A 53,752-nucleotide genomic window follows, 5' to 3' on the forward strand; every position below is an offset into this window, starting at 1 on the left:
CGCGAGCACTCGCCGGGGCCGGAGCCGCAGTGCGCTCGGCACGCTAGAGTGCAGTCATGTGACCGGCCCGAGTCTCTGGTATCTCCTCCGGCTCCTCGGCGCCGAGTACGCCAACGAGCGACCAGAGACTACATATCCCAGAATGCCACTGGACCCGGGTTAGAAGGCGAGGAATACAAATCCCAGCATGCCGTGCGCTTTCCGGCGCAGCTCGCGGAACATGGGACTCGAGGCCAGTGCGGAAGTGGGTGGCCCACCCTCGGCAGCTGGAGAAGGAGCGGAGGCGCCTTGGTGGTTTTCCGTGGGGGTGTCAGCTCCGGACCTCGCCGGATGGAGGAGGAAAGCCCAAGCCCGGGATCGCTCTTGTAGCCCCTGTCCACCCTCATCCGGGTCACGAAGGGACGGAACAGAAGGGCCTCGACAGTCCAGTCCTCGGTTTACGCGGGAGGAGACGAGCCCCCGGGAGTTCACCGGTGAAAGCCATGTAGTTAGTGGGGGAACCGTAAATATTAATCATGAATGCCACCTTGGATGAATGTCTTCTACTTTTTTTTTTTTTAGAAGAACCAGATGATTTACATCTGAACTTAATATTGAGAAATTTTCTCTAATAAAACGACACTCTGAATTCTCTTAATTTTCACTTCTCTCAGCAGCAACTTTGTTAAAGGTTAGTCAAGTTCTCTCGTAAAAACAAACCAAAAAATGCGACGGAGGGACAGTCAAGGCTTTCGGTGTGCCTACCTGAAAAGCCAAAACCGGTCCGTTTTCCTTGAGTGCAAGGGCCTCTGGCTTTCGGCGGTTTGCGTCGTGGGGTGTTTGTTTCAGTAGAATAGGGAGGAATGGGGGCGCCCGGGCTCCGCCAGCAGCGCGTTCTCGGCGGGAGCTGCTCGCGAGCCGGTCCCCCGGGCGCGCGGCCGCCGCCGCTGCCCCGCGGGCTCCGGGCTCGGCGCCGTGGGCTCGGACGCGTTTTTGTCATACATATTTTAGTACCCTCTGAGTGTCTCACGTTGCTAGTCACTTAGGTAACAAAAGCATCGGCCTTGAAGGGCTCCTGTTTTAGCGCATGATGGGGAAACAGCTGGGTGGTAAGTGAAGTCTGTTTCTCAAGAGAGCGAAGCGCGCAGAGCATGTAGGGACCGGCCGGTGCCTGGGTCGCGGGCCAGACCCGAGGGCCTGGGACTCCGCAGCCGGGATCGTGGGTAAGTTACCGACCCGGCCCGAGCCTCAGTTGCTCCGTCTAGAAAATGGGGGGGGGGGGGCGGGTAATAATAATGCCTGCCTTGGAGGGCTTTTTTTTTTAACCCTCACCCAAGGATACTCTTTTCATTGATTTTTAGCGAGGGAGGGAGGGAGACAGACAGACTGACAGATACCCACGTGAGAGACATTGGTTGGTTGCCTCCTGCACACACACCCTGCCTGGGCAGGGGGATGGAACCTGTAACCCAGGGACGTGCCCTCGCCGGGGAATTGAATCCAAGACCCTGTGGTGCTCAGACCGAGCGCAGGGACCCAGGGCTGGAGGGTTTTTTTGTCTGTTTGTTGTTGAGTAGTGTTTATTTTGTACAGGGCACAGAATTAAGCGTCTCCTCTGTTGTGATTTTCTCAATTCTAGCAACTATCCTGAAGGGATGGATTCTGCATTCGTTTCATTTTACAAATGAGAGGTTAAATAAATCACCAAAGCCCTTGATTCCAAGGGGCAGAACCCAGGTTTAAACTGAGGTCTCCTGACTCACTTGAGGGATTTTTGGATTAAAGAAGAAAATGCATGGGGAAAAATCCTAGCATATGAGATTTCAAAATATTACTATCATGATTATCACCATTACCATTTTGTTTTGCAAGAAACAAATTTTTCCTCCTACCTTCTGAGGTCTTCTGACTGCAGCAATACATTAACATGAGACAAATTAACAGGAAGAAATGTTCAAAATTAATTACAGATACACATGCAGGGGGTGCCATAAGAGCATGAGATCTAAGGAGGCATTGGACCATTGAAACTTATGCCATTCTGGATAAAGGAGAGGGAGGCAGGGGTCTGGGATTTCAAAGGGAAAGCTGGCAATTTAGAGGTAGGTAGAGCAAACATGGGATAAACAAATGCATGCTGGGCCTCAGAAACAATGGTACACAGAAGGAAGTTCAACAAACAGGCTTTGCTAGATTTCTGGGTCTGGCACATTCAGATTATATTATGTTTTAAGCAGGTTTTTCTACCTGAATTCCTTTAGGCAGGTAAGGGGGAGGGTCAAAATTTCTGAGTCTTGTTTTCTTAACCAGCCTAAAATCAAAATCCTAACAGGCATATTTTGGGGTGGCAAAACTTCAATCCCCCTCATACATATACACACACATACATACATATATATATACACACACACACACACACACAATTATTTTTAAGTATGTAGAAGCTAATGTCATTAACAATTCAGGTTGATTCAAAAGCATTACTGAGCCCAGCTGGGCGTGGCTCAGCGGTTGAGCATCGACCTAGGATCCAGGCGATCGGGGTTCAATTCCCGGTCAGGGCACATGCCCGGGTTGCGGGCTGCAGCCGATCAGTGACTCTCTCATCATTGATGTTTCTCTCTCTCCTCCTCTCTCTGAAATCAATAAAGATATATTTAAAAAAAAAAAAAAGCATTACTGAAATCAATATAGTCATTGTTTTTTTTTAAATTTATGGACCCTGAAAAATGTAAATACTTTTTGTCTGATGAGAGAGGAGTCTGAGAAATTTTTACATTAAAATGGGGTCCTCAAACTCAAATATGGGCATTACAGATCTTAGGGGACAAAGGAAAGAAAACCCCCTAAAACTACAAAATTATCCCAGACTTCCAAAAACTTACCTACCTTAGAAAACAAACCTTATGTAAATGAATCAGTTTAGTACCAGAATATGAAAATGGTAAATAAATGATACAAACAGTAAATGCTTTAGGAATTCAGAGAAAGTATTCATATATTGCCTCAAAGATAATAATAGTTCCAGTATTTCTGTATAGGGTGAAATTTGGTGCAGTGGAAATGTAGGTGGAGAACATGAGTGGCTTCTGGTATAATGAAGTAGTTATTTTAAGGCTGGTGGCGATGTTTAGAACAAACTAGGGAGAACAGAAGAGAGAGGGAGACAAGGAGAGCGACTGGTAACTGGTATGAAGTAACTAAGGCCTGGCCTAAGATAGTGGCAGGAAGACCCAAGTCAAGGAGTTGGGCTCCGATGGTAAACTAGATCAGTTTCTATTGTTTAATATTGAGTATGAAACTGACAAGGAGGTCCTTACAATATAACATTTTATGCTATATTATTTATCTCCTTAGTATGTTCTGTGTGTTCTTTATCTACAAATGGATTTTAAGTATTATTGGAGAGGAAGCCCAGCCTTTTGTACTTGTTTATATCCCAAATGCTTGGCAGAGTTCATTTATTTTGATGTTCATTTGTTTTTTGAAGACAGTTCTATGCAGTATCTAGTATTCACCTGAAGGTGGTGATAGAACTTAAGAGAACAATCTTCAGTGGCCACCATACTGCTATAAGAAATGAATTTTACGATTGTTTTTATTATGTGATGTTTGATACACCCAAGGGAATATATGACATTTATGTAAATTATAAAGTACAATAAAGATCCCACTACCTACCCTAAAAGTTATAATCTATATTTAAGGGCTTCCTGTGCTTTTCTCCAAATCTATTTTCCTTCTTTGCAGACGTAAGTGATATCCTGAATGAGTGTTATCATTCCTTAATTTTCCTCATATAACTCTATATATCCCTAAGTAACATACTGTTTAGTTTTGCTTGTTTTCAGACTTTATATACTGCTATCATACTATGTTCTTGCTTGACTTGCTTTGACATTCAACATTAAGTTCCTGAGATTCATCCATGTTGATGGGTGGAAGCACAAAGTTTATTAAGAGCAGAATGTACAATTTTGGACTATTTCTACAAATGACTATGATTTTACCTACTCTTCATATTAGCTTTGTGGGTACCTTGATTGATCATGTCAAACAAGGGACTAGAGGCCTCTGACCTAGTTCTTAGACCTTTTACATGATTTTAAGCACTTTTCCTCTCTGCCTTAAGCTAGCCCAGAATTTCTCCATCTTGGCACAATTGACATTTGGGGCTGGCTGGCTCTTTGTTGTGGGAGCTGCCCGGTGCAATGCAGGATGTTTAGCAGCATCCCTGGCCTCTTCCTGCTAGATGCGTGTGGCACCCACCTCCCCAGCTGTGACAACCAGGAACGTCTACTGACATCGTCAGAGTCGGGTAGCGTGAGGGGGTGAGGGCAAAACCACTCCCGATTAAGAAACACTGATCAAGTCTTTGTATTGAAAAAACATATTAATTATGATTTTTCTTATGTATCTCTTTTGCTCAAAAACCTGAACTTATAAATAATCAAGTGAATTAATTACTATATATAATTATATCAACAAATTATATCAAATCCACATGCATAAGTAATGTTCCACAGTGCTGCTTACTTCCCTGTGTTTTCCTCACATCCAGTTACCAGGACATCTCTCATTACTACCTACTTCTCTTTTTATTACTAGATTCCAAAATGCCCAGTCGCTTCTCTCAACAGACAGTATTAGTGCTCACACCGTCTCACAGCCTGTCCTTCGTGCCCGATTTGCCCTTCTCTTTAAAAACTGGCTCATTTTCTTCCATATTTGCATTTCACCCACGTGACGTGGTTTTGCTTCTTTAGAGTTGTCATTACTACATACTTTCTCCTGCGCTTTCTGTTGTATATATTCTTGGGGTCTAGATGCTCTCACCCCGGCATCTCTGCTCATTGTAAACCCTCTCAGAGCTGTAACCATGTCGTCCTGTATGGAATGCTCGCTTCCCAGGACATACCAAGTTGGCAGTTTAAACGGAGGGATGTGGGTAACAATACAAAATACAAAGAAAATAATCTATCTTTTCCCAAGCCTCCCACCTCCCCTGCAGCATAAAAGTATTAAGTATAATTATATGTAGCTTGTTAATTAAGTAGAAAAAGCAGGTAGTTAGGTAAGAAGGCTCTAAAAATATGGAAGTAGGGTCTGATAGAGATTTTGTTTCCTCATTCTTATGAAAAATATTAGAAAGTTACGAAAATTAATCCTCAGCTTTTATTTTAAAAACCCTATTATTGAAAATAAAATTTTATGAAATACAGACTCAATGATTTCCACAGTTATAAGAGAATAACCTGGAGTGACTATCAAAGATGAACTCTTGCAAAGTGTCTTTTCTCACATCAACGAGGAGGTGACGCCGAGGTTTGGCATATGCGTGCAAATAAGCGTGGGAGAGTGAAGGGGTGTCCACACGATTGGGGTCACATTGCTCCATATCAAACCCACTGCATCATGTAGGGAAGCCTCAGCCCTATATGCTCTACTTCTTGCTCTTTTACCATAAAAAGGCTTCCCGCACTGCAATTCTCCTAAGATTCTAAGGTCGGGAGAACTGGAAAAACCATGTAAACTCAGACTAACCAGGAAAGAGAGGTTAGAATGCACTTTCTTTACCAGGACACTACTAAGTAATTTTCAAGGTTAAACACTGGGGGATATTGGATGGCAGGATGGACAGCCCAATCTAGACATGGAAAAAAGTAAAGCCCTGACAATAGGTGCGACAGAATTGTGTGAGGCAGGGGCCAGCCAACTTTTCCTGTAAAATGTCAGTTATTAAGTATTTTCGGTATTGTGTACAAGCCATACAGTCCCTGTCCCAACTGCTCAACTGTGGTTGTAGAATGAAAGCATACAGGCCCGAAGTAATGGCTGTGTTTCAAGGAAGTGTTATTTTTGGACACATTTAAATTTTATATCGTTTTTACATGTCACAAAATAGTAATCATCTCCAACCATTGAAAAATGTTAGAATAGGCAGCAGGCTCAGTTTAACCCATCGGCCATCGTTTGCTGACCCCTGATGTAAAGTACTGACCATTTTAAGTTCTTAGATAATGATAACAAAGGAGAAATTAGCAGTGGAAGAAAATGCAACATCACTGCTTTATAGGGTGGTTATTTTACAAGGAATATTTTGAACTAATAAGAAAGGAAGGATATAAAGCAAACATAACTGAACACTACTTGCAGGTATTAGTTTGTACCATTTTCTTACACATTTTATTTTCCATTCAGATTAATTGTAGACATGCATTGCCTGAAGGATTGTCACAGCCAGTAATAAGAGAAACAAAAAATTTAAAAAATTAAGACATCAGAGAATAAAATTAGAGCAGGTCCCACCCCTCACAGTTTGCCTGTATGGAAAGAGGGATAAGGGATTGGAAACCAACAGAACTTGATACTCTTCCCTGCATCTTTGAAAAGGAGGAAGGTGTCATCTGTGTGGCTGATGACTGAGGGGCACTTGGAGAGCTCAGAGGGCAGCAGGAATAGATGGGTGCAGAGGCACTACGTAAACCCCGCCCCCCACAAACCCCAGGGGTCTAAAGCATCCCAGGACGGAGAGAGACCAAATTGATGTGATACTCAATCCAGTGAGATTAGGTTTCTCCAAGCCCACAGAATATAGTCTTGAAACACAATTAGAAAACAGTTATATTCCCTTTCAAGTGTAAATTTGTGGCATAAAAAACACGCCCACTTGACTCACAGAGTTCAGATGTCAGCTACCTAAATGTTCCCAAGCCCTTGAAGCTGCTGGGTAACCAGCTCTCCATCCCACACAGAGCAGGAGACCTCATCTCACTTGCTGGCATCTTCTAGGACCCTCGGAGCTAATGTCTTCCTATTATTTTCTGCTTCTGCTGAATTCTTGATTTCTCTCTATCCCACGTCATTCCCAAGACAGAACACTGCCCCTTTCCCTTTATTTTGTCAAAATACCACAGACCCAAGGCACCTCCCTGCAGTAGCTTTGATGTTAACAGTGGAAGACAGGAGAAATTACACTGCAACAACCATCTCAAAGCTGAGTCCTGGCCACCACTGTTTCTTAAAGACGTTTGGCCGTAGCCTGGAACTTCTCACTGGCTGCCCCCTGTCCACTCCCTGGCATCCTGATGGATTCTTTCTCCAGGCCCTACCTCCTCACTCCTAGTGCATTCGCTCCTACCTTTTCACCCTCCTCTTCTTAGGTTACTCACGGGAACTCCTAATTCTTCATTAATTCATTAACAGAAAGATTTTGTTCCCTTGGTCCCCCTTCTAGCCTATCCCAGCTAGACTCACTATTTAAACAATATTCTCTCTCTGCTCCACTAATTGGCGTGACGCATTTCCTTAGCATGGAGATCTAGGAAAGCTATATCTTCTTTGAGTGCTAAAATTAATTGCATAAGACTGTTTACTGTCTTGATTAGCAGATATTACCAAAAACATTTCCATTTCCTTGGCGTCTCTTCCCTTGTTAATTAACAATGGAGTAGGGGTTGGCTAATTCAGTTCTTAGGGGCCAGTCTCTAGTCCAGACTCATCCTGCAGAGAGGAATGGAGACTGTCTAATTTTCTAGATGGGTCCTGTTTATTTTCCTTTGTTACACTTCCCCGTCTCATCATTTTTGAAAACATTTTCACATGATCTGGGGCCACCCTTATCCTCTACAGATGATTTCACTTCTTCTGGTCTCTCAGAAGCTTCTCATGAAGTGTGTGTGTGTGTGTTGGGTGGGGGAGTTGTAGGCACTGGGAAGATGTGAAGACAAGATTCTCCTTATGATGTTATGCTCCGGGTTCAGGTTGCCCTCGGCCACCACTGCCTCTGATAAGCACCCATCCCTGAACAGGCCGTAATCGTGTTTTAAGGCTGGGTCAACTCCTCCTGCCCCCGCCTCCATGTGCAGCTAGTGAGGTGCTACAGCAAGCGGGTGAGTGTCCTAGAGCCGGACTGTTTCGAGTCCCATCCTGGCATACGTGGCCTTGAGCAAGTTGCTTGCCCTCTTTAAGTCTCAGCTACCTCATTGGCAAAATAGGGATAAAAATAATATCTCAAAGGGCTGCTAAGAGGATTAAATGAATTAAAACAGGGAAACTGTTCTGCTAGGGCCTGGCATGCAGTACATGATACATAAATTGTACACTTATTAAGCTAATGAACAAGGCTCTGTGGTAATACTGACTTGGGCCTCCAAGTTTTCAGCATCCATTCCCAGACTCGCATTTTAGCATCGATTTCCAAGCATTCGCACCATGCCAGGATGGCTCATTCATGATGGCTTTAACTGTAGGGACTACATGACTACCTCTGGACACTTAGGCTAGATTAGCACATGAAAGAAACTGGATTTTATCTTGTCGGGTTATGGAGGGTCACCAAGCCTTAAGCAGAGGAGTGATGTGGTCACATTTGTTTTTATGAAGATAACTTTTTTTTCTATTGACTAGGAGATGGTTTGCATGGGTAAGAAACTGGAAGTAGATTGATCCTCTAGGAGGTACCAATACATGATGCTAAGGTGGTGAGGACATAAATTAAGGCAGTGGCACTGAGGTGGTAACAACAGGGCTGATGAAGGGAGTTTGGCATCAGGAGGTAGAATCAACAGGACTTACTCACTACGGAAATGAAGGGTGAGGGTGAGAAATGATATGTGATAAGGCCAAGATTTTGAACTGGATAAATAAATAAGTGGTCTTACTTACTTATATGTTCTATCTTTTGTCAGATAGCTAACAACTCTGGGGATTCATTCTATTTTTAGATGTGGTCATAAAAGTATGACTCATCCTATGTTTCCCAATTAGTTGGATAATGTTCTAAGATGAGATAATATTTGAAGAATGTAAAAACTGGAGAAAAAGTACACATAGAGATTGCATTTGGGTACCTGAACAAAAAAGATTTATAACAAATTTATTAAAGAAAGCAGAGAAGTCATACTGAGGACTACAATGAAAGCAAACATCTTGAGTTACCGCCCCTCTTCCTTATGTCCAAAGGCATATTTTAAAATGTGGTTTTATTTAACATGTGCTCTTGTTTTCTTTTTCCTGCACATATTTTTACACAATAAAGCTGAACTTTTTCATGTGTTAAGTGTAAACAGTCTGTTTTCTATTAGAATTTAACATTTGTTTGGTTTCAATTGTTTTGCTTTTAATGGTGTGATCTTATGGAGAGATTCTTTTTTTCAAATAAGAAAGATGTTATTATTTAGAAGCATAAAATATATGTAATTCTGAAGTCCTTGCATACATAGAAAGAAAAACAAACATTCCTTGGCCAGAGCTCTTTTTTATTCTTTGCAGGGGGAAAAAATTTGAATAAGAAAACATCATTTCCACTTTGTTCTGTTAGGAAACCAATTTAGACTTAGTTAGATTCCAGAAGAAAAAAAAAAAATTCAGATAGGTGTGTTGATTGAGCACACAAAAAGTGAGAAGGTTTTATCTAGACACAAATGACAAAGACTTATTCATGCGTCTCAGGATTTGCAAACCAGGTAACGCCCAGAGTGTTCTGATGAAAAGAGAAGAACTGAGAGTTCTGACAGTAAGAAGCACATTCTGGAGAAGAATAGGTCCTGCATTCTTAGCCCCTGGATTGGTCTGAGGCCGTAATCTACAGACGGCCAGGGTGTGGATAAAGGGTGTCCGGCGGCTGGATACACGCATGGACATTCCTCCCTAGGTTCTTCAGAAGGCTATCTGTCGGCTTTATGTTATACAGCTGAAAAGGTCAACACTTTAAGTTCTCAGGCTCGTTCAAGTAAAATGAAATTCACTCACCATGCTTCGGCCCGTTTGCTCTGAACCGGTTCAGTCGGCTTGACTGTACAGACTCCATTTAACAGCAGCTTTGGTGTGCTGACTTGATCTTGTCTGCACGTGTTCCTCAGGTGAGAAATCTCTAAACAGAGGAGGAGGGACTCGGTATTTTATTTTACCTTAACTGGCATGCAAGGGAGAATACAGGCTTTGTGGGCCCTGGAGCCATGCGTTTGGGGGGATCTGTCAAATGTCCGTCAGGATTGCGTTTTACATACGTCGTGCGGCATAAGTTGGGGAGTGGTCCGGATTGGAGCAAAAGAACAGAAGACTCTGGCAGGGAGGCCTCCGGGAAACAACAGTGCGTTTGGAAAATTCCTTCTCGGGCTTCCGGCTTTCCTTTTGGGGATCCTGTTTGTAAAAGAGTTCAGTCAGAGAAGCAGAGCCTCTGGGACATGTGAGGGATGCCCTCCTGGGAATGTAGGAGCTGCTTAAACAGTCTCTGAAAGGCTCTTTTCTTCACATGTGATGCTGGACCTCCAAGCATGCGGGCAGGTAAGCGAGAAGGGTGGGTGGCTGTAAGGGAAGCAGGAGCTGGAGACCATGAGGACGCACTGAAACCTGTGGCAGTTCTTGTTGCCACTGACCTTGGTGACGTGGGTGTCCTGTAGGAGCTGAACGCTTTGTCTCGTGCTGAAGGGAGATCCAGGGGACGGCTGGGCGGTTGCAGGCCCGGTCACCATCTTGGGCCGATGAGATGAGCCAACAGCGTGTGAGAGCTACAAAGGCTGCCTCTGGGTGAGCTATCAGGTGACGGGCAGGTGTTCAGTCTAGCAGACACAAGAGAGTCCAAAGGGTTTCAATGACAATTGTGTTATAACTGATATATTAATTGAGAGGGTCCTATGACTAAGGACTTCCAAAAGAAGAAAAGAACTTGTCAGTGCTCATCCAGCCCTGTCTAGGAGCCAGTGTGACCTGATCTTGGTGCAACTGAACCTGTTGTCCAATGGAAATATTCTCAGGCCAGAGAAAAGTATATTTAATTACTTTACTTTGAAAAACAAAAGCCTCTGAGACTATCCAATGTCCTTTATTCATATTCTTTGTTCCCCAAAACTCCTGTCACTTGATTTGCTCTCCAGGGTGATTTTGCCCACCATGAGGATGTCTTCTGGCAAGTGACCAAATGGGTTATCTTACCAAGCAATTCTCTTGTTCTAAATTAATGTGTTAGCTCTTCTGTTTTATATATCCCCTATGAGAAACTATGAAATATTAATTCTTCAGAAACTAATAATCACTCTTAGGGTAAGTCCATAAAATCTAACTTCTAGATAAGCTAATGTAAGTAAGATGTAAGCCTTAACAAGCTCCCTGTCCTGTTCAGTGAAGGCCCTAAGGGTAAAGGGGGCCAAATATATGGTGATGGAAGATGATTTGACTTTGAGTGGGGACACACAGTGCAATATACAGATCATGTATCATAGAAATGTACACTTGAAACCTACATAACCCTATTGAACCAATGTCACCCCAATAAATTTAATTAAAATAAAAGAAACTGTGCTTAAAGTGCGGATCCCAACCTTTATATTTCTGGTCCATCTTCTCAAACCCCTAAATCCAACCTGTTCCTCTTATATCATCCTGCTTTCAAACTTCTTTCAGCCAGTGATGTCAGGTCTCATTCTCATCTCATAGCTTTGGTACAGTCACCACAAGGTCGCAAATCTGACCTTTCCTGACCACAGTCTTCCACCATGTTCTGACACAGCAGCCATGGCTAGAGGAAGAGTATTCTTCCCAGTGAGCTCATTCCTCCACAGAATATTGACCTTTATTCTGCCCTTCAAAAAGTTTTTTCCAGGTTTCTCCTGAGGCAATGATCTTGGCCAAGTCCTTGATCAACAGAATTGTCTGTTTTGAAGAGTGAGGAGCACAGAATCTGAGCCAGACTGCCTTGAATCCTGGCCACCTCTTGCTAGCAGAGTGACCTTGGGCAAGTTCCTTAAATTTCTGTGTCTCAGTTCCCTCATGTGTGAAATGAAGGTATTAGCAATGCACGCTTATAGGACTGTTGTGGCTGAATTATTTAATAAATTTACCATGTCTGGCGCGTACTTAACGTGCCACATGTTAGTCACTGCTGTTGTTATTGTCCCTCCTCTGAGGAAGTGCGCACAGCACTTATTAAATTCTTAGATGGGGAGAAGACAAAAGGGGTACAAGGGGGAAAATATAGGTTTGTATTTCAAAATATTTTATTTTCACAGGGGTAATCATCAAATCAGCCAAACCCATGCTCTTGAGATTTAATGTCAGCATCTTGAATTTACTACGATTATGAATGTATAATATCCACTTCTGTGTGTGTAAGCCACTTCAACCTAATGGACTGTTTTTCTTTCCAGTAAATCATCAGGATTACCTTTTCCTTAATAAACTTCACATTTCCTGAGTGAATGACAGGAAAATGTTTAATGGGAAGGCCAAGCACCGGCAATGCCTGAGTCCAGAACAGAAAGAAAACCTAACTTCAGTATTTTACTGGAATCTGAGTTAAGAAATAGGGGTCACAGAACTAACAGCAAACAACGGCTGAGTAACATCAGAATGAAAAGAGAAATGATGAACCTGGATTTGCAGCCTGACCTATTACGAAATGTGACTAATGGAGCTACAAGTCACTCATTAAAAAATCCTCTAGAGTTTAAAACAAAAGGAACAATTTGTTCAGAGGATAATCGATGCTTACAGGTAAATGTCACAATTTTGCATCTCGGAATCCTTTTGCTTTTCTTAAAGATCTAATAAATTGACCCTTTCATGTTGGCAATTATTTAACTTGCCCTATTTTTATTTTATTTTTAAATTAAATTATTTCCATCACCATTTATTCCCTCCATCACCTCTTCCACTTCCCCCTCCTCTACCCCCGAAATCACCACACTGTTTTCCATGTCCATGAGTTCTCTCTTTTTACTTTTTTGCTCAATCCCTCCACTGCCCCTGGCCCGCTGTCTGCCTGCTCTCTATCTACGAGTTAGCTTCTCTTTATATTGTAGTTAAAATGACATTTTAATTCATATCTTTATAGGTAAAATTTTAGTAGTAGTAGTAGTACTATAAAGCAAAGCTTCAACTGAACTTTGGTTTTATTTAAGTTTTAAGAATTACTGAAGTTAATCGAAGTACGAAATTCTCTGAATGAGCACAGTAATGAGAAGCTAAAAATCAGGGATGTATTTTTGTAAGGACATTGGATCATTCATAAAATTTCATACAAATAGGAGAAAAAATATCTCAGAGTATTGGGATTTGTCCTTGGATCTCCTCTTTTAGTTCTTCTTCCAGTTAAACCGATTTCCTCACATATTTGTTTCTGGATTAAAGCCAGAATCAACATTGTCCCTATTTCTAATCAAATAGTGGAGGAACAATGACAAGTTCTGAGTGGACCCTGGCGGGCCGAGCGGCGGGACCTAGCCTGAGCTGAGTGTGACTCGTCTCTGACTTCAGGCAAGGTATTTAACATCTCTCCACTTTTGGCATAATTGTAATAATGCTCATTTATTTCACAGGAGTGATATTCAGCAGAGCTCAATAGACAATCGTCAGCTATTGAGAGAGGTCCGGTTGATGAGAGAAACGGCTGCTTCTGCAGCTTGGAAAAGAGATTTTGAATTCTATCTCCTTTCCATTCTATCTCCTTTACATTTTGAATGAATTGGATGGGAATTTGACGTAAATAATAAGATATGAAGTTTCATTATAGAGAGTGGGGGGAAAAAAGACCATAATAATATGGCCTTTTTCCACTTCAGAAGTAAAAAGTTCAGAAATATTTCTTTATTTCCATTTTTGGGCATCAAATTCATTTAGCTTTATAAGCTTTCACTGAGTATAAATTCTTGAGATAAATAACAAAGATACTATTATTTTTCTGTTTAAAAAAAAGGGAAAAGTTTGGATGAAAATAGGATATAAGCAACCTCTAAGTCCAGGACCGTGAGTAAATTTTTAACTGTCTTACATTAAGGGTGCAGTCCATTTGTGAATGCCAACTTACTAAACACACTTTCTTCAGTGACTTTTTATTTCTTTTCTATTTCTTTTATCTTGTATTCTTCCATAATAGCTCTTGTAAACCATACCATTTTTGAAATTTTACATGCTGCTAATGTACTTTTGTAAATGTGTTTGTAAAAGTTACATATCAGCTATAGAACTTCTAAGTTCCAAACTTGATATTTCTGCTTTTAAATTTAATCCACTATAATCAACCAACTTAAAACATTTTAGTGGGGAAGAAATTGGACTTTATAGACTTAGAATAACTTATATCAAACAACACAGTACATCAAGGGATAGCCAGTTGAAAACTATTTTACAATAATTAAAAGTTTTGAGATAGCCCAAAGCAAAAACATTGCAAAAGAAATAGAACTAGTTGCATAGCAAAGAACTAAATAACCTGATATAATTTTACCATAAGCCAGGTTTGCAGAATAATAATGGTTTGCTCTGATGAATGATGGAGACCAGGCTTTCAAAGCAAGTTTCTTAATGCCTAAACATTTCTTCAATATTGTAGAAGATGGTTAGAATTAGAAATGAGTGCACTGCAGAATTTTAGAGGACTTAAGATATCCTCAGGAATTACTCTAAAAATGAACAAATTAACATAATGACTATTAAAATATATGTGACATTTTGAAATGACTCATTGTTTCAGGATCTGAAGATTAGAGGCTGACTCCTTTCTCTGGGAAAAATCAGATTTGATTAACTTAATGGCAATGAGATAGGAATTTCAGGACACCAAGATACAGAGATCTGCCAAAGCATTTCTTTGGCCCTTTATTTTATAGAAAATCTAAGGTGTAGCAATATGTACACAATGTTATATACTTTCCCAGTATCTCCCAGGACACTTTCAACATGTACTGTCGCTTAAGCAAGAGCCAGACTCAGACATATAGGAACATAATATTTTTAGAGATGTAATTTCTCTTCTATAGACTTCCTGAGGATTGATTTACGGCCGAACTATGAGACTCCACATGTTGACTATGTGTTAGCAATTTTTTAACATATTTTAATTGATGTATATTAATATATTAACACGATGGCAGCATTCATATTGAAACAGGCTGTTGCTAAATTGTTTTCTCTCATTCATAAGCTACAAATATTTTATTTTTAACTTATGCCTTTTGGCAAAAAGGCTACGATGATTTCAAGTGTGTTCTTTCCATCTAATCAATATGTGTTCATTTGAATCATATAAAATTGCCAATTTCATGGGTCAAAATGTTCAAACATATGTTAATGTAAGAAACATTCAAACCTGTAAAGAATTTTTGTGAGCTTATTTGAGCCAAATTGTCAATACATGCTTGGAAGCAGAATCTCAACGGGTTGAGATAATGCTTTGGAGAATGGCAGTTTTGCCCTTTGTTTTATATATTACAATCAGAAGAGGAGACGTGAGTGGGTTACATGAAATCCATTGGTGATAGAGTAGGGAGGTGGGAGAAAACAAAGGGGGTGGGGACCTCTGGGATTGGATAAAAAGTAAAATGATGGACAGATACTTCTTTTACTTAGGTGGGTGCAGGATAGTTAACAGTCAATAATTAACTCAATAACAATGAGGGGATTTGACATTCCAACAATGTTATTATAGATGCAAAAAGACAATAGACAGGCTCAGTTAGGTAAAGATTGACCTTTGTCAGGGAAGATACCGGCCTCGGACATGACTACCCACCATAAACTGCTTTTTGGTTAAAAAGTTTTAATTTTTAAAAAAAGTTTTCATTTCATACCATCCTTTGTGGGTACTTTAGGCCTCTGAGTTTGCAGGGCTGCCACGCAGGCCTTCCCTGAGCTAGTCAGGTTAGCATGTGGCCCCTTTTCGTTCACACAGATGTCATTTCTTATAGTTTGATCTAATATATTAAGAAAGGAGCAACTAGGCACCAAGGAAAGAAGCTCAGGATACATAAGGGGGCCTCGGAGTAGGGTTTGGTGAGAAAGAAAAAATAAATCCATGTGTTCAATCCAACTAAAAGTCCCTAGCTCCTCCTTAACGCTTACTTTCAAAAATGTACTTAGCCCACCGTTTTCCCCTTGACCAAAACAAGCATAGAGGAGGAAGCAGGCCACAAACACAGACCTTGGTTCCATGACAAGGAAGTCACATTTTCCCGTCTGAGAAAGATTTTCCCTCCTGGGGATTACTTTCTGCAGAAGCAACAACTTAATTATTATCAGAGTCACCACAGTAAGTCGGATGCTGGGGATACAACAATTAGCAAGGTGTGGCTTTGCCCTCAAGTCTCACTCTGAGCGAAAAGCATGGAGAAAGGGAGGCAGGTTTTCCCTCAAAACGTCGCCTTGCCGAGGCAGCTATGTCTCCTTCTCGGGTGGGTCTAGCACAGTGCTGAGCGCCAGCGACGATCAGTCCCCGCTGGCTGACGCTCCCGGTCCCTGGGGCTGCGCGGCTTCCGGGCGGCTGTCTCCCCTGCCCAGAGAGCCTAACGCTCCTTTGCAGACCGTGCGACTCAAGAACAAATAAGTCACAGCCGTGTTCAGGGGCAAGGGTGATGTTCAGCGGAGAAGGCCAAGCAGAAGGGCCCCCATACCTCTCTGCAGCCCGTTTCCCGCTAGGCAGCAGGGACATACAGGGTGGGGCAGAAGGAGGTTTACAGTTGTTCACATGGAAGTAATACAATGATTAATAAATTATAATACAAGAATAAATGTGTTTGGTGTACTCACAACTATAAACCTCCTTTGGCCCACCCTGCATGTATACAGAGAGTAAGGCCAGGTGGACTACAGGCTGGGGGCATGAGCCTTCAAAGCAAAAAGCTCAATTGCTTGGCTTTCCGTACACCTGCTGTGTGAGCTTAGGGAAGTGACTTAACCTCTCTGATCTGTAATTCATTTGTTTGATGAGAATAACAGTACTTGCCTTATATAGTTATTTGAAGATAATATGTAAGATGTTTATAAAATGCATAGCATGGTTCTATGTACATAGTTATGAAAATGTCAGCCAGAAGTAATAATGTGTGAAGTAAAACTATACAGTTATATCTAGCAGATTCTTTATTAGTCTCTGTAATTCACAAACTCGACATATCCTAAAAATTCATATTATTTTTTACAGTGCTTCCCAAGATGGCCTGCACACTGTCTGTGGCCAAGTGTGAGCACAGCCTCTCCAGTTTTGGAGCTGTTTTTGCTGGCCCCAGGAGGGCTAAGAACTACCTGCTTTATTAACATAGATAAACATTTTTGTCCATTAAGTCTTTAAGTGATTGCTTCCCAGTCTTTGCTGAACATGCAGTCAGAGGAAAGTCTGAAAAACTCCCAGGCCTGACTGCCACCTTTAGACACTTGATTCAATCCCTGGGCATGGGGAGTTTTTAAAAGCTCCCGAGAGACCCTCATGGACAGCAAAGTTTAGGAACCATTTCTATAATTACATAAAATTGAGAAAGGGATACATTGGAAGGACCTTGTGGTCATGGGTTTTATAAGAATGAAAATAGGCTAACAAATAATTCACTTGATTCCAGTGTGTGTGTTTTTTCTTTCTTTCTTTCTCCCTCTCTTTCTCCCTCTCTTTCTTTCTTTCTTTCTTCTTTCTTTCTTTCTTTCTTTCTTTCTTTCTTTCTTTCTTTCTTTCTTCTTTTTTTTTTTTTTTTTTTTTAGCAGAAACCATATGTTTAAAATTTGTTTGAAAATTTTGCAGATATTTCTGTCCTTCTAGGCTCCTTAGCTTCTAGAATTTATACAAACGCACCACTGGCAGGACACAAGTCATTTTGAGGGTAAGCAAAATTTTTCATCAGGACTAATGACTTCCAGATTGATTAAAAAAAAAAATCTTGAGAAATGGTAAAGTGAATTTTCCTCCACATCTTTAAATAGAGCTTAAAGTTTTTATATTATATTGGTAGCTTGCCTAAACATTAAGACATTAAGACAAACAATGCATATGACCTTCTAGTTGTTCTTTTTTTTCTTCTTTTAAAAATAAAAGCTGTCATCCATATACAACATGAGCTACCATTCGTTTAGCACTTATCATATGCCAGGGTATCTAAAAATATGTCATCAAAATTGCCACCGTCCTACAAAGTAGGAAGCAGGATTTCTGTTTTAGAGATAGCAAGCCTTTCAGTAAGTTACCTGAGGCCACACAACTAGGAAGATGCTTGGCCATAATCTGGACCCTTTGAGTTTACAGAGCCTGTGCCTTTTCAGCACCACTGTATAAGTAGCACATTGGTACCACCAGAGATCAGAGTCCCTCCTTTATTCTTGCAGTTGAACAGGTTCAGTCTATAGAAGGTAACAGCCAAAACATCAGTCTCCATGGGGGAAGCCGGGGAAAGTCCAGGAGAATTTCCTTGGCCACTCTTAGATGGCCTGGATCTGCATCTCGCCTCCTGCATGGCCTTGAGTCTGACCCTAAGTCTGGCCTCATGAAAATTCACAGAAAGAAGCTGAATGAAATTCTTTTGTTCTTGCAGTCCTTTCAACGGGGAGAATGGGGAAGCTGTTCCGTTTCTTCCTTCTTACCACTGTGCTGCTAATGGGCAGGGAAAGCTGGGTAAGCTCATGGCAAAAACTACTGTTGTATTTATAGTGCCTGCTTTCACCTGCATTTTCTTTTATTTTGCAGAACATCAATAGTAAAGTGTCACTCTGAAGAACTTAACTGAGGGGGGAAAAGAATGTTTGTGGCAGCACCTGCCAACTAATAGGCACTTACCAAGTGCTTTAAAAACTTTTTTGAAGTAAAAATTAGCATTGACAACAAATAAGTAAACTCTTTTTTAATTTGTTGGGGTTATTTGGGTGGTTATAGAACATTAGGAATTTAAAACTGTCTGTTAAAATAGACCTTGAGCTTTCCACTATTGAACACTATTAGTGTACACTAGACAGATTATTTGAAAGTGATTACAATGAACTCATACCTTCCTCCATTCATGAGTAAAAAGGTAAAAATACTCATTTGCTCACAGTTCTGGGAGAAAGAAAACTCCTAAGTTTTAAATAAGGTTACTAACACAGTACATTCAGTCTCATAAGGATTGAACATATGTGCCTTATAATTCCTTCAGTTATTTAACAAGATCACAAACAGTTTCCCACTATTAGAGAGCAACACGGAATTCCAGACACCATAGAATATCTTTGCTGCCCATTTTTTAGACAGATGTGACTCAGGGGGCTAAGAGGATAAATCAAAGGGGATAAACCGAGGGCAAATAAGAAATAGTCCTGCAGAAACAGCAGCGACTTGGACCAGGAGATGGGTGGGGGAGGCTTCTACCACCCCTTCTCCATTTGATATGACTTTCAGTCGTGAGGCTGAATTTCTGCATTTACATTATAATCTTTCATAGGAAAGCATGTACCTCTTCCTTGTGTCCTGGAGAGGATATCTAATTGCACTGTTCTGACTGCCTAGCAGAGGGCCTGGAACACAGTAGGTCCTCATATTTGAATGAACACAGATAGCACATAAAGATAGGAACAGGAAGCTATGCAAATATAAATTGGGAAATATATCTGACTATAACCAAATGTCTATTTTAAGAAATAATTTATATAAAAGTAGTGTGAAGCACTTACACATTAAAATGGATAATTTCTCAGAAGTGAACACCTACACGTACCACTAGAGGTCATGGCATGGGCTGCAAATAGAGATGTCAAGGTAAAAATGTCAAAAATGTGTCATTTGTTCTTTTTTTTGGTTTTTACTTCCCGCAGTAACTCTCCCAGCATCGAGTACTCAGGAGCCTTTTCTGCAGCTTCCTGGCCTCTGTACCTCTTCCCAGGAGACCCAGCTCTGCCACCCTCCTTCCCAGTTCACCCACCACATTTGCTCTGTCTTTGGAGGGTTTGTTCAGCCAGATGTCCCTTTAGAAAGGAGTTGATAAACTCTCTCATGTGCAATAGTCTTGGGTTATTTGCCTTTTTAGGGAAGATAAATGACTTAGCTGAATGGCTCAGCCTCCACCCATCCCTTTTTAAAGTGATTAAGGAAAAAACAATAAGTAAGCAAAAAGTTAAAGTGACTCCAGTAGAATTTTCAGCAATAGGTAAATAGATGAGATACTCAAGGATATGAGAGTCTAAACTAAGCATTCTTTATGAAGCTGATGATATGTCTAAGATTATAAGCATTCAATTATAGTTTTAAAGCCATTAATACCCAAAGGTCATTCAAAAGCCTAGTTTATTTGACCGGTAAGAGAGCACTAAGTGTCATGTAGAGACTGAGAACAGAAACTCTGAGCTGGTCATACATCCTGACTTCTCTTGCCCACTGGGAATTCCTGAGCAAGTTTCCTTATCAGGACTGAACCCATTCCTACCTCATGGAATAGTTATGAGGGTCAAATGAGACAGTGACCCTAAAATTCTTAGCGTAATCATTCAGATTATTTTCTGTTATAACATTTTTTAGTTCAAGCACATTAGCATAAGCCGTGATTTCTCATCCTTCAAATAACAAATAATATTAGAACTTTCAAACTACTTCCTGATTGGGGTAACATTCTGGAATGGGAGTTGGGAACAAAATTGGATCATTGATTCATCCAACTTACTAGGAATATTTATCTTCCATGAGACCAAGATGCACGTTACTTTGCAGGCTCTCGACAACTGTCTCCAGGAGCAGGCGCGTCTCAGAGCCCAGGTGCACCTGCTTGAGACCCGGGTCAAACAGCAACAGGTCAAGATCCAGCAGCTTTTGCATGAGAAGGAAATCCAGTTCCTGGATCAAGGAGAGGAGAGCAGTGTCATTGACCTTGGAGGCAAGAGGCAATATGCAGGTCAGAATCTATTTTTCTTTAGTGTTTCAATAATTTATACACTATGTGCAATGATGGTGCTAATCATTCTGTTGCCGGAGGAATTAATGGGCCAGATTTCCCAGACACAGTGTGGAGACCTGGACAAAGGGATGAGTCATATTCCAGGTGGGACATAGTGGGTCTCAAGAAATTTCGTCACACTACTCAGAATGGCACACAATTTAAAACTTATATTTCTGCAATTTTCCATTTGATATTTTCAGGCCGCAGTTAACCACAGGTAACTAAAATGGTACAAAGTGAGACCATGGATAAGGAGTGACTACTGTATAGGAGGATCTCTCACTGGTTTGCAGAAGAGAGAGCCCACTCACTCCACCCCGCAAGAATACTGCACTCTCAAGCCCTGGCCGGGTAGCTCAGTGGGTTAGTGTTGCAGGTTCCATCCCTGGTCAGAGCACATATAAGAAGCAAACAATGAGTGCATAAGTAAATGGAATAACAAATCGATCTCTCTCTCTCAAATCAATCAATCAGTCAATAAAAGAATACTGCACTCTCCACGGAACCACAAGAGGTTCTCCTTATGTTTCCTTCTTATGTCACCTGGGGGCTGAGAGTGGCCGTGGGAGAGCCAGTTCTGGTATTTCCTAACATGCCCCGTGGAGGGCCAGCTGGCCTCTTGCTGGCCTTTCTTTGAGTTTAGAATGTCAGAGGCCCAGTGCCTTTATTTCTCAGCTTTAAGCTCAGCCTGCATTCTGGGACAAGAGGGAAAAGCCCACTTGGCAGGTTGTCATGTCCCTTTATGAAGACCTTGAACATTCAGCCTTCCAACACGGTTTGTTTTCTGCATGATCAAAGGAAGTACTCACCTCACCCAGTTTAATGCAGTGCTTGTCAAATGGGGCAGGAAGCCCTGGCCTCGCTCTGGTACTATGTAAGTATCCAAAAACCCTTTCTTTTCTTTTTTTAACTCCCATGAACACAGAGCTCTTTAACCGCGCCCTTCTCCTGCCTGTTTTCCAGGGGTTTGAGTGGGTCCAACATTTTGAAAATTATAGTTTTAAATAGTTAATACTGAAAGCCCTACACTGTTAGAACTTACTGCTGTGGCAGTGTAGTCACATTTCCCCAAGGCAGGCTCCTAACTTACTAGCTATGAGCTACTTTGCTACAGGAACTTACTTGATTTGTATGTCGGCTGTTGTTGTGTTTTTTGTGTGTGTTTTTTCCCAGTTGAAAACTTTCCTCTGGATCTTAAGTTGTGTTTGATATTTTCCTCTGAGAAGAAGAAAAATATTTTAAAAACACAACAAACCAACAAACTCACATTTGGCATAAAATAAAAACAAATAGGAAACATTGGCTGAAAACTCCATCCTCACAAAGTTTTCCAGAGGCAAACATTATAGCTAATTATTTCCATATTTGCTTGGAAAATAGTCTGAACCTTATGAGACTACTAGTCAGCATTTTGGTAGGAGGTTAAATGTAAGCAAAGGGCTTCTTTCTCAACAAGGAACGTTAAAATCTGTGTACTTTAATGAAGAGTGGCCTACAATATACTTGACCACAAGATGTAAGCTTTTGAACAACATTGAACTAATTTTAGGTAATCATTTTCCTATGTTTTACAAAACAGGGTATTTCTTTATAATTCAGCAGTATCAAGAACACTTGGGCTTCTGAATCTCAAAAATAAATATGTGAGTAAAGCTTACATCATTACAAAGATGATCATCTCACCAGAGCAGTAGTGTGTGATTGGTTTCAACTTGGGGAGGGCTTTAGAAAGTGTCCAAGTTCCTTTATTTTCCTTTCTCTTCTGATTCTTATTGCCTATTCCATCTATTTAAAGTGGAATATATTTTGTTAGTAACAAAGCAGAGTTGTAGACAATTTGGTATCAAAACAATGAAAATGAAGAAAGAACTTAAAAATATGCTAAAAGAATGAAATTATCCAATCAGGAAGAGAAAAAAATTTTTTAAAGATAAGAAATCAACAAAATAGTAAGGGTAAAGTTTGAAAGTTAGTGATGCCATATTATAGTATTTTTATTCAAAAGTCTATGAATGAGTATTCTTAAAACTATCTCTGTACAGTGGCCACCCTAAAATGTAGCTTCCCAGGCATCTAAATCATAGCTAAGTCCATACTGCCATATTCTCTAATCCACACAGGTCAGCCTCAGTGAGACCCAATGATATTAATTATCTCACCATCAAGTGGTTTAAGAAACAGATATTAGTCCTGGCCAGTGTAGCTCATGGATAGAGTGTCGTCCCACATGCCTAAGGGTCACAGGTTCAATTCCCAGTCAAGGGCTCCCTGGTCAAGGGCACGTACCTGGGTTTCAGGTTCCATCCCTGGTCTGGTCATGTTGACGTTTCCCTCTCTCTCTTCCACTCTCTCTAAAAAGCAAAGTAAAAAGTATCCTTGGGCAAGGATTAATAGGAAGGAAGGGAGGGAGGGAGGGAGGGATATTACTTTTTGGTGGCAAATTGGTAGCTTTGTTTACTTCAATGGTCAAAGAAATACCATGGCTAAAAATAGTAGAAACTTTCAGTTTTCAGCAAAAATATCTAAGAATACATGGACTATTAGAAATTTCAGTGGTTTAGTAAAACATCTGGTGAGACTGGGAGGTTGTAAGAATCTAAGAAGAAGATTACTATTTTGAGTTTATTTCCAGATCTTCTGAATGATTTGTAATGCTCTAAGTCAAGATAACCAATATTATTTGTTTGGTGTTATATTTCTACTTTTATTTTAGCTTCAGAGGGGAGATAAGTTCCACTATTCTATCTGATAAATCTGTAAGTTCCACTTATATAAACTGTAATTAACTGAACACATATAATTTTAAAAATTGTTTTTCACGAACATCAGAAATGAGAAAGCAGATCCCTATTTCACTACCCCCTTTTTTTTTTCATGATCATATCAAGGAGTCAGAGAATAATTAAATTCCAGGAAAAGAAATGACTTTTCTAATATCCACTGGAAGATGTATAAGATGCAATTTTAAAAAGCTGATTATCTATATCATGTGTTTATCTGTCTCCATTAGTATTGAGTGATCTCATTTAGAGGCTCCCTTTAGTAAAAAAAAAAAAAAAAAGACATAACAAATGTTATATTACCGTGTTTTGCAAACAGATTGTTCGGAAATTTTCAATGATGGCCATCAGATCAGTGGATTTTTCAAAATCAAGCCTCATCAGAGCCCAGCAGAATTCTCTGTTTATTGCGACATGTCTGATGGAGGAGGTTGGACTGTAATTCAGAGACGCTCTGATGGCAGTGAGAACTTTAACAGGTGTGCTAATTATGACATAAGCGTTTATTTGGAGCAGCACATGTGATATTTAAAATAGGTAAACCTTTTTGTCCTGTCCTAAAGTCTCCTAATTAGATAGACTCACTCTCCCTAGATAAGAATACTGGAAGTGCATTAACAAGTCAAGGAAACACTGCATGTGGGAGCAGCAGTGAGGGGGTGCAGGCGTCTTGGGTATTGCAAAGGTCTATTTGGATTTTGCTAAAATCTGCATTGACTCTGAATTTTTTTAGAGACTGGAATGACTACGAAAATGGCTTTGGAAATTTTGTCCAAAACAATGGTGAATATTGGCTGGGTAATAAAAATCTTCACTTATTAACCACACAAGGTAAGATTTGCCTACTATCAAATTCACTGAAAATATAATAAAAATAACACTAAAATGTTTTTCACTAAATTATAGGCAATATAACTCATTCAGTAACTACTATAATTTGCAGGTGGCAATGGTCCCTTTGGGCAATAATTCCCTTTGTAAAATGTGGCTGCTTAAAGCTAAGAATAGAATAAAAGAAACTAGACCTGGGTTGGGGGGGGTGGGTCATTTCTCATGTATGTATTTTCTATTTCTGGGCAAGAAATGTGATGTCATAATCATTCTTTTGTTAAATGCCTTAAGTCCCTCAAAATATACCTAAGGTAGAGTTCTCTATCGCTACCATAATGTTGTGTAACAAGCCACTTCAAACTTTAGTGGCTTAACATCACAACCATTTGGTTTTTTTCTCACAGATCTACAAGTTGGCTGGGTGGTTTTGCTGATCAGGGCTGTGCTCTGCTGATCTAGGCTGGGCCTGCTCATGGGTCTGTGATCAACTTTCTGGTCAGATGGAGGCTGGGTTTTCTAGGCTGGCCTCAGGTGGAACAATTCAGCTCTTCTCCACAGGGTCGCTCATCCTCCAGCTAGCTAGCCTAGACTTGTGCTTGTAGCCCAATCAGAGGTCTAAGAAACAGAGTGGAAGTACATGTCTCTTGACTCAGAACTGGCACACAGTCATTTTCCCAGCCTTTTATTGGTGAAGGCAAGTCACAAGACCAGCTCAGAAGTAAGGGGAAAGGAAATAGACTTCTTGGGAGGCTTTACAAAGCCTCATTGCTGAAGGGGAGGTACAGAATTAGGGGGGTTGGGGCTGTTTTGCAATCATAGACCATAATACACTAAATGTCCTTGTTTCCATCTTTCTTCCAAATTTTACTGTGAAAATTTCAAAGATACAGCAAAACTGAAAGAAGTTTTACCCTATCACCTATACTCTACATTAACATTTTACTCTGTTTTCCCCATATCTACCCATCTGTCCATCAATTCATTTTATTTGACATATTTCAAAGTAAATTGCAGACATCTGCAAAATGCCCCCTATATAATTTTGCATGGGTACCTTCAACGAGAGTTCAATATTTGTCTAAAATATCATTATTTTGATAAGAAAGTTTCCATGCTTCTCTTTCCATGTTCTTTTGCTGCAATCCATTGCCTTCCTCATGCCATTTTCAATCTGAGATTGTAGTCAGCTCCACTCAGGTCTGATTCTAAATGTTTCATAAAAGGCAATTGTATCACTCAAAAAAGCATGCTAAACGACACTAGCAATGCATTAAATATAGGAGCGAAGGTTTGCTCGGTTCCATCCAAGTTAAGGAAAGCGGTTGGTGTTTCTATATTCATAATAATCAGTAGGATTATAATTATAGGGCCCTTTGAGACACTGGAATAATAGGTTAGAAAGGATGGATAATCCTAGAAGCCTAATCCTCTTTTTGTTGGCCTTCTTGTGTCCAATGTTTTCTAAATCTCAACATATTTATTATCCTACCTTTAAGTGTTTTTTCATAGATATATAACATTTCCCATACCAGCTTGTTTCTTTCATACATTAATAGCTATCCAGTGTCTCATTGAAACTATGAAAACCTCAAAGAGTGACCCTTGGCTCCTTCTAAATACACAAAATTCACACTTACTATTTTTCAAACTATTATCAAGCACTTATTTGCCCAGATGCATTTTGCCAACACATCAGCTTCCCCTTCATCTTTTGATTAGTGTTCAGTCTAGCTTTTCTCATGGTAGCAAAAATATGTTTATCAGTTCTAAGTTTCATAGCCACATATCACATCATCCTAAGGAAAAACAGTGACTTTGTCCCTGCATTCTTCAATTACAATACCACTTAAGGCTAAGCACTTGCCTCTGAAAATAGCTTTATCCCCATTACACAAATTTTGATTGGAAGTGTTTGCAGTAAAGGTAATTTAGAAATGCATTTATATTAATGACCAAAGAGATATTTAGATAGCTACCTAAACAATTGAGATTGACTTTGTATCTCTTCTATAATACAAAATATTTTTTAGGAGAGTTAACAGACTGCCTTACTGCCCCCCTTCCCCCATCTACTTCACAGTCCTGGTTCATATAACCTTTACTGCCTTTTGATCAGGTTAGAGGGGCTCTTCCTTGGAACTCGCTTGAGAGACTTCCATGGGACAGGGAATCTGTGGGGCCAAAGTATCAAGGTCAACAGGAGCCCATACCCCTCCTAGACTCACTCCAGTAGTAGGAAACTAGCATTCCAAAAATCCTTGGGCTTGCCTCCAGGACCTGTTCATGCCTCTTTGTCCCCCTGTGGGAAGGTTGTGCTGCTGATGTGTGTACCCCTAAGCCTGAGGGGGAGGTGAAGGAATAGCTTTTATTGTGGGTATAAACAGAACTTGGATGTGCATTGTGGAAAGTCCACCAGAGTGGACAAGGCCCCTTACAATGTGTGATGGAGATAGTGATGGGAGGAGAAGGGAGGACTTCCATAGACCAGGCCTGTGTGATGGGGGGGTCCAGGGGCTCTCTCCTGGGCCTCCATGTTCTGGCTTAGAACCTGGAGAAGTCTAAGACTCTACATTCAAGCCTGGTCTTACAGGTCATTCCGAAATTTTATCTATTAAAGTAGGAGGAAAGAACATATGCTATTTAACAGTTAGTTTGATTTATAACTTTTTACGTTCCTGACACTAGTTCTGTTTCTGAAAAAGTAATAGTCTTTGTTATTTGCAAATGATGGGGCAATGAGAAAAAGATGGTTACTCAAAGATACCAACTATTCAGTCATTATTTATATTTAAGATCAGCATCCTTACTGAAATTAAGAAAAAGAAGATAAACATTTAAACTTTTTATACTTTTGTCTTTCATTGTTACATTTCTTAATCTATTAACTAAATAACGACATATTTTCTGTTGTTCTTTGCCAAGTAAATTGCTCTAGCTTTTACCTATGATAGATGTAGTAGAAATTTTCTGTCTTTAATATTGTGTCCCTAATTTTTTTCAAGTAAAATACACAATAAGACATTCAAGTTGTAAATCCAATGGAGTCACTGTTTATTCTTTGAAAAACTGACTCATGGCAGAAAGAGATGCTCTAAGTAAAATAGAGCCATGCACTTTTTTTTTTTAAACCTTAGTAAGTCAATGTCATCTCACACATTTAAAAAACTACAATTTCTTTTTCTTTTTTCTAGGAGACTACACTTTAAAAATCGACCTTTCAGATTTTGAAAAAAATAGCTGTTACGCCCAATACAAAAGTTTCAAAGTTGGAGACGAAAAGGTACTAAAATTTTCAAATAACTAACACCATGAATCAATGGGTAAAACATACAAGATAAACCCTAAAGTCAGTGGAAACAAAAATATAGAATTCTCTTATTAAATAAACCTACTTCTTAAATAATGACAACTGACAGTGAAAGTTGCCTCTGTTCCTTCAGAATTCCTATGAGTTGAATGTCGGGGAATATTCTGGAACAGCTGGAGACTCACTTGCAGTAAAATTCAATCCAGAGGTGCAATGGTGGGGTAGTCACCAAAGAATGAAATTCAGCACATGGGACAGAGACCACGACAACTACGAAGGGAACTGTGCGGAGGAAGATCAGTCTGGCTGGTGGTTTAACAGGTTTGACGTCTTATAAACATAGTTGTAATGGCATTGGTGATATCTCACTGGTGGGCATTAATTATAAAATACCAGAATGAGGTAATGTTGATCTTCTTTGTAATAATAGTATTATTAAGCAATCATCCTTATTAGAATTCTTCACCGGTGAAGTATTTTTGAGGATTCGTTCATTGTGTACATTAGCAAAGCTTGAAAGATATGTCTGAGAAATAAATCAGAGTACTGCTTTTAAGAAGATTGTTTGCAAGCTGAATTATAGGTTTCTTATCATAAACAGTAGGCCATACATTGGCAAGAAGAAAAAGAGATCATGTATTTATATACAGGAAAAATATTTTCGGCATTCTAATAACCAAGGGGCTCTTCACTTTCCATCATAGAAAGTGACCATGTCGTTGTTGTAAATTTTTCCATATAATACTACTTTTCAATTACTGTGACTTTCATCAAATCATTGAACCTAAGCTCCTCCCAAGACTGAAATTTCCTCTACAATATTCCTGAAATCTAATTCCACCCTGATTTAATACTTCAGTGTTACTTAATCAGCAAGCTCATTCCACTGTTGATTGTATTTTTTTCTTTCATTAACCTGACATCTGCCTTTTTTCCAGTTTTTTACTCAGTAGCTATAGAGTAATTGTAATTCCTTTTCAACATAAGTCTTCAGGCTCTGACTGAGACAGTATTTATTGTATTCCTCCATATTTTCTCTTCTCTAGGCTAGATATCCCTGATTCCTTTAACTCTTCTCCACTCAAGGTGGTTTCCAGACAGCTCCCTTCATTGTAAACACAAGTTTAAGGCAGACGTGGAAACTTCAAACAGTCTTCCTTAAAATAAGCTGATGGGTCTGATCTGCAAAGCAGATGTGCTCAAACTGTTAGGCTGCCCACAAGCTTTAAACATCTTTGACATTTAAACATATCTGGACATTTAAACTTTCCATTTCGGCCCGGCTGGCGTGGCTCAGTGGTCGAGCACTGACTTATGATTCAGGAGACTGAGGTTCAATTCCCAGTCAGGGCACATGTCCGGGTTGAGGGCTCGATCCCCAGCAGGGGGCGTGCAGGAGGCAGCCGTTCGGTGACTCATCAATGATGTTTCTATCTCTCTCTCTCCCTTCCTCTCTCTGAAATCAATAAAGCTATATTTAAAAAATAAAATAAACTTTCCATTTCAGAATTGTTAGTAATCATTTCTGAAATGTCAGATTGTTCATGTAATCAAAGACTATCAATTTAAGTTCCAAAATCCAAATTTTCACATTTTTGGATTTCACTGAATTATAGGCAATATAACTCATTCAGTAAGCACAATCTAACTCACTTATGTAAGCACTTCTCAAGCACTGAAGAACCCTGTTTCGCAACGTGGAGGCCTACCAGGCAGGTGCTAATTTCCCCTAAAGTCATCAGTCTCATTATGAACATCAGCTGTTGTAAGGCTTTAGCATTGTAGATTCTATGGGGTGCAGCTAGTTGAAGGTAGGGCCAAGTTGAATCTAAGTGGTTGTAAAAACAGCATTTTCTCTGGATTTTGCCTTTCTGCAAGTTTGAGTGCTTTTAAGTTTTGGTCATGTGTAAGGGAACTGAAGCACATAGGCCAGTGGGAGGGGACAGAGGGACAAAGCTCTCTGTCCTACTTAGAGAGCCAAACGTGATTCCGGTCTTTCCCCTCATGGTTTCTTTGTTCTTCTGGATGCCATCCTTGGTCACCTCCTTCTCTTTCCCGTTCTTCCGATTTAGCGTCACGTAAAAATTATCAGCCTTTTGTACAACTTACCTGCAGTGCACAGAATTGCAAACATCCTTTCCCCTTAGATTCTGACCTGAATTCCATATGCAGAAATAGCCACCACGTCAGCTAATGTTAGCTAAGGTCAGAGACACGTACCTGCTCAGTTGTTCCGCTTCCTTGTGCCCGGATGAAACTGGCACATGTGGTAACCTGGGCAGGTAAGTGATCCACTGGACTTAAAGATAGGGCTTCAGGGAAGACAAAGGCAATTCAGTGGCTGGAGCCACCCAAGGAGCCTGCATGATCCTCGGAGTGAGAGGAGTGGATAAGCCTGGGCGGGTGGGAAATCAGGTGTTACTTCTACCTTGCCAGCTGCTCCTGTAGTTTAACTTCCTTCTTATTATTTTTTCCTGTCCCATAGTTTTTCTAATTTACATGAAATGTTGGCACTTCATAGTTATTACCCACCTGCAAGGCAGTCTTTCTCTACATAGCTAATCAATCACCTAGTGTTGATGTCTTGTCTGTTTTTTAAAAAAATATAAATATCTTTATTGATTTCAGGGAGAGGAAGGGAAAGGGGGAGAGAGAGAAATAGAAACATCAATGATGAGAGAGAGCCATTGATTGGCTGCCTCCTGCATGGCCCCCACCGGGGATCGAGCCCAGTCTCCTGAAGGGGGATTGAACCTTGACCTCCTGGATCCTAGGTTGATGTTTAACTGCTGAGCCACACCGGTGGGGCTGTCTTGTCTGTTTTGTTGGTGTAGTTTAGCATGTCATGTGAGTGCTCACAGCTACTTCTTTACCAAGAGAGCCCCAACCATCTCCCAATCTAGTGTCAAGTCCAGGGTGTTCTAGAAATGGAAAGATGCTGGAAAATTGGTCTCAGAATAGCTAAGATTTCCTATGTTGGCCATACACTCAGTTCCTAATGGGGTTCAAATCACAGACCAAACAAAAAAGTGTATGTAGTAGATGTCGCTAGGAAGACAGACATACACAAAAATATATGTTCTAGAGGCGCAGTTTAGAGTGTTTTCTTTTTTGACAGTACTTTCCATGCAGTTTGAAAAACACAGTATGCTCTTGACACTTCAGGTTTAGTGTCGTTTCTGACTAGTTCCATCTATTTAGATTTGGAGGACTCTCAGGGTGGCCGGCAGGAGTGAATCACTAGGAGGGTAAATGATCCCAGCCAGCCACTGGGCATTTATGAGCAAATTTTATGGTTTTTTTGATTCAATAAAACCATATAATTTAGGTGCTTTCCATAGATGTTCAGAACTATCCTTTGTGAATGTTCTCCTTGTATCCTCATGCCTGACGTCTTTTCATTGGTTATATCAGTAAAGAAAAATGCGGCAGTTCATTTCATAACACTACACAGAAAATTATCACATACTCACTTAATCCATATCAGGGACAAAATTTACAACTTTTAAAGGAGGGAGGGGGACTTTTTAAAATTTATGATAACCTAACCCACCTGTCTAGATTGGAGCAATATATTAGAGTAGAAAATTAACTCAGCAACTCAGACAAATTTATTGATTGCCGGCTGGGAAAACTTTAAATGGTGGGTCTAGGCTTTGTTTTCTTATCCTTGGGGTTAAGAGAATTGATTTGTTAGTGATTTTAAAAGGGGATGGGAGAGAGTTTGAATTACAAAAGCTACGTCTTGGCAGCAGATGGGTAAAGGTGTAAGTGCAAATTATGGGGGGCGGGGAGCTGGCGATAGAGCACCCTGCCACACCTTGATGTATTAACCCACACCACTCTGGCTAAGACTGAGGATCACAAGACTGTGCTTTCGTTTGCTTGTCTGTCTTTTTTTGTTTAAAGGCTTTTAAGAACAGAAATGCTTCTTCATCAATACATTCACTACAAGTGGCCTGGCTTGTGTCCTCACACTCGTTATGGTGTTAAAATCCACCAGTATTTTTTTTCAAACACACACACGAAACATCTGTTGTAAGAATATCTTGACTTCCGAAAATTGATAAATATTTCCTTGTCTGAAAATGGCAGAATTCATAGTTAACAAGTTTTTGATCATTTGCTAGCAAAATACAACAAGGGTGTTGGAATATTTTTCTGGTCTGATTGCGCTGTTTATTTTTTTCTCCCACTAGGTGTCACTCTGCAAACCTGAATGGTTTATACTACAGGGGCCCCTACAGCAATAAAACAGACAATGGGATTGTCTGGCACACCTGGCATGGATGGTGGTATTCTTTGAAATCTGTGGTTATGAAAGTTAGGCCAAATGACTTTATTTCAAATATTGTTTAATTATTCCCTTTGGGCTTTTATTTCTGTAATTCATCTTGGTTTAAAGTGATTTGAAAAATACCAATTCTGAACATATACATGTGTGATGATGGTAATTGTTATGTGTACTACTTTTCATTGTTACTTGCCTCTGTTACTTAATGTACAGCAATTATGTGATATTCATCAAATAAATGTAGATTATGTTAATATTGATTGCATTCTTGTGTGCAGAAGGATATGGTAAGAACTATGCTGAACAGAAAATAAAAAGCCTAGAACATATGCCAACTTGGGAGATAACACAAGTGTAAATACACAATAAATTAAGTATGAATGCAGTTGAATATACACATGAAAGCCCCCAGCAAATAATGGATTGCCAAAGCAACTCACGGACAACAAATATTATGAGTAGGGATTTGAACTCAGGTCTCTGACTACAGAATTGGAACTCCTATAAACACAACCCAGGATCTGAATCACTAAAAAACATGATGTCATATTTTTAGGATGTTTATGTAGGTTATGCTCCTCTTTCAGAGCCTCATTTGTACTAATCCTGTGAAGTATTATTATCCGTGATCAACAGAGCCGAGAATTTATGGACCCGAGGTTTTGTGACTGCTAAGGACTCGAACCCAAGCCTTCTGATGCTAAATGAAGTGTGTTGCCGCCCTGCTACAAGTTCTTCTGGTTAGAGCTTGGGCAGGCGAGGGAGAGAGAGAACCTTTACAGTGAGTGAAAGTGGGATCAAGGTAAGACATTCCCCCAAATGGCCCAGTGCCGACAAGTATCAGGCACAGAGGATCCAGTTCAAGCCCACGTGAAGCTCAGGGGTGGTTTGTTTTTTATAGACATACACTAGCCATATAACCATAAAAATATAAATAATTTTAAAAGCTGATAAGAATGAAGGAAAAATATGTGCCTGGGGAATGTATAGCAGGGACCTGTCCTGGCTTGGGGGAGGGGATCAGGAAAGCTCCCTGGAAGAACGAAGCTTTGACCCGACATCTTTTAATTAGGTGTGGTAGATTGCTGCAGGCGGAGGGAAACCCCGTGTAAAGTACACAAAGCAGGACAGTGCATGGGAACACAAAAAGGTTGGAGGGGCGATATCATTTAGTGATCCTTATATCCTCAAACCAAGGATTCTGCCACTTAATAGCTGTGTGACCCTGCGTAGGCTATTTAACTTCTCTGAGCCTCAGCTGTCTCATCTATAAGATGATTATAATAGTACCTGCCTCACAGGGTTGGGTGAGAATTACACAAGTAACATAGTTAGAATAATGTCTGGCACAAACTAAGCAGTCAGTAAGAACTAACTGTGCCCCGCATTGTGGCTCAGTGGTTGAGCATCGACCTAGGATCCAGGAGATCGCTGTTCGATTCCCTGTCAGGGCACATGCCCAGGTGGGGGGCTGGATCCCCAGTCGGGGGCATGCAGGAGGCAGTCAATCAATGACTCTCTCATCATCGATGTTTGTCTCTCTCTCCCTCCCTCCCCATTCCTCTGTCTGAAATCAATAAAGATATATTTTAAAAAAAAGAGAGAACTAGCTGTATTAGTGAAGTAGGCATCAGGGGACAATAATAATAGGTGTCTCAAAATAAGGGGTCACATAAAAATGGTAAGGTTAGTTGTACTCTATTCTCTCAGCAGAGTTTTCCAAAGTAGTGCTTCCCAACCTTTAATGACATACAAATCACCTGAGGATCTTGTTAAAAAGTAGATTTTGAACCTGGGGTGGGGCCTAGGATTCTGGGTTTCTTATTTCAGGGTTTGTTTTGTTTTGTTTTGTGTTTAGGATTCTGGCTTTTTAACAAGTTCTCAGGTGATGCTGAAGTTGCTGCTCTAGGGATCACACTTTGAAAAGCACGCATGCAGGGAACGGTAGTCCTGCGGGATAGTGATAGCCAACACAGGAGGAAAAGGGCCCCTTGGTCAAATGCGTTTAGGAGACGATACATTTAAATTCAACAGATTTCCCGTAAGTATTTCTCAGGTCCTTTAATATTCTAATGTGCGTTCCAAAGTTCCAAGAGGGACACACAGTATGTTGGATTTTTATATCTAGTTGGAAGTTGTTCAGTTGTGGGTATAAATCGCCTGATTTTGTGAGTGCAGACAAATGGGGCCGTTCCTCTTACGTACCCAGAGCTCGGGAGGCGGGAGGCCGCGGGCCGAGGCTCAGGCTCTGCGGTGTGGAAGCTGGTGTCTCTGCAACTCACTTTGCCCTCCCTTCAAAGTCACAGGTTGTCCCCTGCAGTTCCTGCTCCCGGTCCGCGTAAAAGCAGGAAGGGTGCAGGGTTAACGCACCTCAGCTCCTGCCTATTGGCAGAGCTGTGCCATCTGGAGGTAGGGTCATGAGAGAACATTCGGTTCGCAGTCTCTAGACGGCGCAGGTGAGAGAACCATTCCCCACTGTCTCTGCACATTTGTCTTTGATGCAGTCTTGCGGGAACGGAGTTCTGTGGGCCACGGTTGTGAAGGTATGAATAATGGGGCACTAGTGACAATTTTAAATACAGGTATTATTTGCTCAAGTAGTAGCCCGAAGAACTCATACAATTAGGAGATCAAAAGAAGAAAAGCTTTTAATGGTGAAAAAATGTGATTCCACAGGGACGTGGGAGGGGAGCTAAGTAAGTATAGTGAGTGTTACATAGGTCTCGGTGTGAGTTTTCAATGCGAAGGAATGATATAAAAATGTAAACACCGTGAAACAGGGGGAGGAAGAGCTCTAACAAAAGGCCATTGCACTTAGTGATAATGTTATTTGTGTCCTTAAGTCCATTTCAGTGGACTAGTGGATGGGATCACCAGAGGCCGGGAAGTAAAAGGAGTCAGAGAGAAAAGGAGATCGTTTGAGCAGCTTAGATGAAAAAGAGAGAAATCAGCTGCTTTACCTGAAGCCGAAATATCAGGAAGACCCCAGTCTAAAGTAAATTCTCTGAAATTTCATCATTAGAGTGCTACTTATTAGGCTTTATCACGTTTTAAAATGCAAACATGTTTTTCATTTATATCAGCTGATTACACATTAGGGCTAACACACTGGAGTGCTGTGTGTGTGTGTGTGTGTGTGTGTTTGCGTGTTTGCATTGCTGGTCTATTAGAGACTCCGCCTCCTGTGGGACAAGCTCCGCCCTACAGCACCTTCTGGAGCATAAGGGGTGGAGAGGCTCTGGGGTCAGGGCAGAGGGGAGGGGTATGTCATCCGGTTGTCTGAGAAAGGCCCTAGTGTGGTTTGTGAGTTTGTGGCAGTGGCTGGGAAAGGGCTTTCATGTCCTGCATGGGGTGCAGGTGAAGTGGTGTCCCAGACACAGGGCCCCCTTCTTGTGGGGACAGCTCTGGGATGGGCAGGCAAAAGTCGAGGCCTGGGCTCTCCCGCGGGCCCTTCCCTTGGTGTCTCCAGGTCCAGCCCTCTGGGCCAGCTCCCTAGAAAATGTTTTTTTCTTGGAGGGTTACAGCGGGCACAGCTGCCTGACATTGGCTGTCTGACCCTTGCCGGCACTGGCCCTGTGTTCTCTGTTTTCTCCCCTGGGAGCTGCACCCCAGCCTCTCAGAGAGAAGATCCCTTTGGAGGGTCCTGTGGGCATGGAGCTGGAGGAGACTGTGGGGGGGGGGGAGCAGGAGACATGGTGGGGCAGGGGCCTGGGCACGGGGAGGGGGGGACCGGGCTCAGGAGAGCCTTGGATTCTCACAATGCGCCTCAGGGTCACTTGAGGGAACATGAAGATCTTCTTTCTCCTTTCATTCCACAGAGCTCAGTTTTTATCTATTGTACCTATTCAGATTTCATATAACACTGTAATTTTAAAAATGTGTTTGGGGGAAAAAAAGAAAGGTTTCTCCTCCGAAAGACAGTTTAGACCTCTCCCTTTATTTTAGAGATCAAGAAATTGTCTGCGTTTTTCAGACGACAGGTATTTCTGGGGAAGGACTTACTCCCTTGACTCAGATGAACTCACAAGCATCACAATAGAACCAAGAATGTCGGCACTTCATATAAAAAACCGCCTTGAAACCCGTATGCACCTTAAACCATGCTCCACGGTGGGCAAGTCCAAGACAAGCTGCAACCTTTCCAGGAGGACAAGACAGAATTAGGCATCCAGTCATAACAAGCCAACTTCTCAGGGAGCAAATGACACCGGGTATTGTCTCCTGGACTCCTGGGGTGTTGGCACCATTTGCAGTTTCTAGGCCTTTCTAATTATAGATGTGCTGTGAAACGTCGCCTCCACCTGCACCTTTAACAATAACAATATTCAGCACTTAACACTATCAAAGACCTTTCTAGCTTGAACTAATTAATTCCTACAATTCCAACCATCTGGGACAGATAGTATTATTATCCAGGTTTTATAGACACAGGCAACTTCAAAAGAGCTTTCTCCAAGGTCACATACAATGGCACCGGGGCCAAGAGTCTATCTTAGAAGTACTAGATTTTTAAGTTCATTAGAAGACGATGACCTTACACCGTTTTGATTTAGGGGTCATTTGAATGTTTTCCTTGGGGTGCTAAACAGATACCCCTTTGTTGGATAGTAGCTGCCTCCCTGGTTTCTGCGGCGGCTTCTCTCCCAGAAAGTGATTATACCCTTCGGAATTATCACAAATGTCGTAATTCTTTGGAATACCAGGGAGTTTGGGAGCTCTTAAAGGTGACCAACACGTGCCAGCTGTTTCATCTCTGTTACTCTCCACCTTTATTACGCCTACAGTGTCTCTTTTCAGTTGGGTGATATTAGAACACAGGGCTCTTGAAATGTAAAATGAAACCTGGGAAAAGCCAGCTAGTGACAAAGTCTTCTCTGCCCTTTTCTCTTGACCAACTAGCTGAGATTCTTAGGAATCACACACTCCTCAAAGAAGGTCCTTTAGAGATAATAATACTAGCTTTTTAACCACTAGCTTTCTTTTGTTGTTGTTTGTGTGTTTTTTCTTTAAATGTATCTTTATTGTTGAAAGTATTACAGATGTCCCCTCTGTTTCCCCCGTTGGCTCCCTCCACCCCACTCCCATCCCCTCCCCAGGCCTTCACCACACTACTGTGTCCATGGGTTATGCATATATGCATGTAAGTTCTTTGGTTAATCTCTTCCCACCCCCACCCTGAGATTCGTCAGTCTGTTCCATGTTTCCATGTCTCTGGATCTATTTTGTTTATCAGTTTATTTTGTTCATTAGATTCCACATAAAAGTGAGATCATGTGATACTTGCCTTTCTCTGACCGGCTTATTTCGCTTAGCATATTCACCAGGTCCCTCCATGCTGTCTCAAAGGGTAAGAGATCCTTCTAGTTTGTTTTTAAAAATATTAAAAACAGCCCATGTTTCCCTAGTTAAGAGAAAATTAAATTTGAAACAACACTAAGTAGCTCACTGGTGGAAAATCGCCATAAGGCCAGCAAATTTTGTCTTGTTCTAGTAGTTGTGGCTACAGAGTGTTACAGCCTCCTGCATTTCCTCATGTTGAAGAGCAGAAAATTGTATACTTAAAAAAAAGTTTCTAAAAGTCAAAAGCTGATAGACTTTTATATATGCAATGATTATGCAAAAGAAAGCGATGTCAAATTAAAATGAAACTTAACAAGAATTCTGTGTTGACTCAAAGACCAGTAGGGCCAGAGAAAGAATAATTCTGAAAACCTTCAGAATATGTAGGGACTTTGGTGAATCTGCTTAAGGACTTTTTCTAAGCAGGGATCTTTAGAGATCTAGGTTTGGGGAACATCTTGTATTGCTTGTGTGAGTCAGCATGTAGTAGGAGTGTAACTCAGAGGAGCGAGGAGGAGTTGGGAAGGACAACATGTTTTACTCTCAAGGCTGTTTTCACTATCAAGTTGGAGGCTTGAGCCACTTCAGTTTTAACAAGTTCCAGAAATAAATCTGATTCACCCCAAAGTGTGGTGTTATTCCTCAACTCCTTCCTCATTCAGAGGAGCTGAGCAGTTTGACACAGTGGTTTTAGTTCAAGGACAATCTTCCAGGATGAACCTTAACGTGATGCAAGTCTACATGGAAAGCTCAGATCTGCATTTCTCATACAGTTTTCTGAAACCGAGTAAGAAAAAAGCAATTCAGTGATGACTACAGCATGCAGATGGCTATCAGGTGTGCTCCCCAAATTCTTCAGCAACCCCTTGAGGATCGGGTGTCTGAGCCAGGATGCTTGGACAGCTGGTGAGTTCTCCACAGTCATGCCTTCGGTCAGCAAGCCTGGATCAGACTAGCTGCCAAGGGAGCATGAATGCCAGCTGGCCTCCTTGCTTTATAACTTAGCAAAAGACTGACTTCTGGAGCTCATTGGTCACTTTAGATTTTCATAGGACAATGTTCATCAAAGCTGAAGTTAGGGTGACTAAGTCTCTTTAGACCATCTTCACCATCATCCAAAACTCCTGAAAGAGCCTATTTAGAGACGAAAACTTTTCCATGCTGGAAGGAGGCCCAGACAAAATTGTGGAACAGTCTCCTTGCCCATTTTCAGTTACTCCCCTTTTCCTATATCCATAAATAAAACCTTCAAAAACGCAGTCTTCCTCTCCAAGATGTGACAAGTCAAAAAAGAATAATTTCTGGGCCAAGAGTGCTTTAAAATATAAACATTTAGATGTTTAAAAGTAAATAGTTTTAGATCTTATCTGAAAAATGTTTTGTCTAAATTTCCTAAAGTAAAACGAAGAACTCCATAGGGAGCCTTCTTCCGAGTTAGGAGGGGATTTTGTGGTTGACTGAAAAAGGTCCAGCAGTGGCAGAGAAAGGAAGACACCCTTGTTAGCGTCTCCTGGCACAGGTGCTTCTGAGTTTGGCAGGAAGGGGGTGCCAGACCAGAGGCCCTTCATGGAGGGGCTGTGCCCTGGGTTCTGTCGTCCCGTGAGGCACTGTGGCCACTGTCTGCAGAGTCGTCTCCCTGCCTGCACAGTGTGGGTTCTAACAGAGGAACTGCCCCGTCTCGTGTCCACAGGCAGCTTTGCGGGTCTGCTCCTGCTTCCCAGGAGGTATTGGACCCTGAATTCATGACATGGCTTTGCTGACCGTGCACAGTTATAGCGGCTCAGAATGCCACCCGTAGAGCACTTTCTTCGCAGATCAAACCCTAAGGGAGTCCCGACTTGCTCCTCTCCTGTCTTACCTTTCCTGCCTTAGGGGCCAGCCCAGTGAACTCCCTGGAGGTTGGCCCAAGGGTGACTTGGCATTCTCGACTCAGGCTGCTCCGGGTCTTCTTGACTATCAGAGGCTCCATGTGTGGGCCTGGGGAGAGGCTCAGTCACCGGGAACTAACTGTTAGGGACTTAGTGCCTCAGGTAGATTCTTTCTTGTACCAGTGCTACCTGATGTGCTAATAAGGAAGGGCTAGGGTGTCTTTCTTGTCAGGTCGTGGAAATGCCCTTCAGTAACCAAGCAGTAAGCTCTATTTATTTTGGGTCTAACTTTCCTGATGGGAATTCCTGGACAGAAAGGAAGGGAGCTGTGACTGGATGCACGCTGTAAGCCACATCAAAGACACGGACACCTACTGTTCCAGTTCCAATCTCCTCAGTGCACACAAGACCCCATTGTCAGGAGAATTTGTTTCAACATTTTCTATTTATCATGACTTGAAAGCATTGCTATCAAAGCTAAGCTGGAAATTGAATATCAAGTTTGAAAAATCCTGTAGAATTTAAGGTCTTGAGGTAGCTGTCCCTCTGTGTTCAATTTAGCTGCTGTTAACAAAGAATATTTATTAACCAAAGCCAATTAAGAAAGGATATGAAGTACATATAAAAACACAAACCGCATAAATAGAACCATAATCTTCTAGGCGCCTAGTGTTTAGTTTAAGGTCAGGTTCATTACAATCTCCTGCAAGGCACGCTTGTTCCCTAAATAAGTTTCCTTGGTCTAGAATGTCGGATGACATGTACCTGCCAAGGCAGCAGGATTGACTGAAAGTTTCCAGCATCAGGTTTCCATGGAGCAGCTTTGCATGTGGCTTCTGTCTTCCAAAGCTTATTACTCTGCCCTGGTAGGTGTTGAATCTTCCCTGTAACCCATCCATACTGTTACATGATGAGTCCAGTTGGCAGGACAGTTGGAGGCATACATAAGGCATATGCTTGACTACGCTATTGGATTTAATAATCCCCTTTCCCGATGTTCATAAGACTCAAGTTATATAACTCTTCAGCTGGATGGTTTGGTACAAGCAGGCCTTTAGGAAAGGAGATGGGAATATTAATCTCTGTGGGCCTCTTTATCAAAAATTTCATCTGATTGAGAAGTATAAATTGGACTCAGCCAGTGTTGCTCAATGGTTGAGCACTGACCCATGAACCAAGGGGTCACTGGTTTGATTCCTGGTCAGGGCACATGCCTGGGTTGCAGGCTTGATCCCCAGTCGGGGGAGTGCAGGAGGCAGCTGCTCAATCTCACAGAAGTTTCTGTCTCTGTCCCTTTCCCTACCTCTCTTTCTAAAATAAACTTTAAAATATTTTTTAAAAAAGAACTATGGATTGGTAGTTACAGAATAGTCATGGAGATGTAGATTACAGCATAGGGAATATAGCCAATAATATCTATGATAACTATGAATGGGGTCAGGTGGGTAACTTAAGACATTGAGGGGACCACTCTGTAAGGTACATGACTTTCTAACCACTTTGCTGTTCATTTGAAACTAACACAAAATAAGACTGAAGGTAAACTATAAATGAAAAATTAAAAAAAAATTCACCTGACATTATGGGACAGTGATCTTTGTTAACTAGTTCCCTTTAACAAGCACTACAATAGAATTAAGTCAACATTTATTTGACAAACATGTTTTGGGTAACTATAATAAAATAATGAAAAATTCACCTAGGCAGAGTTCATAGTCAAATGCAGGGACACAATAAAATAATTAGAATACCTTTGCACTTTGTCGCACAATAGCAGTCTGTACAAACTACTATTGGATCCTTTAAAGAATGAGCCATTAATTAGATCGGTGTTGAGTCAGTCCTTTGGTCAGACTTAATACAATGTTATTCACACAGATAATGTAGCTACCAAAAGTAAGCTAATATGATCTTAGAGTTCATAACACAAGTATAACATCTAAAATCTAAAAGAATATAGGTAACTGCTTTGGATTTATCCAAGTTTATATGAAATGTTAGGTTGAATTTTGACCAAAATTAAAAGGATATTAATAAACCATAAGCTCATTTGGGAAACACTATCCGCAATGGCAGTGATGAGTAATATTTAGCTCACCTGGGATAGCAAGAGAACTCCAGGAGAAACATGGTAGTAGTTAGCAAAAACTGAAGGGTCTTTATGGGAAGATGTGTTCTATTTATTTCACAAAACCTCAAGAAGAAAATAAGTCAATTAAAATACGTGATGGGTGAAAACTGGAAGTATGCTAATTTTGACTAAAGTTAGAAAGAACCTCCCAAGAATCAGAGCTACCTAAAAGATAAAATAAGCTGCCTCTTGGGTTGATATGGTGGTCATCATGAGACTGAGTGAACTGAGGTTGGACCTGTTAGACCAAATATTGCAAATGCATGCAAGAATCTGCTAGGTCGTTAAACTAAGTGATCTTTTTGATCTACCTCAAATCTTAGATTTTATGCTTTGGAGTTGTGGTTTTAATATTACACATTATTTCCAGAACATAACAAAGTAGATGAGTGTTCTTTTAGTCTGTGCCTTTGTATTGTCATATGACCAGTCCATGACAGTAGTGGGTGATAAATGAATCACTTAGCAAGTGACAGGCCTTCTCATACTTTACTACCATTGGAAGTTAATAATAAAGGTCATTCTCTACTGCCCAGAGAATCTTATGATTCAGAACTGTTGAGGGAAAATGTTTACTGAGAAACAAACATTGAGTTCAACATGCTGATGGGAAGGACAGGCTAGAGTTATGACAGACAGAAACAGCACCAGAAGAGGCGAACTGTGGAGAGAAAGGTACAAGAGAATCAGTCCCTCGGCAAGCACAGGGATACAGCTGACACATTGTAGTGTTTGACAAGTGTCAGATGCCATTCTTGGTGCTTGTCTCTGCTTACTCATCAATCCTCCCAACAACCCTATGAGCTAGGTTTTAAAATAATCACCCCTCTTTGATGAATGAAGAAACATAGGCACCGAGAGGTTAAGTAATAATGCCTAAATCACACAGCCAGCAGGCAAAGAGCTGGCATTTGAACTCAAGTCTGTTGGCTCTAGAATTCACACACCTATATAAAGGGTCTCTAAGAAGTAGCAGGCAAGGGTGAAGAAAACCACTAAGAGAAAATGAACTAGCAATTGCAATTATCTAAATTCCCCTTAAAAAAGAAAGGTAGCCCAGCCAGTGTGGCTCAGTTGGTTGAGTGTGGTCCCATGCCCCAGGAGGTCCCCAGTTTGATTCCCAATTTGATTCAGGCCTGCGCCTAGGTTCTGGGCTCGATCCCCAGCAGGGGGCGTGCAGGAGGCAGAATCGATGTTTCTCTCTCATCTATGTTTCCGTGTATCTCCCTCTTTCTAAAATAAATAAAAGCATATTTTTTTTAAAGAAAGGTAAATAACCATTAAACATGAGTGTTTCATTTGAAATCTGGATGAATGGCAAGATGCCCTTAATCCCATCCTAATTCTTCTCTGTTAGGGCCATTTTAACAAATTCACTTCTGAATGTCTTTTAGCCACTTGGCGTGTGCCTGTGGATCTGCCCTCACACCACGATGATAAAAGCCTGAAAGCATTCTTTCGCGACCATCTACCCCGACACCTCCTTCGATCCCTGTCTCTGCGCTGAGGCCCAAGCTCAGTCATGTGAATGCGGGTTCGGAGCCCTCTGACTCAGAGCAATTAGAAAAGGTTACGTTCGGCACGTGGCCAGTGGTGGTGAGCAGCGGGGGAATGTTTACAGCGTCACGATGTTCAGTCCTGCAAGCATTCCCCTGTCCCCGAGGCTGTGGGCCAGGATAACGCGGTGCTCAGAGCTTTCCCTGGATCCTACGAATCTCTCTCCCCCTGACTGGTACGGTGCTGAGTGGGGGAAGAGCTCACCAGGTCCTTTGTGCAGAAACCCTAAACCATGCCTCCACGCAGAAATTCCAGCTTCTCCCTTCGACATACCCAACGGGATGCCCCCCGGCACCCGACGGCAGGAGCTAACCGAGTTCTACCTTTAGCAGTTGCATTGATGTCCCGGGTTAGTTTTACAGAATGCGGCATATAACACACCAGCGTGCTGTCAGGATTCATGGAGACATCCCAAAGGTTCTGCTCTGGTAGAGGTGACCTTTAGGACAAGTTCCAAAAGTTTGTTCATTGAAATCCTGTGGGCTGTACCCTAATCAAACCTCACCTGGAGCCACGGCAACAAGAGGCAAATGAAATCCAAAGTAAAAATCCAACTGTTGTCAGCTAATTCCAATCCAAATGCCTAATCTGTGTTGCATTATGAATGAAGGGGCCGAGGGCGGGGAAGGTACAGAACTCATCCCCAGGGACGACCAGGAAACTTCTAAAGGCATCTGTGGGCCTTAAGCATGTGTCATTTATTTATGCTTGTGTTGTAGAATGTGGAAAACCATAAAATCGGACAGAAAACCCCTAATGAGAGTGAAAGCCAAGAATCTGTGGTCAGCAGGGGCGCCGTGTGGGAGAATGTCCCACCCCTCCTCCCCCACATTCTGACTCACACATGACTCACCAGCAGCAGATTCACTGGATATTAGCTGTTCCGTATTCTCCCCCGAGTGCCCCACTGGTGCATCGCACATAATGCACATAATGCCCTGGATAAATGTAATATTACATATCAAGTCCGTATTCAGCAAGATCAGCTGTGGATCCTCCTGACCAGATTAATAGTCAATACCTTTTAGTTTTTCATTTTTCCAGAGCTGGAAATTATTTAGCATGGAAATATATATTTCATCATATTAATCAGAGATGTTGGCTTTGTTTAAAAGAAAACAAAAAAAAGATATTGAGGTGTGGAGTATATAGTAAAAAGCCTATTTTTTTCTTTTAAAATTTTCTTTTATGTTTTTCAGTTACAGTTGACATTCAGTGTTATTTTGTATTAGTTTCAGGTGTACAGCATGGTGGTTAGAAAAGCATAAATCTTAACTGTGCAACTTGATGAATTTTCATATATATTCACCTATATAACCACCACCTAAATCAAGATATAGAACATTCCAGAGTCCCAAAGGCTTTGTCCCACCTCTTCCAATCAGTTACCACTCCTGCCCCTTCAACATTCAAGCACAATCACTATTCTGGCTTCTATCACCATAGTTTTGCCTGTCCTCGAATATTCAGGATGGGGCAAAATAGATTTACAGTTGTGAATATGTGAAACACAGAATTTATTCTTGTGTTATAATTTATTAATTTCTGTGTTAATTTTCACATGAACAGCTGTAAACCTACTTTTGCCCCCCCATATATATACACACACACCTACGTAAACGTGCACATGCGTATGTAGAGAGGAAACAGTGGAGTGTGGACTCTGTACCTGGCTTCTTTTGCTAAACATTGCGCCGGAGAGATTCACCCATTTCGTTGCAATGGCAATGCATCCCTTTTTGCTGCTTGTAGTGTATTCCGTTGTATGACTACTGTTGACGAGCATTTGGGTTGTTTTCCGTTTGGGTTTTTATGAATATGGCTTCTATAAACATTCTTGGGGCATTGTTGACTATGCCTTTTGGTGCACAAAATTATGAATACCTCTTGTGTGCTTACCTGGATTCATAGGGTAAGCATGTTTCTCTTTAGTAAATTTTGCCAACTCCTTTCTCAAAGTAGTGTTCCAGTTTAGATCTCCATAAGCAACCTGTGGGAGGTCTAGTTCCGTCACACTGTCGCAAACGGCTGGCACTGTCAGATGTTTCGTTTTGTTTGCTTTTTTTTACTTTTAGCCATTCTGATGGGTATGTAGGGTATCTAGGTGTGGCCTTACTGGCCATTTTCCTGATGACTTAGGAGCTGAGCACCTTTCACACGCTTATACCGTGATGATCAGTGGATATCCTCTTTTAGGAAGTGCCTGTTCAAGTCTTTTGCCCATTTTTTCAATCCCGATGTTCATCATTTTCCTAGGGAATTTCTTTATATATTCTAGATATAAGATTTTTGTTGTATACAGGTTCTGAAAATATTTTCTTCCATTCTGTGAATTACCTTCTCACTCTTAGTGTTCTTGGTTTTTTTTATAAATAGTTCTTAATTTTAATGAGACCAAATTATCAGTCTTGTTTTTGTGGTTAGTGTTTTTTGATGACCAGCTTAAGAAATGCTTGTCTATTCCCCGAAGAGGATGAGTCCCTGATTAAGCACAAGCTATCTGAAGGCTCATTCTATCATTCTAAAGTTATAGTGCTTGATAGATTGGTTAGTGGCTATATTCCAAAATAACTATTTTTATAGAGAAATAAATGAGCTAATGAAGTACTTCCTTTGGTTTATATCTGACATTCTTGATGATTACTTCCATGTCTCTACTTGGCAAACATTCCTATTTGGATGCAAATGTGTTTCTTATATATCACTTGTATAATAAAATATAAAAATGTACCAGAAACTAGAGACAAGTATAATAATCCAGAAACATTCACTAGATGTTGTCTGGATTTAACAGCCTTTTAGACACTGATCTTCAAATACATACTACATTGTGTACACACACAAACATATACAGTCGCATATGTATATGTGCTTTCTGTACATTTATAAAAACTTATATTCAAGCAATATATTAAAAAATAACACAACAGAAGGCAATGTATCTGTCCTACTAAGGGTAGATAAGAAAGATTTACCTTTACCTCCAGCTTCTAAGAGAGGCGGCATACCATGCAATTACCAGAAGAGCACAGGCATGCAAACCCTGGCCCTATCACTTACTGACTGAGTAACCTGGGACAAGTTTCTTAATCTCTCTGGACTTCACTTTGCTCATCTGGAAATGGGGTTAATAACAGTATATATCTCATAGGGGTGTTGTGAAAGTAAGTGAAGGAATGCATACAAAGCCCTTAGTAAGTGTTCAATAAATGTCTAGTATGTAGTAAGTAGTCAATAAATATTAGCTCCATTCTTTCTTTTTTTTTAAAAAAAAAATATCTTTATTGATTTCAGAGAGAGGAAGGGAGAGGGGGAGAGAGAGATAGAAACATCAATGATGAGAGAGTCATTGATCGGCTGCCTCCTGCACGCCCCCTACTGGGGATTGAGCCTGCGACCCGGGCATGTGCCCTGACCAGGAATTGAACCTCAATCTCCTGGATCCTAGGTCGATGCTTAACTGCTGAGCCACACCAGCTGGGCTGGCTCTATTATTTCCATCATGGAGCACAGGCTTGGAGTATTTTCAATAATATCCATTTTAGATGAAGAAACAGTATTCACCACACCAAAATTGTAAATTGCTCCTTGAGTATGATAGACCTGAATCTGGGTAAAACTTAATGAGAAATAAATACAAGGGATACTAAAACTTGTCATGAAACTCCTTGAGTTATACTTCCTATGTACTTTAGTTCTCGGACAAACATTTAAATGGATTATCAGAAAGGGACTCTAGATCCGAGGCTTCCTGATGGCAGAGCATCCTCTCAGGTGTCGTTGCGTTACTCTTAGTAAATAGCTCAGTGCTGGGCGTGGTGTTGGGTTACAGGTCACAAAGGAGACCTTCAGGAAGCTATTTGCCTGGAGATGTTTTCTGTAGGTCCTGTGACCTTTTAGATCCATACAGTTTTGCTTATGTTTTCTTCTCTTTAAATTGATCTTTATTGTTGACAGTATTGCAGATGTCCCCTTTTTCCCCCCATTGATCCCCTCCACCCTCCAGGCCTTCCGCATACTGCCAGTCAGAGAAAGACGAGTATCACATGATCTCACTCAAATGTGGAATCTAATGAACAAGGTAACTGATGAACAAAACAGATCCAGAGGCACAGAAGCATGGAACAGACTGAGGGGCCTCAGAGGAAGGCAGGGGTGGGGGAGTGGGTGGGAGAGATTAATCAAAGAACTTATATACGTATATGCTTATGTTTTCTATAGGCTGCTTTCTATTTCTATTTTTATTTCTGCTTTGGGGTGAGAAGAGAAGCTTTATAGCACTGGTGACTCATTACTGATGTAACTGCTAGGACAGTGGTTCTCACAATGTGGTTCCCAAACCAGCAGCTGCAGCGCCTAGGAACTTATTTGAAATGCAGATTCTTAGGCTCCAGATCTCGTGAGTCAGAAACTCTGAGGGGTAAGGTCAAGAAATATTTTCAACAAACCCGCAGGCGATTCTGATGCATCCTAACATTAGGAATGAATGTGCTGGAGGGCAGTTATATCCTGCCCATCTGACTACAGGATATAAGCTGACTTATTTATTAATAAAGTAAACGTCAACTCTCCAGACACCATGTCAAAGATAACCATTTTCTTTGCAATCATTTGATTTGTTTGCCTGTTTACTGGACTCCATAACTAACATAAACCAAATTAAAGAAAAATACAAAAGAGCACACAAAGAATTGTCTCCCGTATACTCCTGTGTCCCAGAGGCAGAGCCAGGTCAGCAGTTTGTTTTGTATCTTTCCAGGGTTATTTTACACACATTCCAGCAACTAAGTGAATTCTTTCTTCACCGTCTTTTCTACACAAGTGTGCACACTTCATGCACTGTTTACATGCACCCTTTATTAGTACTCAAACATGTATGGATTCAATAGTAAGTTGTGTGGCCTTTTTCATGTTTTGCAAAAGAAGATTTGCTTTATAGAAACTTCTTAAAATAGGGACTTGCTTTGTGTTTACATGCTTCCATTGAATCAATTCTAGTGCTCTATACTAACAATATATTTTCTTTTAATTTGATTTTCAAATGTCCCATTTAAGTAATCAGATATATAGAGTTACTGTCATTACCAGGTACTATTTCCCTTACATCATGCCCAAAACCCTCAGCCTTCTACAAATTTAAAGATCTCATCACATTTACTGATTTAGTTTTCAGATTAATATCTGAACCATGTGTTATTCATTCAATAATGCTGGAATTTATTCCAAAATTATGCTGGCGGCCACTTACTTTTAGCCTCCCACCAAGAGTTAAATTGAAATTCCTTTTTGAATTTACTTCTATTCTGTTCTCACTCACCTGGCACAATGCCAGTTCATTTTTGAATAAAAATTGTAACCATAGTCTCCTTCTTTATTCTTTTAGCAATGTTACGATCCTGACATTTGATCTCTGCAAGCAATTATCTGGTTTCTTCAATTCTCCTTTTAATATTCTTTAAAGGAGTTGAAACATTTAAAATAGCCCTTTGGTCTGTGCCAAAACGTTCCCAGCTGTCTCAAAATATGAACCAAATTATACCAAGGGGTTTATCTTTTAAAAATAAAGCCCACAGGAGTGATTATAAATTCTCTAGCTTAGAATTCAAGGCCTGCAATATTTTGCTTTTTTCAGAGATCTCCCATAATTGAGCTCTCAGCTCCAGATTATGTTCTTTTGGTCTCCTCGATCCTTGCGATGCATTTCTCTTTCCATGACTTCATGAAGGCCATTCCCCACACTAGCCTGTCAACTGCTTTGCTGCCCAGATGTCAAGGTTGCACCATGCGAGTGACACGTCCCTGAAGTGGGCATATGTTATCTCACTGAGCTTTATAACCACCGTCTGGGATAAGAGCTGTGAGCATTGCTACCCCATGTTGCAAATGAGGAAATTGAGGCCTAGCGGGCTTTTAAAAAATATATGTTTTTATTGATTTTAGAGAGAGAGGAAGGGAGAAGGATGGAGAGAGAGAAACATTAATGAGCTGCCTCCTGCACGCCTCCTCCTGGGGATCGAGCCTGCAACCCGGGCATGTGCCCTGACCGGGAATCCAGTGGGGACCACTTGTTCACAGGTCAATGCTCAACCACTGCGCCACGCGGGCTGGGCTTAGAGGGCTCTTCTTATTCCTTCTGAACTCTGCATTGGCGAGCCGCTTCAACCATTCTATCGCCCCTTTAATATTATCTTTTTAATGTGTGTATGGCTTGTCATTACAGCTCAATCTCCTTAAAATCAGAGTTTATCTGGTGGTTCCTTGTATTCTCCCAGGAAAAGAAACTCAGTAAATAATAGTTGCTTGACTTGTCAGAATCAACGAATCATAGAACTCTGAGCAAAAAGGGAGCCTCAAGGATGACTTAATGAATACTTGTGTTTCTCAAAAGGTTTGAGGTTTATATAGCTCTGGCGGTGATTCAAACCATGCTATTCATTTTTATTAGAAGATTTGAAATAAAATTACCTTCATTTTAAATAAGTGCTGATATATAATGGCATGGAATGTAAAACTCAAGCAAGCCTTAAGATGAAACATGAAACAAGTTTTTAAGATGAACCAGGAAACTTCAAAGAAACTCCAGAGAAACATCAGAACTGTAATGGGCTGCTTCAGACCTTTACCCCAGACTTCGAGGGGATAAAGGTCTTCTCCTCTGCAGTTGGTGCAACTTCTGTTGAAAAAGTTGAGAAGCATAAAGTGTAATACTCATCGAGGCCTGGAGAGGTTAAGCAAATTGTCCCAAATCACACACTATTTCAACCAATATTGATCAGCATCTACTACTGAATCTGATACCTGAGCTAAAATGACCATCAAAACAGGCAGGACACTGAGTAAAGTTTCTATGCAGGTGGGGGTGAGGGGAGGAGAGAGTCATGAATTTAATATTCAGTGTGTGTGACCCGTTTCAACCAGCCACTCTGTTATTTAGCGTAGCAGAACATAAAAAGAGCACCTCAAACTTTTATTACAGCCTCTCCAGAAAATACCCCAGGGGAGTCCATTCTCATTGCACAACAATAGATATTTAACATTTTTTTCTATACTTTGCACTCTCAATATGGCTCTCAGTAGCTGGTCATTGACAAAAATGGATCTTCCCAAAGTTCTTCCTGTCTCTCAACCTGAAGAGCTCCTAGCAGCGTGGCCTCCCAGACTCTCCTTTTTCTATCTCTCCATCTATTTTATCTTCAATACAAGCGAGACTAGCTTGTGGCAAGAGATTTCTTTATGGTTGTTGGAAAAAAACTTGACATGTCATGATTTTGTACCTGCCACTGTTTTTCATTCGCACAGTGCAGTAAATGGAAAAGTGGGATTAGGGCAGACTTCTCGAAGAAAGGGATCTACTAAGCTTAGCTCAGACTGCTCTGTAAGTATTAACCAAGGGAAGGGGTAAGAACATTCCAGGCTTAGGGAGCATAATCGAAGAGATCTCAGGTGGGAAGAAGCAGGGAAATGGGAAAAGGCTATTGTGGCTGGAATGCAAGGTCAGGGGGGAGGGAGGGAGAGAAGCTGGAGAGGGTGGCAAGGCCCCAGTCATGCAGGGCCTTGTGGACCATGCTTAGGATTTGGTCTCCTCGGAGAGCACTGAGAAGTTATCAGAAGGAAGCCCAGTAGTGGCGTGGTCAGATCTGCATTTTGATGCAAAGGTTTGGTAGGGACTCAAGATTTGGGCAGTTTGGGGAGAACACTGAAGTATACTTTTGCTGAACTGAGATAGTGCCAGAGGAGATGGAAAGAAGAAAAAAAGTCAGAAGCTCTTTGGGAAGAAATGGCCAGGAGTTAGTGCTTGATTGGCTATGGCTGCTGAAGAAGGTCAAGGACAACCCCCAAGCTTCTGTCTTGAGTGACTGGATGGGTGATGATGATGATGGACTTGGAAAGAGGAAATTCTAGAAGAAAACCAGATTTTGTGGAAGAATTTTGAAGGCCAAATGGCTCAAAAATGAGACAGCAGGTCATGAAGCTTCAGAATGTTTAATTTATTCTTGGTTGAATTATTTCCTTTTGTCCTTGTATCTCATTAATAACCACCAAAGCATACAAAGTTTACATAGCTATTTTTTTTCATTGATTTAAAAGGATTACTTATACATAGTATTTAGTAAAATTGGTAAGAAGCAGATTTTATTCTAAATGTCATTGTTGCTGATGATAATTTTTTTTACTGTTTTAATTGATTTTTTTTTATTTTTAGAGAGAGAGAGGGGAGGCAAGAGGGGGAGAAAGAGAGAGAAACATCGATGTGAGAGAAAAACATTGATCTGTTGTCTCCTGTATGTACCCTGCCAGGGGACCAAACTTGGGCATGTGTCCTTGACTGGGACTAGAACCAGCGACCTTTTGGGGTGATGCTCAGCCAACTGGGCCACACAGGACAGGGTGATGATCATTTTGATCGTCTGGTTAGGGTGATATACAGGAGGTTCCTTCACTGTTAAGTTCTTATTTTCTGCCTTCTTAAATGAATAGAGGTGTGGCGGGAAACTTGATGACTCTGTAAAAATCCTTTCCTAACCAAACTTTCACTCAGTGCGTGATGATTTTCTAATTCCACCATTCCCTCAATATTTATTAGTTACAGTAGGAAGAATTTCTCTTTTCTCTTTCCTTCCTTTATATCATTATGGAGTCATCAATTCTAACTTTACTCAATAGGTTAAAATCCATTACTATCATTATATTAATGGTCAATTTGTCCCAGTGTTGGTCAGTCAAAACCACTTCAAGCCAACTCCATGTCTTTGATCTGTGCTCTCATATTTTGAGCATATCCTTACAGATCCAGTAAAATGTTCCTGACTCATCTTACACTTTTCTTGCCTGGGGTTTAGGATCAGCATTTCTCCAAGGAATTTAGGTTCTGTTTAATGGAAAAAGGTATTTAGAAACAATGATCTGGGTAACCGTTGGGCTTTTCGCTAGAGGCTCTTCTAGGCCATTTGAGAGCACACACTTAAACATACACGCACTCACAGGCATACATATATACACATATCTAGATTTACTTCCCTATCTGTAACTTTAACTACCTATATCTTAGTTCAGACTGCTATTACTAATTGCCAACTTAGACTGGGTGGCTCAGACAGCAAGCACCGGTTTCTCACAGTTCTGGGGGAAAGAGGGTAAGAGAGCTCTCCGGGGTGACTGCACCTGAAATGACTTCGATTTCAAGTGCTTGGTTGACCACCACCACGGCGACTGTTCCTGAATGGTTCAGTAAAATGTACATTAAGGATAATGCTCATCATTAAAATAATTTATTGAAATCCTCAAGAGAATTGTGGTGATAGAGAAAAATGAAGGATATTTCACAGGTTACTTGCAGTAATTTCAGATCACAACCAGAGTAATTAAACATATGGACTCTAAATAATAAAATAACCCATTAAAAGAATAATGAAACGGGAGAAAATGCTTTATATGAATTTCAAACAATCATTACCTATGAGCTCTTTTTTCTTGAGTTTATCGGGGTGACGCTGGTTAGTAAAACCGTACAGGTTTCACGGGCACACTCTGTAATACATCTGCGCACTGCATCAAGTCAGGTCTCTTTCCGCCACCACTTATCCCCCTGTGCCCTCCCCCCCCCAGGACTCCTCCTTCCCTCTGGCACTCACCACACTGTTGTCTGAGTCTGTTTCCCCCCCTACATTTCATACTTTGCTTTATACTCTGTACAGTGGATTTTTTATAGTACCTTCCCATGGTAAAGCACATAGAGAACATAGTATCCATTTAGTAAATATTTTTCAATTAGCTATAATAAAAAGAAAATGACACAGACTTATGCAATGTTATATGTTCATTATATCTCAATAAAGCTAGAAAAAAAGAAAATGACTATTACATGTATCCATGTATTTTTTCCAAAATAATAAATGGTCTCTTAAATATTTACCATAGCAAACATGTGATTACATATTTGAGATTGTAGAGGGCTCTATTGTATTTAAATCCAGTTTATTGAAGATAAAACGTATCATACCCTCAACCCAAATGGGTCTCTCATAAGAACCAGGATACTTCTGTGATAACTGCCCTGTAAAGAGGTACTGAGGCAGTTCAGAAAGATTCTATAAATCGCAAGCTCAGGTCTCAACCAGATGTAAGTAAATCTTCATAAAGGGCCTTCTCAGCTAAATAAAACTATCCAGTCCTTCAAAGGAGGCAAAAATATATCTGAAGCCCTTAGCTTCGGGCCTCTCTGAAGTCCCTCTTCTTCACTGGCTGCATAATTTCCTTTTAAAACAATTAAAATCATGTCTGGTAAAAGCATGCAAAGCATCCAGTTTTCTGTCTTAATATTCTTGTAAATAGGTAAGAGTTCGGTTACAGTTCAGTATCACTTGAGGTCTCCATGAATAATGAGAGGACAGACTCGATGAAAAAATAAAGATCTAAGTTCTGACGTTCTGTTCTTGAAATAAGAAGAGAAATATATTCACCAGTCATGGAGTAAACCCTAAGTGTCGTTCAGAACTATTGAACCCGCTGAAAGCTTTTCCCAAGGACAACCCAGGAATCGATATAAAGCAGTCAAGTGACTGCTTTGTTTGCCTTCCAAAAAGCACTGTAGAAAATGAATATTTAATGATAGACAAACCAATATGCTGAATGTAAGAAATAATAGCTTGGAAAAGTAGAAGGATTTTGTTACCGTGGGGGATCAAGTGAATTACAATTAGTCTAATGATGAAACCTTTTAAGTCTTTGCTTTAAGGCCGTGGTCCTGAAATACTAGCCATGGGTTTATTATAAATCCTATTTTCATGGTCCACAGAGCTCCACCGCCTGCGTGCAGATAATATCTATTCATAATTATCCACAACGCCCCCGTGAACCTAAGATTGAATTTAACTTTATCTCTTTTCCTTGGCTTATCATTTTTACCTGGGGTACAAACAGAAGACTTATCAACAGTACATGCTGTTTGGAGAAAGCCGGTTCAGAGATCTTCTAGATTCCGGTTCACCTGGGTCTCGGAAGGAAAGATAGG

General features: G+C 40.8%; 1 protein-coding gene across 1 annotated transcript; it reads left to right on the forward strand.

The window, feature by feature from the left end:
- The first annotated feature begins 268 nt into the window (after positions 1-268).
- Positions 269-32,099, forward strand: FGL1 (fibrinogen like 1). Its single transcript, XM_087813662.1, has 11 exons — positions 269-670; positions 12,126-12,471; positions 13,144-13,238; positions 16,895-16,933; positions 18,267-18,346; positions 20,408-20,588; positions 23,733-23,892; positions 24,147-24,244; positions 27,436-27,524; positions 27,685-27,872; positions 31,751-32,099. The coding sequence occupies exons 4-11, from the start codon at positions 16,906-16,908 to the stop codon at positions 31,908-31,910; spliced, it is 984 nt and encodes a 327-aa protein (XP_087669788.1). The 5' UTR covers positions 269-670; positions 12,126-12,471; positions 13,144-13,238; positions 16,895-16,905; the 3' UTR covers positions 31,911-32,099.
- The last annotated feature ends 21,653 nt before the right edge of the window (positions 32,100-53,752 follow it).

Source organism: Miniopterus natalensis, chromosome 2, assembly GCF_054644295.1.
Source record: "Miniopterus natalensis isolate mMinNat1 chromosome 2, mMinNat1.hap1, whole genome shotgun sequence".
Lineage (NCBI taxonomy): Eukaryota > Metazoa > Chordata > Mammalia > Chiroptera > Miniopteridae > Miniopterus > Miniopterus natalensis.

Coding starts and splice junctions, on each gene's coding strand:
- FGL1 (XM_087813662.1), top strand. CDS start 16,906: ATGGCCTGCACACTGTCTGTGGCCAAGT. Junction 23,893..24,146: donor GGCAGTGAGAACTTTAACAG/GTGTGCTAATTA, acceptor GAATTTTTTTAG/AGACTGGAATGACTACGAAA. Junction 27,873..31,750: donor TCTGGCTGGTGGTTTAACAG/GTTTGACGTCTT, acceptor TTCTCCCACTAG/GTGTCACTCTGCAAACCTGA.